We start from the raw sequence: 70,708 nt of genomic DNA on the forward strand, positions 1-70,708 counted from the left end.
ATACAGATATCTTTCAGAACCAGGTATCGGCTGGGTGAAGGTTCAGGGGACAGGTCACTATGACTCTGCCTATGACTCACTTGTCCTTATCTAAGTTGGTACTGTCTGCCAAGGCTACCTATTTACAAGGTCTATGACTAATCAGGCTTGTAAATTTCCACAAAAGCTGCCTGTTTACATTAGCTTATAGCCATCTGTTTCCATGTTTTTCCACTGAGACCCAAGACTTGGTGTTAGTATACATGTATGACAGGCCTATTGCTGATTTTAGGCCAGACACGAAATTCTTAATAAGAAGTTTGAAACAGCAAAGAAAGCAATCAGAATCGTAAAGAGAAAATCTATAGAACTGAAAAGTATTTGATAACTATGAATCAGACATAATATTCATGTAACAACTGCAAAAGTTAAACACAAAAACTCACTCAATGGATATGTAGTCTAATGAACTGATTAGACAATTCTTAAAAGAAGAAAGAATCTAGTCAATAAATATTTGAAAAACTATTCAACATCCTTAGCCATCAGGGAAATGTAAATTAATACTGCTTTGAGAGTCTATCTCTCCCCAGTCTGAATGGGTATCATCAAGAAAACAAATAGCAAATACTCTTGAGCCTGTGGGGAAAGCATAACTCCTATCTACTACTGGTAGGAATCTAAACCATGAAAGTCAGTATGGACGCTCCTCAGAGTTTACAAATAAAACTCATATAACTAAGGTATACCATTCCTGGGTAAACAACTGAAAGACTCTAAATCAGCATACCAGAGAGATATTTCTAGTTCTGTGTTTATTTCAGTATTATTCACATTAGTAAGGAAATAGAACCAGCCCAAGTACCCATCAACAAAAGAATGGATAAAGAGCATGCTCAATGGAATTTTATTCAGCCATAACAAATGGCATCATTAGATTTCAGGATCATGAGTGCAACTGGAAATCATTGTATTAAGTGAAATTAGCCATATCAAAAAGACTCATCATACATATTTTCTCTCATATGCAGAATTGAGCAGAGCAAGGATGCTAAAGCAGCAGAAAGGGGGTTGGAGAGAAGGTAACAATACAAATGGCATGAAAACAATAGAGATAGCTGGCAAATAAAAGATAACAATGAAGGAATGTCACATATCTGCCATTCCTCAGCTACAAAGCAAGTTTAAAACTGACCAGGGTTTCATGAGATGCTGTCTCAAGAAAAAGAAAAGGATGGGGGAAATATAAAGTATAATTATATTCATGTATAAAATCACCATCATAAAACTCCTTACTTCATATGCTAACTTAAACAATTAATTTTTTAAGTTACAACATATTTTTTTCTAGGCCCTAGTGGCATATCACATATATTACCTGACTGTAGTCTATCACCATATGGAATCTGCTTCACTATATTAGTGCATCAATATTGGTACAGATATAATACTACTCTTACATACAAACCATGAAGATGATGATAATCTATGTAGCAATATTTAAATGCTATAAAAGTTCTCATGAACTGAAAGCTTTCCAAAACTTACATGAACTGTTGTTATTCAAGGCACTAAAGCCCCCTGATAAGATAAAGATGCTTTCTCAAAAGGACAAAATATGAAATTCTTTGAGAGTCTCTCCTCTTCAGCTCCAACTCTCCATCACATAGAGCAAAACAAACTAAACTCTAGGGCACATGGGGACAGGTGTGTTAGGTGGAAGGGATCAAAGAAGAAAAAAAATTCAGAGCTTTCTAGGGCTGCCCAGCAAAACTGGTTACCATAGAATTTAGCAGTGTCAAGATTCAAGTACCCTGAAGAAAACATTAGGGCACTGAAAGCCTGGGAACAAATGGACTGGAAAAGTGCTTCAAAGAGACATTGCCTCCTCCACAGCCACAGGAGCTGGTCTTTCCTGCTTTCAATGCCCAGCTCATGTAAGGAGAAGAATCATTCCAATAGAGTAGCCTGACTGTGTTGTAGCACTATACTGTTACTATTTAATCTTGAGTGTGACTCACAGGTGCTGTTGATTAAACAAATACACATTTAAGCAGCAAGATGTTGCAGCTTAAAAAGGTGATGTGTAAATGAAGATGAAACCACTAAATTACAATCTTTCCTAACTATATCTCTAAATTGCATAGATGGTGGAAAAACCCAATTCGTGGAATAACATTTTGCATTAGAAAAATACTAATTCATAACTGAGGTTGGGCTATTTACAAATGCATCATAACATGATGTTCAGAACTGGAATATCTTTCTGCCTAGATTTACATCTGTGTATAAAACCCCTGCCTAAGAATTTGGCCTTTTATTAGCAAATGCTCAGTTTCTACATAGGGATCAAATGAGACCCAAACGTCTCTCCAAATTGTGTCCCTGTAAATGTCTGACAGTTAAAAGAGGAAAATGTAATGTGATCATCTGGGCTAGTTACTATTATGCCCTCTTTTAAGGCCTCTCTGGTCTGCTTTTTAAATGGCTCTGACTCTGTGTGGTAACTGAATATTGTCCAAGCTGTGCTGCTGTTCAAAACCAGACTCACATTGAGCTTGTGAGATTGGCATGAGAAAGTGTTTGGAGAATACAGCTTTCTTATTTGCGTGACTATGCAACAAACACTGGGAGGCCTGATACAGGAGGCAGCCAAACATTGTACTAGTCATAGCTTTTATTTCTCAATGTTGAAGTGATCTTAAAATAAATCTTTAGTTCATGACATTTGTTATATCAAAACTAGATGCATGCCAGATGCTGAATAGCAAGAAACAGCCTCATCCTCTGTGGCTACTACCAGAAATAGCCAATTAGAAATAATGCTTTATGAGGACGTCTCATGCTAAGCTGGATTAATTCAAGAAGTGTTCAGAGAGTTGTTTATTTGTTTGTCTTTTCCAAGCCTATAAATGAGCCTTGTGAGGCCAAGTTAAATCTTTTTGTTATTTTTTAAATTGTTATTTTTTAATTGTTGTTATATGTATGATGTTGTTGCCTGTGTCTGTGAACCAAGTGCATGTCTGCTGTCCTTAGAGGCCAGAAAAGGGGATTAGATCCTCTGAAACTGAAGTTACAGATCAACTGTGGACTACCAGGTGGGTACTGTGGGTTGCACCCATGTTCTCTGAAGCATAAGTCAGTATTCTTAACCATAGATCCATCTCTCTAGAACCAAGCTTGTTTTCTTAAATAACTTTGACATGCTAGGTATTTTTATATAAACTTGACACAAGCTAGAGTCACTGGAACAGAACTCAATTGAGAAAAATGTCCCAAGTAAGATCCAGCCGTAAGATATTTTCTTAATTAGTGATTGATGAGGGAAGGCCCAGTCTATTGTGGGTGGTGCCATCTCTGGACTGGTAGTCCTTGGTTCTATAAGAAAGCAGGCAGAGCAAGGCATAAAAGCAAACCCATAAGCAGCACTCTTCCACAGCCACTGCATCAGTTTCTGCTTCCAGGTTCCTGCCCTGTTTGAGTTCCTACCCTGACTTCCTTTGATGATGAAGTAATATGGAAGGATAAGACAAATAAGACCTTTCCTTCCTGACTTGCTTTTACCCATGGTGTTTCATCAAACCAATAGTAAATCGTAACTAGGACATCCTTCTTCACAATTTTTAAAAATAGCTTCATTGAGATATAATTCACATATCATTTAATTCACTCATTCTGAGTGTATTATTAGGTGATTTTTTAATACTCTTGTGGACTTGAGAAACTGTCATCATTGCCTAATTTTAGAACTTTTGTTTTATAATTTTAAAAGAAATCCAGTAGTGATCACTCTACATTTCCCAACTAATTGACCAAATACCAAGAAGACACCAGTCTTTTTTCCACCTGTCTTTGTATGTAGCCTCTGCAAGACTTTTTCAGTGCTAGATCTAAGAACAGCCTATCTGAGATAGCAGCCATTATTTACTGAAAACATTATGTAAATGACTTTTGTAAACTCTGTCTGAATTTACCACAATCCGTTTTTGAAGTTTATTTTTAAAATTGCTCCAAATTTCAGATAAACAACTTGGTTTTCAGTATACTGTGATAGCATACCAAAGTCATACAGTTGATTGAAGTGGCATTATAATCCTAATGGGCATGCCAAAAATTCTGGAAGTTTCCAGTACATTAAAATGAAGTATGGTAGAAGAGCTTAACTCTGAGATTGAACCACATAACATCTCAACATTAGGTCTTCTGTTGGCTTCAACAGTGACTTTATAAGACTTAACCTAAATATACTGAACACCTTCCATAGAAATAGACCATAAAGATAGAATAAATATACTATACCTCAAAGGTCTTATTGCTTACCTATGAAGGACCATAGACAGTCTGGGGAGCTTATATATATTGCTGGATCTTTTATTCTTATTTAAGATACCTTAAATAGCCTCATGTTTATGAAATTATCCATCTGGTTTCAAGTTACCCTAAAAGAAATAGAGTAAGTTTTAAGTGTTGATTTAATGCCTTATAACATAAAATTGAAATTTTTAAATGCTGTATTTTATATGTCTATATAAGCATAAGAAAAACTATGGATCAACTTTAGTGTTGATACCAGATTCCATCCTAAACCTTCACCTTAATCCTTACCAACACTCATAAAGAATAAGTCAAGATCCAGAGGAGTGAGTAAAACTGCCTCTTTTTCACATTACTTAGTAATATGAACATCAAAGAAACCACATCAAAACTTTATGTAGACTTCAAAGTATGAACTCGTCTATTGGCACAGGATAGAACTGAGAACCTCATCTCATTAGTGTACAGCTTCAGACTCCTTTTTCAATTTAACAAGGACTCATGGGCTACTAACAGTGAGCAATGTATATGGAGGGGACACACAGGGAAAAGAAACTGCTCACCATCTGAAATGCTTTATAATGTATATAGCTATATCTATTTATAAGTTTTCTGTCTGTCTACCTACAAATCTGGTCTTCAGAAGACACACTGACACACCCACCCCCCAGCTTAACTACAAAGCCACAAAATGACACCATGGCAGTGTTTGGATGATGATTTTGAATTTCTGGAATTTGTTCCTCTCCCCTTGTCTTTCCTTCTCTCTGCCTTTTCAGTTTAGGAAGATTATCATAAATGTTACTTTCTCTAGGGTACTGTTTTAAGGCTGTTCCTTATACTTAGCTGTTTATACTTTATAAGAATGCCTAACAGATCATCCTTATGTGAAAGAGCCAAAACATTAAACATGGATAGCTACCTAACAAATTTTATTCTTGTCTAGTTTCTATCAAATTATTCTGTATAGTATTGGAGGGTACTATAAACAAGAGGCTCAGCAAACTATTTTATTTTCCTAATATTGGTTTTGGCAGCCTGATGATTGCTCTAGCTGCAATTATTATGTTAGATATTATGTTATCCTGTCAATAGTGTCAGGTAAGAGGAAATAAAAGAAAGAAGTTGAAATTCTAGAAAGTTCTAAATTACCTCATAACTCTTGATTCTCTTTCATCTTACTCTTAAACCCCTAACAGTACAAGGAAAGTAAATAGCAGGTTGTGCAGTGATGGATTAGCACAGCTGGGCATAACTAAGACAGTTGTTGGAAGCCAAAATGTGGTGGATTACCCACATCTGTTTCCCAAATTTCCTGGGTCTATTGACACTAATGATAATTCTCCTTCTTAACAAGCTTAGCACATAAGGTGACTCCAGGGACTTCCTCAGGAGAGATGCTGCTTTTCTGTTGATTTAGAGATATACCATGACAGCATCCAAGCTACACACAAATTCTTTGTGGATCAGATGATATGATTAAAAGAACTATCAATTTTCTCCCTTTTGATCAGACATAAATCTAAAGGAAGGTGCCACCAACAATCTGTTAGTACAATTACCCCCGAACTCTATGAGTCATTATGCCCAATATCTGAAGAACGTACTCATTGAAGGGTTAAGTTCTTAACACTCACTTTTTAATTACCCTTTTAATGCTGCCAATTAAAACTGTACTCAATCAGGGTCTTTTCAGAAAGGCATGATATTTCTATCCTTTAGGCTTCCGGAAGTATGAGAATTTGCAGTCACTGAAGCAATCTCCTGCTTTATTCCTTATTCTCCACTCTTAATTCAGACTCATAGATAAATATTAAACTCTTCCTGAAAAAGTAATAAATCTTCTGGTAACTCTTCTGGCAACATTATATAGAGTGATTCTTTCCTTCTGGGGGTTGAGCTAGCAGATCATAATTTACCCAATACTATTATCATCTTAAAATTTTTGTCATGTAGCATCCCATTAGGTTAAAAAATATCTCATCATTTTATTATATAGAAGTCTTGGCTTCTTGCTGAGTTGGCTTTTCATCCAGTTATAAACCACATCAATGAAGTGACACTTCAAGATCAACATTGTGTGCACAGAATGAACTACAAAACCAATTCCTTGAGAAACACTAATATCCTAATTATTTTTGGTGAGAAGTTAGGTCAGAATACATATGGCAGGAACAAGAAAATTTCTACAATTAAGTAATACAAGAAATGACCATTCTAACCAGGCCCAAAGATGGTGTTAATCCTCTCTGCATATCCATTTTGCTTGTATCACTAATATTTGCTGTTATCATTGAGCTCATAATTAAAACATTGTATAAGTAAGGCTAGCTTCCACTATAGAAATAAGAGTTTGGTCTGAGTTTTTGCATCCTAAACTTATCCACTTCCCCACTTTATAAAAGCAATTCAGTAGATACCCACAAAGCAACTCACAATACAGCTAAATATTTAGGTACAAAAATTATTCAAATGTTATAGCATGGAAAGTAAATTTTATCTCTACAGGAACGTTTATAGCTCTGAGAAAGGAAGTGCTGTGCTTACTCATTGCTGTCAAAATAATGTTTTCTTAAAAATGGTTTCTTTTCTTATTTTGAAGGTGTGAAAGCCATACAAATGGCAAAAGAGACTGAATGTGTATCAAAGCCTACCCCTCACACTTCAGTAGGTGATAGACTTTTCATTAAGCTAAACTCAGACTAACAAACATAGGAGTGGGGTTTCAGGACTGTCTGTGTACCTCATACCTGGTATCACTGAGAAACTACAATAGTGAATGCTGACATCTCTTGAACAGATGAAATTATCCTGTGAATATTGCCAAATTCTATGAATACGTGACAGGAAGACTTTTCCCTCCAGTCTGTATTTGTTTGAACAAGGAAAAGAATTTCATAAAACAAACAAAAAAAAGGGACAAAACCTCTTTCTCTTGCTCTCTTGCTCTCTTGCCTCTAGCTTTTCTCTGTCCCCTAGCCTCTTCCCACTTCCCTTCCCCCTCTCTCCACGTGGTCATGGCCGGCCTCCACTTCTCTGCTCTCTCTCTCTCTCTCTCTCTCTCTCTCTCTCTCTCTCTCTCTCTCTCAATCTCTCTCTCTCTCTCAATCTCTCTCCCCACCTTTGCCTTCTGCCCTGAATAAACCCCCTCCACTTTGGAAAAAAAAAAAAGGGACAAAAAGAAGCCTCTTTTGCAGACCATGATTTCCTTCCTTTTCAAACAGGGTGTCTGTCCTTCCTTGGCAATTGGCATATAAAATTTGAACCTCAAGGAAACTTCAAGCATCATCCATCTGAATACAAGACCTTCCTTGAGTGGAAAAGATACCTGAAACATGGAGGTATTGATGGACTATCCCCAAATGATTCAGCTAATAAGTATAACCCTAGCTGTTAATTTCATTTTCCATTGTGTTTTCCAAATGCTGCTTTGGATGCTTTGCAGGCATAAAGATACAGGATTATAAATAAATGGTGCTCCTCAAAAATTATTTGCTTTAATACTGTAAAGGAAAAAATAGACAAATGCAAAATTCAGAATTTGTTTTCATGTAAATTTTCCTGATTGTGGAGAAACTTAGATTACCTTTAAAAAAAATTTGTGGCCCTAATCAAATGTAAATGCCTGGGAAATTTTGAACATGGTATATAGGCTTTTCTCTGTAGGATATTCTTTATGTTAAGTTGTATGGTTGTGATTATCACTGGACTATACAAAACTTCTCATAACTGAAAAGAAACTCTTAATTATGAAAATGTAGTGGTCTATTGAGAATGGATTCTGTTGGGACTGTTTTTTGAAACTATGGAAACAATAGAATAATCAATCATCAGTTACAATTGAGTTCCATTTTTATTTCTAATTTCACATTCCATTTTCATGATTGTATGGTCTAAGTATTTTCCAAAATGCTATAGCATATCAAACAATGTAAGCCAAGAATATTAAAAAGAAAAGAATAGCATGAATTTGAATAATAGATGGGCATTAAAATTCTGATATTGCTTGCTTCTGACAAATGTTTAATGAAGAGAAAGTAGGACTATTAATTCATTCTCATGATAGTTTACAAGATAAAAACAAAATTAAGCATATGAATATGAATCCCTTTCTATCACAATTTTTATTCTCTTATGATAGCTATATCCCAACTGTTAACTTCATTTTAGGAAGAATCAATGTAATAATACAATTCATTTCAAATCATTCAGCCTACTGAGTGATATGTGGTCATTAAAAGGAAGAATTATTCATTCTTTTCAAAAACCCTTTGGGCTTCTGTGTTGTATTTGTTTTATTTCGTTTATTTCCTTTTTTAATGGTTACCAATTCACTTACTTCTGACATTAATTAAGTACACAATATTTTGTTATCATGACTCATAACTTGTTTTTATGTGGAAATTGAAATAACCAAAACCATATGCCATTTATTAAATTCCAATTATGAACTAATTAAGCTCTTTACATGGTACATCATTTACCTCTCATAACAAACTTGGGACACAGACAGGTATTACACTCCACATTTAAGTAGGAAAAAAAACCAGAATCACAGAGAAGGCAACTTACGCCTTTATTTAAAATTTGTGCCAATATTTCATTCTTAATCTATCAAAGTCTCAAATCAATTCTGCTTTTTCTACAGTTTGAAAATCAACATCTTTTTTCTTTTTTCTTTTTTTTTAATAATTTTTTTCTCAAAAAAAAAGAAAATCAATATCTTAAACTCAAAGTTTGATTTTCTCAAAGAAATTCTCAAATCCTTGTGACAGAGGACTCATTAATGTAACATACCTACGGAGGTACCTACATAACTATTTCCACATTCTATCTCCCACTCTCTTTCTCTTCCAGGTAACAACTCTTTCCTCTGTACCCCTAAACACTTTTGATTATTCTACTTATTCTACTCTTTTTTTTTCCTAGAAAAATTCCACAGGATGGTCTTTCTGGAAATGTTCCTGTGATATCTGAAGTAGAAATTTCTGGTTTCTTTGGAGACTCAGTTGTGTCATGTAATGTTTTTCTAGAAACTTTCTTATGAGAATATGTTTTTGCTGAGAACAGACACATGGTGCATTCCTGGAAGCCGAATGGAAAAAAAAAATGTGATGTTTTGCTTGAAAGAACATGTGAGTCTCCTGATTACCTGCAGAAGATAGTCTCCTTCTACTGCCTTTCAATCAAGAACTTTCAGCTCATTTTCCAGCACCATGTCTTCCTGGACACTGTCATTCATTCCTGACATGATGATAATGGGCTGAAGCTCTGAACCTGTAAGCCAGCCCCAATTAAATGTTTGCCTTTTTAAGAGTTGTCTTGGTCATGGTTTCTCTTCATAGCAATAAAACCCTAACTAAGACAGAAGTTGGTACTAGGAATTGGGGTGGTTTTGTTTGAAGGAATGTAGATTTAGGGACTGGGGAAAGCATTAGAATGCTTTACGTGGGACTCAATGAATCATACTAGTAAAAACATGGAAGACAGCGATGCTAAGGGTCATTTGAACTGTGAGAGACTGGCTTAATAGGTTTCAAAGGAGTAGAATGTGGCCTAGAGACTGCTCCTGTAATATTTTAGTGAAGAATGTAGCTATTTTTTGCCTTTGTCTGAAGAGTCTGCCTGAGGCTAAACTGAAGAGATTCAGATTAATTGCATTGATGAAGGAAGTCTCAAAAAACAAACAAACAAACAAAAATCCAGCATATGCTTTGTCCTCTGGTTTACTCTCATGGGGGGTGCTCTGATCAAGCATAGCAAGCTTAGAAAGGAAAAATATAAAATGTATGGTTCAAAGAGTAAAGGGGTACCAGGAAGTAGAATGAAGCTAAATCCTGTATTCAAGAATTAAGGGAGTGGTGACTTGGGGCAAGATTCCACCCTGCTAAACTTATGGATTTGCAGTTGGACAAGGGAGAATTATATCATGTTAGGTGTTTTCATGACCTGGTTCTTATTTTCATTGGGACTTTTAATCTGGAATGAACTACAATCCAGAAATGAAGGGCACATGTGTGATCCAGATCTTGAGGCTGGAAGACACATGATTTTGATCTGTATCTTGAGGCATAGTAGACATGAGAAGCTTAGGCCCAGGCATGGTGGTACTCTCCTTTAATCCCAAGAGACAGAAGCAAGCAGATCTCTGAGTTCAAGGTCAGTCTACAAAGCAAATTCCAGGGCAACCAAGCTTAGAGAGTGAAGGAGTTGGAAAACAGAAGTCTGATGATGATGAAATAGAACAAGGAAGGGCATGTTCCAGTACCCCCTGTAAGGAGCAGACCTTGGCAGCTTCGGCTATGTGCCTCTGGCTTTAGAGTAAAAAGTAGAAGGTGTTATTGGAACTACTGATGCTAATTATCTGAAGCTAAGAAATTAGTGCTGATTTTGAAGAGACCAGCATCACTGAGGTGAAATCTTCTAAAATGTGTTTTCTAGAAACACGAAGAAGCTGTGTTCCAGAGATAGACATCATACTGTCCCAAACATGGTAATATGTAAGAGTCAGCCAGGTGGTACCAGTTTTGAAGTTCATTAAAAAAGTCACTGGAGAATAGCTGAAGTTTGGCACTGTGAAATTCGAAAAAGGCCATTGGTGAAGGTGCAATCTCAGTTGAAGTTGACAGTCCAGGACTGAAGGGGTCATGCAAAGTAGTTGAGGCTTGGCATCATGAAGAGAGCCTTTGAGATGCTATTGGTGAAGCCTAGTTGCAGTGGAAGACCCCAGAATATTGGAGGTACCAGTACCATGGGGTGACCACCATAAATAGCAGCTGCAGTGGGATGGAGTCAACCTGAGCCTAGAGAGGGTAGAGCTGGAGAAATGACCCAAGCCCTTTGGAGTAGCCTGGAAGATCATGTGTGTCCCAGACTTTGGAACAAGAAGCTGTGAAGTTTCCTTGGATACCCCAAGATGTTAGAAGTGTCAGCACCATAAATTGCTGCTGAGTAAAGATGCTAACAGGGAGTGGAACCCAGCCAAGAGAAAGAAGTTTGTTGCAGTCGATAAAGCTGAAAGGAGTTATAGATCTGAGGAACACTTTGACATCTGACATGGAGATGCCCAGCTGTTTGGAGTTTGTCCAGCTGAATTTTGGTCTTGTTTTAGTCTAGTGTTTCCTCACTATGATGTCTTTGAATGATTCCACATATCCTTTAATGGTAGAAGTATGTGATCTGCTTTTTTATTTTGATTCCATAGGGAATTACAGTTAAGAGATCACATGAAACTCAGAAGAGACATTTGAATTTTAGACTTTTAAAGATTGTTGAGACTGTTATATACTATGGGGACTTTTGATGTTAGACTAAATATATTTTGCATTATGTTATGCAAGATATGGCCTTCATAGACTCATGTGTTTTAACAAGCCTGTGGATGTCAGGGAGTGGAATGTGGTGGTTTGAATATGCTTGGCACATGTGAAGTGGCACTATTAGGTGGTGTGGCCCTGTTGGAATAGATGTGGCCTTGTTGGAGGAAGTGTGTCACTGTGGGGGTGGACTTTGAGGTCCTATACTCAGGCTCCACCCAATGCAGAAGAGAGCCTCCTCCTGGTTGCCTGTGGAAGACATCCTGCTGCTGCCTTTCAACCAAGATGTAGAACTCTCAGTTCTTTCTCCAGTACTGTTCCTGCCTGGACATTGCCATCCTTCTGGACATGATGATAATGGACTGAATCTCTGAAACTGTAATCCAGCCCAAACTAAATGTTGTCCTTTATAAGACTTGCCTTGAGCATGGTGTATCTTCTTAGCAATAAAACCGTAAGACACATGGTTAAAAAAAGAAGAAAAAGAAGAAAGAAAAGAAAAAAGAAAAGAAAGAAAGGACACATGATGTTTTGAAAGGGTACAAATATAACCCAACAGACAATGGACGATGCTGTATGACAGTTCACTTTGCCACTCTTTGCTGGTCTACATTGGGGTTTACTGATGCTGGTCTTCACTGACGATGTTGTGCCATTGGTTCACCTTGCCTTCTTCGTTGATCATTGTTTGTATGATGTCATAGAAAGTAGTGTACCAAAGAACTACTGGTAGTATTCAGGCAGCTTCTTGCTCCTTCCACAAACTTGGGCCAATTGGCAGAGCCTCACGGTTTCTTCTGGGTCTAACTGCCATTGCTAATTCATGAATGGTGTTTGTAAATGGATTGAGCTACCACTGCTGATTCATGTGAACTGAACTGCTACTATCCTGACAACAAAGTTTAGAATCATCCCAAAGAACTATTTCTAAACAGGTCCATATCCTCCTTTGCCCTATTAACATTTTCTTTCCACTACCTCTGGTAGATGGTGGGCTAGAAGGGAGGCTTAAGAAGCCTTATTAAAGTAGCTATAGAAAGAGATATAAGCCTACAGATGACTTTTTTTTTCCAAAACTGCTTCGCTATCATACTTTTTTAGAGTTCTATTAACCTTGCTTTGATTATATCTATTATCTTCACTATTTGAGCATCATTCTCTCTACAAAGAATTGTCCACACTGTGGAACTATAAAAAAGAAAATTCATTTCCCCCTTTCTTTTCATTTCCTTCACATGAGGCTTATTTCCGTCTTTCTTTTCCCAATAGTTTGGTTGCTAGACTCTTTCATATACTCCATCTTTTATTCTATCTGGAATCTATGTATAATTTTCAGCAGTATGAAATAACAAAAGGTATCTCTTAAGCTTTCTCCTTTCTTGTGACAAGCAATTCCCATTTAATCCACACACAAATTAATGATCATCTCCAATACGAAGATAAATATGTAATCCTTTCTGGATTTCAGTAAACCAGTTCCTTGAGGGTATAATTTTGAATACAGTTATGTTCAATAGTGGAACCAAAGCCCTTCATAATTGCAGATTTCTTAGTGACCTGCCAATTTTTCTCAACTCTACTTTTACTGAGTTTTCTGGGTTCTATTTGATTTTTTTTTTCCTAACGAAAGGGAGGTCTGATTAGTTACCAGGTGCTTCAATAATGTCAGGAGATTTCAACTGATCATCATGAATATTTTGAAGGAGCTGGCAAATTATAATCTGGACAGAACAACAGAATAAAAACTCAGGAGAATTTTACATAATGCATTTCTTAATTCTGCTTTTCAGCTTTTGGCAAAAAGTCAAGATCTTTCTATTCACTCCAGACAATGACAGTTGTTTAAGGAAATTTAATATAATAGAAACAGACTGTGGAGAAGCTATAGTAACATGCATCTTTTAAAAACAAATACCAGTGAAAGGGTCTAGAAACATAGCCCAGTGGTAGAGTGCTTCCACAGCAATGTACTGTCCCTTAGAATGAATCCTCAGCATGGCAAAATAAAATACAAAGGACAAAATTGGAAACAATGAAAGGATATTGATAGACTCATACAATCTTATGTCTGTATTTTTAAGATGAATATTCTTTTAATGAGGATCAACTTTTCTGTATAAGTAATGCCAGCATTTAAGAAGTATGTCTTCATAACCAATATTTTCTTCACGTGTTACTGTTTAGAAATATATGATATAATTCTGTGTTTTTAAAATTCATCCATCTCAATGCTAGAGACTTTGAATTTCTGGAAGCAAAGCTGTTCAGGGTTAAATGTGGAATAGCAGAAGCATCCTGAGAGACAGAAAAGCAATGAGTGTAACTGTGCAAATAGACTGATGGCCCCACTGTGTTGTAAGATGCTTTGGGAGAGAAGGAAAAGAGCCTTGTTGAGGAAAGGTATTAATTAAATCAGAGTGTTATAGTGGGAGCCCCAGCTGTCCTGCTCTTAGTTAAGAGCAGCCACTGAGCAGCAATTGGGTCACTTTAGTGCTTTTGATTTGTTTTTAAAATAGCACAGCTTGAGCCAGGGATTGCTACCCTTTTAAGAAACACCAGAAGATTATGGACAGTGATGAGTTGGAGTCACCTACCAAGAGGTGCTGAATAGTTTCCTGAACTCTCAAAAGGAAATCTGTTCTCTGTAATTTCACTTTCTCTTCACTGTTATTTGCAGCCTTGCTTAGTGCCTAAACCAGATCATTATAGTTATGTTCAAAACATTATTCATCTAAGAACAGAGTCTTTTTTAGAGGATGCTAAATATTTGAAACTGATAAGATATTTGCATACTATTGATCACCAGAAGCCTATTGACCTGAAAGATAGTTTGGTGGCTACTACAAATTCTAAAACAGCTCTGGGAAGCAGTATAAGCGTCTCTAATACTTCTAAGTCCTTAGCTATAAAATTAAATGCAAATTATCTGGACATATTCTTCCTTTCTCATCAGCATGTCAGTCTCCTGTACCTGCTACTGTTTTATGCAAAAGTATGAGTTTTAAATAAAAAAATTGCCTCATCTCTAACAGAAACTTTTTTTTTAGAATTTTTCAGGATTAGCTTCTAAAAGCTATCAAGGTTAAATCTAAATGAATTTTCAAAATTTGGAAGTTATCCATCTCAGTAGAACATTTTGTGAATGAAAGAGTGAATATTTAAAATGTACCTTTGATTTCTGGGTAAGATGGCATACTCTACATTGCTTTTGTGTGTCCTAGTGAAAGAGGAGAGTAAGTAAAGGGTTCAAATAACCCAAACCAAATTGATTCTAAAGAGAGGAGAAGAGGAAACACTTCAGAAATCTGCAAAGGTAGTACTGGCACATTTGAAAATTGCCTAGTGCTAGATGGGTACAAAGACAAGAAACGAAGCTAAACACAGCTTCCGCTGAAGTATGATTCCTCCAAAACATAAAGCCAGTGGTCCTGGTAAAAACACATTAGCAATCATATCCTCAGTATAAGCCCACAGCCCTTAGTAGCCAGAGAACAAGTTGTAGGATATCTGTGAGAAGACAAAGATTCCTCCAACAAGACTGTGCTGGACAGTTTTGAATATACAAAGGACTAAGAGAAGATGCTAAACATCATTCAGCCTCATCATACTGCTTCCAACAGGCCAGATTCAGCCCAACACGAATATCAAAAGAGTGGAGTCGAAATATGGAATGAATGGGCCTGAGGCATGTTTGGCATTTTAACAGCACTTATTGGAGAAGCACTTCTGACTGTTTCACTTGAGTAGCTCAGAAACTTTGAGCTGTAAAGTGACAAAAATGTCTAGATCTTCCCTATTTCATCATTTAACTAATATGTAATGCCCATAGTTTTAAAGATCACAAATGGCATTTTTTTGAGTCAGTACCCAAGTCCCAGTGTTTCTGTACCTTCTCAAGAAGAACTGAACTACAAAAGAAATGTTGGCAAACCTCTCTGTATAATCAGATTCTCTCCTAAACAGAATTGGAGATACATATCAAAGTGAGATAACTTACAAAAGATTTATGTAAAATAATTAATAATTAATAATAATAATGAGAAGAAGATGATGATGTAGAAGAAGAAGTAGAGGGACAGTGAAGGAGAAAACTGAATGATAATCCCATTCAACAGATGTGTAAAACAGAGCAAAGAAACACAAATCACTTCAGAAAATAGACTGCTACAACACCTCCATAATGCCTCAATTCCTCAAGCCCTAAAACTAAAGATAACAAGATAGCTGAAATGCCAGAAAAAAAATTCACAGCAATACTTTTACAACAGATCAATGACCATACAGTCCAACAAAAAAAAATGAAGAAAGGGTGAATACTCAACAGTCACCTTGAGGCGTTATGAGATTTTCGTTCACTACTACTCACTACAGAAAAAAAAACTTCTCTGACCAAGGCTGAGAATAATAGTAGTCTATGTATACAAAAGAATGGATATTTAGTAAACACTTTAGCTACATGTCCATTTAGTAAAACAACAGTTGTAGATTGAGGCCTAGGGCCTATTGACTTCTAAGCAACTGGTTTTTGTTTTGTTTTGTTTTTACCAAATGACTGCATTAGACATGTACTCTGGCCTGTGGAGTGAACCTCAAGCCCAATATGACAGCAATTGGCTACCTCCACCCCAACTCTTCTGCCACTATTGTACCAGCAAACATATCTGGCAGGTCTATATCATAGCACTTAGGGTCCATATCTATTTACTTCTTTCTCCTGCATAGCATCTTTGGGTACTACAAACTCTAGTCATTAGTGAAAGAACTCCAAACTCAGTTCCAGGTTGATTTCCTTGTGAACAAGTATCCAAATTGTCTGTATTGTTTGAGGAAGTCACTGGGCCCTTCATGACCAACAGAGTATGGTATCATCATTGCGGTGATGTTATTGCATGTGTATGTATATGTTCATACTTATAAAATATATGTTTTGCATGTAATAAATTTATATAGTAGTCTTCATATCAATTATACCTTGATAAAGCTAAGAAAAATTGATCTGGCCTATGTTCTAGAAATTGAACCAAAATTAAAAGGTTGCCTAAAAATAATCATGATAGAGAACAAGAGGAAGCACACCAAATGCAGGGCTTGTTTCAGCTGTTCATACATGGAAGATAAGCAAACCCAATCATACAGTATATTTGGAGGCATATAGGTACTAGATGAAAACCAGAAGAAAAATCCTTTGAGCTTGGGATATGAAATTGAGTTATATTCTAATTTTTATGTCATGTACAAGAATAGCTATAATAACAACCACTATAACTACTTCTCCTATTACAGTGCAGCCACTATTTCTTATGATTCTACTATGGATCAGGCATTGCAATAAGCATTTTGCATGCATTATCTTGCTTAATTGTCTTTCATCCCTGTGAGGTGGGTTCTATTTTTATCCACAGTTTAAAGATGAAGAATCTAGGTCACTAAAAGCTTCAGGAACATAGACAAGGTCATATAACTTTATAAGTGGCAGAGCCAGGATGGAAACCCAGGCATATATCCAAGTCTTAGAAACACCAATAACCAGAGTGTTTGTGGAACTTGTATGAGACTGAGATCTCTACCTCATTTGCTTCTGTATTCTTTCAATAAATCTCTACCCACGAAAGGAATGTGGGTATGTCTGTTTCTTACAATTTTAAGGATGCTAATGTCAACAGTTATATCTGATGTTCCTGAAACCTCTCTAGTGTGAATCAGGAATAAATAATCAACATTGATATATGTTAAATATGAACATAGTTCATGATATTCTACCACATTGTATGGAAAATACTACACAAAGATGCATTATTTATGGAGCATGATTCTATATAACACAATCCATGGTAAAGAGTACTATGTAAGTATGTAAATAGAACACCCACATTGCAAAATTTGTTTTAGAATAGCCCTGATACAGTGAAATTAATAACCACACGATGGGAGAAACATTAAGGGAAATATGATGTGTCTTTTATAGTATTTAATTCTTATACAAATACTACAAGATAACAGCTATTACTGTCCTATATGTACAGATGAGGAAACTGATGCTTAGAAACAGCATATTCTGGCAAAAGCTATCCACCCAGTAAGTCACAGAACTAGACTAAAAACTTAACCATTTATTTGACCACAGATAGTTGTTCACAATGTCTGAGTAGATAGTTAAGAGTAGGAAAGGAAAATAATTTTTCTACCAAGCTAAAAATAAGAAAACATATATTGAGTACGAATTTTCATTTTCATGTAAGTTTTAGTTATACTTGGGAGTAAGCAAACTTGATATATCAAAACGGAAATTTGCAAAATAGAAACATTAAAGTATGAGCATTTGCATTACAAAGGTTTATTTGCTTCACAAAGAATCCTTACAGGTTTCCTTTAAATAAGTCTTTCTAATTGTATTCAGAATGTGATTGGGTCTCTCCTACAAAGTAGGAAAGAAATTAATGTACACACCATTTCAATAATATGACTATTTTAAGCAACTGGGTACAACTTTACCACATTCCATAGGAAAACTTGGAAGCTTCAAGCAAATATTAAACCAACAAGAAAAGAGAATAGAGATTAGGAATCTCCATGTCAAACTCCTTTATTTTATAGATGAGAAAATGGAGACTCAAAAAATGTGACTTAGCTGATGATATAACTAGTTGTGACATGCTAGTTAATGGCTTGCTAATCTTTTGGTCCCCACCTTGAATTTCTTTTGGCTTCATCATCCAATTGCTTACAAATTAAAAGCAAATATAACATCAATGAATAGTAAGTAAAATATTCTAAATTTCTACTTTGTTGTTGATAAGACTGGAGATAGTTCAAAAGAGATAAAAGATCCCATATTAACTTGGATACTACTATTACAACAATTCAAATGTCACTCACTTCTCTTCTCCAAGTTCTCCCACCTTGTTAATATCCCCAGAACGAATTCCATGCATATATCTAAAAGCTAAGAAAGTACTTGCTTGGCTCTATGACAACATTCCTTTGTCAATGGAGACTAACATTCTTCCAGTATGACATCAAATGAACACAGTTGCTTTGCATAAGTGGTTTAAAAAAGCTTTCTGTTTCAAGTCATGGAGGCTGATGGATTTATTATATAACTTTACAGAGTGATATTTATCAAAGGTTAAAGGTGAAACTCACTGTTTTCACTCTTGATTTGTCTGAAGAATGATATAAGCAATAAATAAGTGAAGTCTGAAAATAAGAGATAAACTCCTACAATTTTTTTAATGTGAATGAACATAGATGAAGTGTAAGTATTTACTCTCAAAAAATTGCAGTGGATATAATAGCCTACAGCTTATATGATTGGAATTTTTATCAAGTCAGTACAGGTCCTCAGTCTTAGAGGTGTTTGGCTCATACCATTTATATTTTGATCTGGTTCATTAAACACATAATTTATTGGCTATTAAAATGTCCTGAAGTATTTTTCCATTACAGAAAAATACAAGAAATAATTTATGCAGCTCGTGTGTAAATTGATACATGTCATAAATACAAAAATTTTAATTTGTTTCCAAATAGTACTTCTTTACTATCGAAACTGTAGCTTTCAAAGCCTAATCATACTGAAAACTTGATTAAATCTGTCAGTTGTATTGGTTTGGTTGCAAAAAAAATCTACCTTCCTAAAACTGGTTGGTCTAGAGGATTCATCCTACTGTTTTAGCCCTTCGCTTATGCTCCTCTATGGTCAAACACATAAAAATAAACAGAACTAGGAAAATATAGTGTGTTTGACCACTTGAGGTTACATATTTCTCCCAGTAGTGATTTCTAGCAGCAGCACATACAAGATGGTGAATCAAAAGAAGGAGAAAGTGAATGAAAATGAAGGACAAATACAGTAAGACACTTAGTGGGAAGCATCTCTTTGCTATTTTATGTATTGGTCATAAACAGAAATCACAGCCCAGAGGTTGTAGTTCTGGATCATCAAACCTCATCTTCACTTATAGTGGCCTCCCAAAGTATTCCTCCCCAAACACCCATGTTTGCTTATTCTAAACAGAATATTTCACACCATAAAAGGGAGCTGGAAAAGGTCAGCTAGAGATGAAAATCCTTTGTGGTACTAATGACTTTTTTGATCATATCTCTCTTTTGAATACATATAGCCTCATCCCTTCCAGAATGTCCCTCTTTTGTGTTTAGCTTCTCCCTCAGCTGCAATGCTAGTGCTATGCATACCTTGATTTGAAGACAAATAAGAAGATTAGCATTCCAGGGACATAATGACAGTAAATAAGCAGTCTTTGCGTTCCTAAGCATTTTACTGTTAAATTCTCCACATATTTAGCGCTTTTATACACCAGATAATATTTTGCATGGGGATTTTTAACACCATTTAGAATCCAGCAATATTCTGAGGAGCTGCAAATTCTGCTACTTTGCCTTCTGTAGCCATAAACTCATTCACCCTACCCATCCTAATGGGGTTGGATTAATGAAGCTTTCAAAAGTGCAGCATTTGGTGAAAATTAGAGGGGTACCTGAAGGACTGGTTATTTGCAAATTCACTAGCAAATGAGGTTGTGATTTTGGCTGCTGAGTAGCTTGTATGTAATATCCTGCTGTATTGTCTCCAAGATGTACCACATTCAACTCTCTATCATCCACACTAATGAAGGGGAGCGATAAAACTGATAATGTAAAGCAGCAGGTGACTTCCCCACTCCTTCATTAACTTAGGGAGCAGAGAGAAAGGGATCCCCTCATTAACCTGGGATATATATAGAGAGAAATCTAAGAGCTGCTGCAAAAGAGGAATACAACAGAAATCTTATTTCTTAAAAGTTGCCATAAGAAAAAAATATCAAATACAGATGAGTTGTCTTTGAAAACTGCCTACCTTGCCTGTTACCTGCTTCCCCCATGAACTAGTATCCTTGCTAATCTCTTAGTTTCCCAGCATGCCTAGACAGCTATTTCTCCTGCTCTTTCCAAAGAGTCTTGTGCTCTGCATGTTTCCGTGCTCTAATACCCATCCCAAATCAAAGCATACCTGCTTTGTGTGGCATTTCATTTCATCACTGTTCGATGGCTCCCAAGGTGATGTAGCACACATGCTGCCATTCTTCCCCCCATGTGCCCATGGCAGATCACATTAATCAAATATGCCACTTTTTTGCTGATCCTGGAGTCAGCTTCAAAGCTATTACCAACAGTCCAGGCAGTCATTACTGCTTCAATGAAGCAAAAAAAGGATGTGATAAAAGTTATACAATGTGGATAGAAAGGTACTATCACAGTTTGACGACAGTATCACAAGTATTTGCAGGGAAGCCCTGAACACAGTTCCAAAAAAGTCAGAAGGAAACTAGTTGGATTTTTGACTGTCACAGTAGTTATGTAGCTAACATTTAAAAAGTGAAAACAAGAACTAAAACATTGTAAAGTATTCTAGTTGATATAGAAAGTAACAACATTTAAGAGATTTTTACACTGATATGTTTAAATGAGCACGCTTAAAAAGATAAGTAACTTCTAAACTTTATATTTAAAAGTTAATCAGTTTAGCTCACACTGCTAGAAGAATATATAAACAATAGAAAAAGAGAAATAGAAAAAATAGGAAATATATTGTACAATTTAAATAAATCCCAATATCCTTGAAACCACTATAAATATAAATGCACTAAACTTCCCAGCTGAAAGATAAAGATTGTTCAAGATAAATCAGCATGTAAAGGGAACTTGCAGTCAAACTAACAATGTGGGTTTGATCCACATGATAGAAGGAGAGAACCAAGCCCCACAAGTTGGTGTCTGACATCCACAGAAATGACATGGAACACACAAGCCCATGTATATACTATGTACACATGTGCATGCAAATAATAGAAATGAATGCAAACAATTATTGTTCAGATGAACCATTACAAACTCTGATTATATATTTTATCGCACACACACACAAAGCACTTACAAATAAACAAAAGGCATTATAAAATACAATAGAAAGTGGGCTGTAAGTACTTTAGTACAAAACAAGACAAACTCTTAAAAAGAAAAATAACCTATATTAAAAACATACATGTTTACATGGTAACAAAGGCCCAAGTCTTCAGAAATATAAAACAACTCTTAATATTCTCTTTGTTGATCAATAAGTCTTCTAAAACTTAAGATGATGGCAGAAGTCTGTGACCCTATCATAGTGCTTGATCCTGTCTAATGGAGAATCTAAGAAAACGTAGGCATGGTTAATAGTGTGCTGAGAGAAATACATTCAAGAGTTAAATAATATATCATCTTCATAAAAGATTGTCATCATTCTTTTAGTAACTGACATTTTAATCATAATTTAAAATGGAATACAGAATATTTGAATCACACAATTAGCATACTTTATCAAATGAATAAAAATAGATTATTTGTTGAAGCCTGCTACCCCAGCATAGCTGTAGCAATTTTTTCCATGTTTGCCCATCATTGACACAGAAAAATAGCTTGACTCAGAGCAAGGTTATACTGATCACATACCCTGTTATGTTCTGTATGTTCTGAGATGTGTTAATCTTAAATTCTACAGCAATAAGCTCTGCTTAGGATCAATCAGAATAAAGGTCAGTTAGAATTTAACTCAGGATGACCACCCTGCCATACTGTGTATGAACTCCTTGTGGTTTTGGGGTTTTTTTTTCCTTTTTAAGCTGGCCCTGAAAAATGTTTGCGGTCCAGTCTTAGACCCCAATACTATGCTAAGACCCTGATTGATCAGTCCTGGGGTATACTTTCAATGAACTATTCTAGCTTAACTGAGACCACAGTCTAAGTGATTTCTGTAGTGATTCCTGAACCCCAACAATCTAAAAAGTATACTGTAAACATTTTTGCAAACATAGGTGTAATTAATTCAGTTGAATCCGAGTTGTAAGAAGACCTTTACCAAACTCAGATAAAACATGTTCCAATCACATACATTTCCATACAAAACTATAAACTAGAAGAAACTAAATGAACTCCAAAATCTAAAGGGCAAAAAACATTTTAAAAGAAAAATGAAAAAACACTTAGAATTGAATAATTATGAAGATTCCTACACAAATTTCTGAACTCATGTTACATTTTAAAGAATTTAAATCAGTATATTACAAAATTAGAGAGGTTGAAAAAGATGATTACACCATTGAGGTCAGAAATGTAGAAAAAAATAGCTGAATAAATGAAAGAAAATAGGTTTTGAAAATGAAGAATAATATTAAATGATGTCAAAATGAAATGTATAATAGCAAAGGACAGCAAGGACGTTAGTTATTTGAAAGCCATTTTTAAATGACCAACTTCCAATTGAATTTTTCAAGAAAAAAATAGATGTAAATAATATTAGTAAGGAAAATGATACCAAGATTATAGACTCCGTAATACCACCTCCCTTCTGCCGCTCACTTGGTCATTTTGGCTAGGGCAGACACCTAGCTGGTTTGATCCCATGAAGACACCATATCCTGAGACATCTTACAGGAGCCACTGCACTCAGAGAAGTGGGTAAGGACCCCCTCCAACTACCCTACACCCCAGAGTTACAACTGGGAGCCTTGAGGACACATCAGTCACCCAAACCCCGCCCCTCAAGAATACCACCTCCCTTTTGCCCCTTGATTGGTCCTTTTGGCTGCAGCAGACACCTAGCTGGTCTGCTCCTGTGAAGACACCATATCCTGAACCTTCCTAGAGGAACAGTAGGAAATAATCAAACTCAGGGCTGAAATCAACCAAGTAAAAAAATAAATATACAAAGTATCAATAAAACTAGTAGCTGGTTCTTTGAGAAAATCAACAAGATAGTTAAACCCTTATCCAGACTAACCAGAGGGCAGTATCCAAATTAATAAAATCAGAACTGAAAAGGGAGACATAACAGACACTGAGGAAATTCAAAAAAAAATCATCAGATCCTACTACAAAAGTTTTACTCAACAAAAGTGGAAAATCTGAATTTCTAGACAGATACCAGGTACCAAAGTTAAATCAGGAGAATATAAACCATCTAAATAGTCCCATAACACCTAAAGAAATAGTAGCAATCATTAAAACTCTCCCCACCAAACAAACAAACAAAAAAAAGGCCAAGACCAGATGGTTTTAGCGCAGAATTCTATCAGACCTTCAAGGAAGACCTAATACCAATTCTCTTCAAACTGTTCCACAAAATAGAAACAGAAGAAACACTACCCAATTTGTTCTATGAAGCTACAATAATGCTCATACCTAAACCTCACAAAGATCCAACAAAGAAAGAGAACTTCAGACCAATCTCCTTTATGAATATTGATGAAAAAATATTCAATAAAATTCTCACAAACTGAATCCAAGCACACATCAAAACAATCATCCATCATGATCAAGTAGGCTTTACCCCAGGAATGCAGGGATGGTTAAATATTCAGAAATCCACCAATATAATCCACTATATAAACAAACTCAAAGAAAAAAAAAAACACATGATCATCTCACTAGATGCTGAGGAAGCATTTGACAAAATTCAACATCCCTTCATGGTAAAAGTCTTGGAAAGATTCAAGGTCCATACCTAAACATAGAGTAAAAGCAATATATAGCAAGCCAGTAGCCAACATCAAACTAAATGGAGAGAAACTTGAAGCAATCCCACTAAATTCACAGAATAGACAAGGCTGCCCACTCTCTCCCTACCTATTCAATATAGTACTAAAATTCCTAGCTAGAGCAACTAGACAAAAAAAGAAAAAAAAAAGAAGTCAAAGGGATACAAATAGGAAAGGAAGAAGTCAAAATATCACTATTTGCAGATGATATGATAGTATACTTAAGTGATCCCAAAACTTCCACCAGAGGACTCCTAAATCTGAAAAGAAAAAAAAAACCTTCAGCAAAGTGGCTGCTGGTTATAAAATCAACTCAAACAAATCAGTAGGCTTCCTCTACTTGAGAAATAAACAGGCTGAGAAAGAAATTAGGGAAATGACACCCTTCACAATAGTTACAAATAATATAAAATACCTTGGTGTGAATCTAACCAAGCAAGTGAAAGATCTGTATGACAAGAACTTCAAGTCTCTGAAGAAAAAAATCGAAGATCTCAGAAGACAGAAAGATCTCCCATGCTCATGGATTGGCAGGATAAATATAGTAAAAATCACCATCTGGCCAAAAGCAATCTACAGATTCAGTACAATCCCCATTAAATGCCAACTCAGTTCTTCACTGAATTAGAAAGAGAAATTCTCAAATTCATTTGGAATAACCAAAAACCCAGGGCAGCGAAAACTATTCTCAACAATAAAAGAACTTCTGGAAGAATCACCATCCCTGTCCTCAAGGTATACTATAGAGCAATAGTGTAATACAGAGCATGGTATTGGTACAGAGACAGGCAGGAAGATCAATGGAATAGAATTGGAGACCCAGAAATGAACCCATATACCTATGGTCACTTGATATTTGACAAAGGAGCTAAAATCATCCAGTGGAAAAAAAGGACAACATTTTCAACAAATGGTCTTGGTTCAAGTGGAGGACAACATGTAGAAGAATGCAAATCGAACCATTGTTATCTCCTTGTACAAAGCTCAAGTCCAAGTGAATAAAGGACCTTCACATAAAACAAGATACACTGAAACTAATAGAAGAGAAGGTGGGGAAGAACCTTGAATATTTGGGACCAGGGGAAAAGTTCTTGAACAGAACAACAATGATTTATGCTCTAAGATCAAGAATTGACAAATGCGACCTCATAAAATTGCAAAGTTTCTGTAACGCAAAGGACACTGTCAATACGACAAAATGGCAACCAACAGATTGGGAAAAGATCTTTACCAATCTCACATCCAATAGAGGGCTAATATCCAATATATACAAAGAACTCAAGAAATTAGACTCCAGACAACCAAATAACCCTATTAAAAAATGGGGTACAGAGCTAAACAAAGAATGCTCAACTGAGAAAACTCGAATAGCACCTACAGAAATGTTCAGCATCCTAAGTCATCATTGAAATGCAAATCAAAACAACCCTGAGATTCTACCTCACACCAGTCAGAATGGCTAAGATAAAAAACTCAGGTCATAGTAGATGCTGACAAGGATGTGGAAAAAGAGGAAACGGTCCTCCATGGTTGGTGGGATTGCAAGATGGTGCAACTACTCTGGAAATCAGTCTGGTGATTTCTCAGAAAATTGCACATAGCATTACTTGAGGACCCAGCTATACCACTCCTGTGCATATACCCAGAAGATGCTCCAACATATAACAAGGACACATGCTCCACTATGTTCATAGCAGCCTTATTTATAATAGCCAGAAGGTGGAAAGAACCCAGATGTCCTTCAACAGAGGAATGGATATAGAAAATGTGGTACATTTACACAATGGAATATTACTCAGCTATTAAAAACAATGCATTCATGAAATTCTTAGGTAAATGGATGGAACTAGAAAATACCATCCTGAGGTAACCCAAACACAAAAAAACACACATGGTACTCACTCACTGATAATTGGATATTAGCCCAGAAGCTTGAAATGCCCAAGATTCAACTCACAGACCACATGAAGCTCATGAAGAAGCAAGATCAAGTGTGGGTCCTTCTTAGAAAGAGTAACAAAAAACTCAAGGGAGCAAATATAGAGACAAAGTGTGGGACAGAAACTGAAGGAAGGGCCATCCAGAGACCATTTCACCTGAGTATCCATCCCATGTGCAGTCACCAAAGGTAGACACTGATGTGGATGTCAGGAAGTACATGCTGACAGGAACCTGATATAGTTGTCTCTTTAGAGGTCTGCCAGAGTCTGACATATTCAATGGCGGATGATCACAACTAATCATTGAACTGATCAAGGGGTTCCCAATGGAGGAGTGAGAGAGAAAACTGAAGGAGCTGAAAGGATTTGCAGCCCCATAAGGAGAGCAACAATACCAACCAACCAGAGTTCCCAGTATATAAACCACCATCCTGGGAGCACATAGGAAGGGACCCATGGCTCCAGCTGTATATGTAGGAGAGGATGGCCTTGTTGAGCATAGGTGGGAGAGGAGATCCTTGGTCCCATGAAAGCTGGACACCGGGTGTAGGGAAATTCAAGGATGGGAAGGTGAGACTAGGGTGGGCGGGTGAGGACACATCCTCATTGAAGCAGGAGTGGGGGGGATGGGATAAGGAGTTCCTGGGAGCAGAGTGGGGGGGTGGAGAATGGGTAAGGGGAAAGGGGATAGCGTCTGAAATATAAATAAAATATCCTATAAATTTTAAAAAAAGAATTAAAAAATCTAGCACAATAGAATAGTACAAAGCAAAGCTACCAAACCAGAGAGAGAGAGAGAGAGAGGAGAGAGAGAGAGAGAGGAGAGAGAGAGAGAGAGAGAGAGATCACCAACAGAAAACACAAGAAACACAGAACTGATTCATACCCTCAAGAATCTCATAACACTATTGTAGAGGAATTTTAATTTAGCACCCTTGCTGCTCTGATTGCATCCAAAGACTGTCTAGATCTGTGTGCTCCTGCTGGAATGCAGATACAACCTTTGTATACTTTTCATCCCTCTGGGTAGAATCCTTGATTACATACCTTTAGTCCTAAACAATGACCTCTAATTGAGGGGCAGACAAAGTGACAAATCAGAGTAAGATTTGACAGAATTAGTCAGAGTTAGGATATACCCAACTTTCAGGGGAGACACTTTTTAAGAGCAATTCAGGGAGAATCAGATCAGCTAGTTCAATCAAATGGAGCTGAGTTTGGTGGAGTCAGTTGGGAGTCAGTGCAGTGAGTGCATTGGAGTTGAGTTCATGCATGAGTTCACACAGTTCAGTGCAGATCAAAAGAGGCAGTTGAACCCAGAGAAAAAGATGGAGACAGAAGATTAAGATACATTTCCATGAGTTAGTTTGAGTTAGTTAGCTTGGAGAACAGTTTGAGCCAGAACAGTTGCGTTGCACCTGAACTTCAGATTAAATAATCCAGAGATCATGTAGAATCTGCTAGTCTAAAATCTTTCATCACTACTTCCTCCTCAACTGCCATAACTACACCTGCATATACCTTTAACCTTTGTCCTTTCAAAGAGAAAACACTAAGGCAGTTCTCCACCACTGCTATTTCCTGTGTCCCATCATTTCATCCCATTGCTTGTTTGCATTTCATCCTGTATCTTCAGTGTCTCTTATCTCCGTATTGTTTTTCTCCTCAGAAAATGTCCATTAATGGCATCTCCATCTACCCACTGGTTTGGCAAAAATCGGTGGAGGGTCCTTGTCTCCTCACTTTTCCTTCTCTCTCTTTGTCTTCAACTTCATACAATAACCAAAAGTTGCTAACTGTGTTGTCTATAAGCTACTCATACCTACCCTTTATTTCCAATCACTAATATTGTCTTGATGCAATCCTTCATCATAATTTAATACTGATATGCTGCATCCCAATTGATAAACAAGAAGAAAATTATAGATCTTGGAGTCAGACTATGTCCAGAGGCCAACAGTATATCTCCTATTGTAATTATGATCTTATGGAAATAAGCCTCTCCAAATCTTTTTCTCACTTGTTGTAGTTGTTATTTATCTTGATACTATATCATGATAGCTGATAGAAGCATCAAAAGGAATGGTTTCTTTTCCCTTTTTTTCATTCCTTTCTTTTTTTTCTTTTTTTTTTTTGATTGAGGGGTCCATTACTATGATTAAGTGAAAATGTAGATGAAAAGCATCTAACAATCTGCCATTCCTATAGGAGGCACTCAATAAATATTACCTTTTTCTCTTTCCTTATATCTTAGTCACCTATAGCTTGAACACAAGTTTGTGCCGTTTATTCCATGAAAATCCTTTAGAGGTTTCAAAACCAAAATCCATTAACTTGAGAGAGAAAACTCCTCATAAATTGACTCAGGTTTTGACACTTGTCTCAAAACCATAGGTTCCTTAAATAACTAAAATGCCATCTTTCTATCCCCAAAAACCTAACTGTAGAGTCAGGTTCAAACTAGAAACTCTTAAAATACAGAATAAATATTCACTTAAATACATGTTTAATTTTTGAATATGATCCAGTTCATAATTACAAAATCATTAATATTTGAAATTTTCGTGAGAAGATTTTCATGGAAAGTATGAGATGCTATTAAATTAAGAAAAGACAGGATTTCTATTTTAATGTGTTTTTCTTATTTTGTGAACATATGCATCATTGTGTGTTGATTTCCTCTGAAGTTTCTTAAATTGACACTATAATGTCATGTAATCAGAAAATCATGCCTACGGTAATTATGAAAGATAGATCAAAGGGGAATAAATGGCATGTAATGCAAGAATCAAACAACAATGCTACATGGTAAACATCTCCAATAGCCTAATTTTCTGTGATAATCATAGTAGTATCACTTTGTATTAAGTAAGGACTTTTCTTATAAGATATCAAAATAATTGAATACATTCCCTTATTTTTTTTTTACTACAAATCCTCTGGAAGACAAATAGGAATTATAAAAATATAACTCAGACAAATAAAAAGGTAATCCATTGTATATATTTGTTGTTTCTAAATCTCACATAGTCCTGTTTTGACTCTCTTGGGCTGCTAAGCACTGTTGATGAAAATCATACAATAGAATTATAGATTATTAGTGCAAAGTTTTGATCACTGATGACCCCTAACAACCTTGACTGTAGCTCTTTGGTGACAATGATCTTGATTTTCTGTCCTACATTATTTGAAGCTATCAAGTCTGGGCTCAGTCTTACTAGGTAGATGATGCTGTTTTTGAACTCTGCATCCTCCTAAATCCACATCTCAGTCCCAAGATTTTAAGTGTCTGTCACCATGCCTAAGCTGTGTTTTCAAAATGGATAATAAAATGTACATGCATAATTTTCATATAAAATGGACACATGCATATGTGTGTGCATACAAAATTGACATACTACATCAGTGCTGAATATTTGAAATTAATGAATGTATTAATATATAATACAACATTCCATTGATGAAAGAAAGGGCTTCATTGGATTTCTTCACCTCTGTTTTTATAAGTTATGGTTGTGAGCACATCCACTTTGGTATTGTGTCTTCCTAAATTAACATGCTATGAAACAAAACCTCCTTATTTCTTGTTTTATTTTTTGTGAGAGTCTACCTAAAAGTACTCTAAGACCAGAATTATGATTTTATGGAATTTATACTGTCTAATACAACTTAATTGTTTCTGTTCAATGTAAACAAATTAGCATTCATATATCATTTCTTGTCTCTGTCAATTCCTCCAGGACAACTCCTGTGAACAGGATTAATGACACATTCATTTGAATATATTTGAAATTTGTCCATATTTGACAAAATACAAAACATCATACAAAACATTTTTTTTCATATTAGTGTTATAGCTGCTATAACCATTCCAAAGAGAATAGATATTGTGATGGCTAATATCTTAGTAAGGATTTTACTACTGTGAACAGACACTGTGACCAAAGCAACTCTAATAAAGAACATTTAATTGGGGCTGGCTTACAGGTTTAGAGGTTCAGTCCATTATCATCAAAAGGAGCATGGTAGTATCCAGATGAACTTGGGGCTGGAGGAGCTAAGAGTTCTACCTCTTCTTCCAAAGGCATCTAGCAGAAGACTAGCTCCAAGGCAGATAGGATGAGGGTTTTAAAACCCAAGCCCATGGTGGCATACCTACTCCAACAAAGTCACTCCTTCAAACAGTGCCACTCCCTGGGTTAGGCACACTATACAACCACAACTAATATTGTCAATATGATAGGATTTAAATAAAGCCTCTTGGTATGCCTCGCTAGTTCCCTAGTTTGGTTAGACTATTGGCCTGCTTATGAAGGATTAACTAGATTAGGTTTACTTTCAACTGAGCCATTCCATGGCTGTGTTCCTAAATGGAATAAAAAAAAAAAGATGTGCTCATTACTAGCTTTCATTTCTCTGTGCTTCTTGCCTATGGCAAATTCTTTGCTTTGTTTTTCTAAGACATAGCCCTTTCTGTCCTAAAACTAGTTATGAAGACCAGGCTGGTCTTGAACTCACAGAGATCTCCTTGCATCTGTCTTCCCAGTGCTGGGATTAAATGTGTGCAACACCATGCCTGGAGTGGTCCCATAGGCTCAGGTAATAACTAGTTGGTTCATAGTTGGTAATGCTGTTTGGAGATAGGGTACAGTCAAGACAGTGGGGTTTGGGATTTGAGAGTTTATAGCCCCACCCTTCTCCCATTTTGCTCTCTCTGCTTTGTGCTTATGAGGGAGGATGTGAGCTTTCTGGTTCCTGCTTTTGCACTGCACCATCTTCTTGTTGCTATGCCAGCCAACCACAATGAGCTCTTATCCCTGTGGACCAATAAACCAAAATAAACCCTCTCTTCACAGCAATGGAAAAGTAACTAAAGGATGCAATATAACCAGGTGCCTCAAGCTCCCTCCAACATGACTTCTGCACCATTATGTATTATCTCCTCAAATTGTGTGCCAAAATTAACATTTTCTCTCTTGAATTGCTTTTTGTCAAGCATTTTATCATAGTAACAGAACAAGAAACTAATACAGGAACATTGTTCATTCTATATATTAGATGCCTAAGCTATTCATGGCCATGATAAATTATCAACTAAGAATTCATAATTATCACATGATGAAGTTAGGTATGTTTATCATATTTGTCATAGCAGTGTTTGGATATTTGATCAGAGTGATGAGAAAATAGATTGAATCTTCCCCCAATGGCTCTCTACTCACATGACCTAGTTTGATATTAGTTCTGTGACATTCACTGTTCTCTTTGTATTATTTTTATCCAGTCAGAATCTAGTCTTCTTCCTAGTTGAGAATGAGCATAAAGATTCCACACTAAGGCCTTTGAACCTCATGTTCCTTACACACTCTCCACATATTTCTCACCTCTTTTGTGTCTTCATGATTCGATTCTTTCTCAAGTCAGCCTATCATAGCCATTCTATTTAAAATTTTATATCAATGCATATTTTCTTCAAGGCCTGTCTCTCTCAACTTCACATTTCCTCTCTTACCAATCATATACACTCAGCCCTCTATAGTAGCAGAATCAACCACCCATGAATCAAAACTACTTGGAAATAATGTCACATCTCTACTGAACATTACAGACTTCTCTCTCATTTTAAATAATATATCATGGTAATCATTGATACAGTATTAACATTGACTATTATAAGCAATCTAGAAATGATTTAAATTATATAGTGGGGATAAACATAGGTTACTTACAAACACTATATCACTTCATATTAATAACTTGTACATCTGCAGATTTGGTATTTGCAAGAGATCCTGAAACCAATGATGACTGAAAGATAACTGTAACATATTCAATATGCTTGCAGATTATCATTTTGTGTGCTCTTATAGAATGAAAACCTAAGAATAAGAATTCATTTTGTTCATTCCTATATCACTCACATCTAAAGTAGTTTCTGACATATATAATAGGCTCAATAAAACATGTAAGAACTTAAATATAATATATAAATACATGGATATGAATATGTTGTGTGAACATGTAACTAAATACACACACAATGAAAAATACATATACCTCTGGACAGGCAGAAATTTGAATCATATGAATGAACTCTCATTTGAATAAATAGATCAAGGAACAAGTGAAGTTAGATCTTATAGCCTGGCTTTACTGCCACTACAGAATCTTCAAAATATTATGACCTCTCAAATTCAATTTTGGTAGTATCATATAAAAGTAAATAAGCATCTTGAAACAGGTGTAAAGAATTCATTGAGACACTGAAGAGTATCGAATGCTCTGTATTAAATAGATGTTTGCCTATAATCAAATGTATACGTACTTTACAAAGTGGTGTCTCCTATTGTTTTTATCTGGAGTGGTCCCCAAAAGGCCTATTTCTTGAAGGTATGGTACCCATCCTTTTGTAAATTGGAATTTAGTCAAACATTAGAAGGTGGAGTCTAGCTACAGAAATGTTAGTATTTTAGTTACTTTAATATTATTATGACAAAACACTATGACCAGAGCAACTTATAATAAAATAAAACATTTAATTTGGAGAATTTCTTACAGTTTAAGAGGACTAGTCCCTGACCATCATGGCAGAGAGCATTGCATCAGGCAGGCAGACATGGCAATGATGCTGGAGCCATAGCTGAGAGATTATTATGTCTTAATCTGAAGTAAGGAGGCTTAGAGTGTAAGGCTGTGCCTTACCCACCTCTAGTGACACATCTCCTCCAACAAGATCACACCTCCTAATTCTTCTTCAACTTAGTTCACCAAGTTGGAACCAGCTCTTCATAGATATGAGCCTATAGGACACATCCTCATTAAAACCACCATAGTCTTCAGAATATATGCCTTCAAAAGAGGCATTGGACCACTGTCCCTTGCTTTCTTCTCCTCTATATTTAAAAGCTTCCTTGCCATGCAATAAAGTTAAGTTGTACTATGGTACCACAGGTCCAAAGGCAGCAAGCCAGTGAACCATAGACCAAAACTTCTAAAACCATGAGGGAAAATAAATCTCTCATCCTAATAAATAGTTTTTCTCAAGTATTTTATCACAATGACATAAGTCTAACAAATTCTCCGAACATATTCAATACATATTGCTATGACAAAAGGAAACAAATCTGAATTTAGATATATAAACCATCTTAATAATATTTCACAACATCTCTATGTGTAAAATGTATTGATAGGCAAAAATATCTAAGAAGAAAACATTTGTATTTTTTAGTTTAGAGGCATAATTACATTGTTAATAATTACAAGAGTAATAATAGCACAAAGTATACCCACATATCATTTACATGGATTCAATTATGAGCACATTTATCCCATTTGCTTTATTGTTTTCTATTTCCTTTCCATATGCATGCTACACACACACACACACACACACACACATTCTTCAAGTTCATTTGGTACTGATGTCTTTTTTTTCTGGAAAATGACTTACTCCTTCCAGCTTCTTCATATTTCTGATTGAATACCAAAATGATAACCAATACTGGATCTTAGGACAACCCCAACACTTAGTCAGAAAAGTATAATTCTTCATCAGTACAAACTAAAGTCTTTTCAAGACTACAGAACCATTTCATTAAGTCAAGAAGATATTAAGCAGTCTGTGGTCTAGGTTTGTGGAAATTTCTTAAAAACTAACAAACTACCTTTTCTTCATAAGAAGAAAAGCATTAGCATTTAGGAGAGTACTCTGCCATTTGGAGTCTTGTCAGTGAATCCCATCTGATACCCCTCTCCATATTCTCTCTTTATCTTTGTGGTGATCAGAATCTAGCACTAATTCATATTTTAATACCATAATGTATCCTGGTATTTGAACCTGATTGCTGGACAGCTCTATCAGGCAACTGCAGCTAGATAAAAGTAAACCATGACCAGGGCTTAAGAAGTGCAGTTTCTTCCCACAATGTGTTCATAAATTTTTATATGTCAGCATAAACATTGTATAGAATTAACAAAAGTCTTGATTTTTAAATTTCCGAGATTGAAAAAGAGTGATTATGTTTTCTTCTTAAATAAATAAAACAAATGTTTGACTATAACATTTAAAGATGAATTGAATATATTTAGAGTAGTTTGCACAGGGCTTAAAACTCTAGCTGCATAAGCACTTTATTGAGAAAAATAATTTTGAAAATGTATTCATAGAGTCATTAAGAAAGTGTTTATTGAGCCATTTGAAGATAATCAGTAAAATCACTAGCCATTTCTACAAAACCTCATATCAGAAAAGAGGAGAGCACAGTCACTAAGAAGTCATTGTCACAAGTTAAAATTCCATATATGTAGCATATATTATCTCTTTTCATTAAGAAAATTATCCTATTATCTATACAACATACAATACAGATTAAGGCCATTGGGGTAAGTTTTATAATGTTATATTGACAGAAAAATAAAGTTGAATTTAACCACCTAAGAAGTATTTTACTGAACCATAGAACAAAAGTACTGAAAGTGGAAAATAATGTTGAAAGTGACTGGGCACTTATTTCTGTCTTCACTGGGGAGTGGCAATATGTAATCAGGAAATTTCTCAGCATTAGCAAGACACTCCACAGTAGGAGGATTGTAAATGGGAGCAATAATCAGTTAACTGGAATATGCTGCAAGGCATTTTTAAAGACCAAGAACATACGACCTGATGTATTAATAACTCTTATATTACAGGAGCCCTGCAGGTACAAATGGAGCTTGCAGATGACTGCTATTCTGTCTTTCTTGGCCTAAACTTTTATCAATGCTTTCTTTGTTAAACAGAGAAAGAAGAAAGGACAGAGAAAGAAGCCAAAATGAAGATAAAGCTTTCCAGCACATAAATAAAGGTAAATAGAGAATCTGTCCAAAGATCCTCTGTTGAATTTGAGGACATTAGTTCCCTCTCCCATCCAATGGTGAGTAGGATGGTACATATTAAATCTGTGGACAAAAGTACACTAAGTTATGGATAAGTGCCTAAGAATAACAGAAAGAAGTAGAGGTAAATGTAAAACTGTGTACTTCTATAATATTTTTACTTGCATAATCCATTCCACTGATGTCATCCCACTCATAAACCTAACTATTGGCTGCTACTCATAGTAAATATGCTTCAAAATTTGGTGATAGAAATTGGTAAACACTTTACTTAGTTGTTATATTCTACTTCCACTTGAGAATTTTTGTTCCATTTTTATAAGGGGTAGAAAAGCAAGACAACTCTATAACAGATGATAGATTAACAATTTAAAATCACAACTAATTTATTGATATGCACATGAGATTCATATAAAATTATGATAAGCAAAGGACAAATAACTAAACCTGAAATATTGTCTTCATAGTGGAAGGACAACCAGAGGGGACAAAAACTGATCACAAGTCAGTTGAATGGAACAAAATATCACATCCAACAAAACCTGCAGTATTAGACAAGGAAAGTCCCCCAGAAGACTAGATTTTACAAAGTTTTTCTGGATATTGTGATGACTTTTGTTTTCTTGTTATGTCTGTTTAACCTCTCCTGGTTATTTAATAAGGTTTCCAAATAGAATATGGGAAGACAGCTATATTTCTTTTTGAGTCAGTTTCCCAAGTCACACAAAGAAATTTTGGAAACAGGGCCATTGTGCTTAGCATAGAAAGTGGAAAGGTTAGACAGACCTTGATTCTGAGACAATTAATTCAACTGATCAGGACAAAGCACAGTGTGTTTTGTGGTATCATTTTCTTTGTCCCCAAAGTATATTGGGACCATACCAGTGTTTGAAAAAAAAATCGTCCCCATAAGCCCACAGAGAATGATAATATTGGGAGGTTTTGTCTTGCTGGAGTAGAAATGGCCTTGTTGGAGGAAGTATATCATTAGAGTCAGACTTTGAGATCTCAGATGCTCATGTCAGGCCCAGTATGACAATGTCTCTTCCTGTTACCTGTGGATCAAGATATAGAACTCTCATATCTGTCTCTAGCATCATATCTGCATGCATATGACCACACTTCCTGCTATGATTACAATGGACTAAACCACTGAAATTGTGAGCCAGTCCCAATTAAATGTTTTCCAGTATAAGAGTTGTCACTGTCATGGTGTCTCTTCACAGCACTAAAACCCTAAGATACTCTGTAAGACACCAGCCACTACCAAAATCTATGGGAAGTTAATATAGTATGCTCTACCTTGCCAGAGATTGTGTACTAGAGCTACTTTTCTTTCAGAAAAAAAGTATTTTAATAAATTAAACTTTAGCATTGGGTCTTAATTTTAAGTAAGTGCTTTAAAAGAATTTAAACAGTTTAACTACGAATACAGTGCATTTCAAATATAATAATGTACTTCAAGAAATTTCAAAGTGATAAATGCTTAACCAATGTCACAAATGAACATACATATTAAATATTTATATAGTATATTAATCATATCCATCTCTTTATATGATGACTGGGGACTGTAGTAAAACGATTTCTGCACTCTCACTTTGCAGCTAAATTCTATTTCAAAATGAATGAATACAAAAATATAAACCACTTAAAAATTTATCAGCACTTTAGTTCAATAATATGTGAGAACTCTAAATATCCCTTCCAAATATAGTAACACAGTATTGTTCAAATTAATTTGTTTAATGAAGTTTAAAATTCAGCCTGTATGCCTCACCTGACGTACTAAACAGCCACATGCAACTAGCAGTTCCTATAATGGATGCACAACATTGACAACCTTCCAGATAGTTCTGTGGGGCTTCACGGCTCTGGAGGTTGAAATGAATATTGAATGATCCTCATTAACTGCACACTTCTCTGACTCTTCTATTCTAATCACTATTGCTGATTATAGACAGATGATTTTGGTTACCCATTTATTAGAAAAATCTGACTCACTACAACAGAGAAAACTGACAGGAAAATGATTTATAGAGATCATTTTCCCATTATAATTTATTTATATTATACTAATAAAGTAATTCTATTATTTCAAAATATGTAAGCTTTAAATGTTGTTTAGTTGAAATGGTCAATAGATAAGGTGTTACATAAGAGAAATTTTCATCTGAAGCTAAAGTAATTGAACACTTCATTACAATCCACTTAATGATAAATTTTTGTCAAACTATAAGAATTTATTTTCCTGTCTTCTATTTTAAATATAATTAAATTGTCTTTTGAATACTAATACTGTTCTAGGGCCTTAGGCTGTTCATACTGTCAATCTATTACCCCTGCAGAACAAACCAGAGAGTGCCTTTAGTCAGTGATCTCTCAAAACATAACCTGAAAGTGAGATTTGTAATTAAATACACTATATATGGATCATTTTATAATAATTTACCCTGATCATCTAAAATTTTGGATTTCAAAGACTCAAAAGACATTTATACAATGTGAGGTTTATAACAAACTAGGGACTGTTCATTCAAAATTTTGCTAAAATTGGGACAAGGTACAGGGCTATGCACATTAATCCCAGGCCTTGGGTGGCAGAACAGACAGATCTATATTAAGTCAGCTAGTCTACATAGTGAGTTTCAGGATAGCCAGAGCTATACAGCAAGATCTTATCTCAAAATATTACTAAAATTAGAAAGCATAATCATGATGGTATGTTCCAAAAATAGTTCTTTGTGTTTCTTGCTAAAATTCTACATGATCCATTTTAGCATCTGATCTTAAATTACTGCATTAATTTTCCAAGCTATGTTATTGATTTTTTACCATATTAAAAAGTTAAAGTAGAGAAAAATAGTTTCAGAGACACAAAGAATAATGAAGTCTGAAGAAAGAGGATTACAAAATTATCATCATTATCATCTCAACCTAGGAATATTTCCCTAAATGGAAAACAAGATATTGGAGGGAAAGAAAAAGAAAACAATATACTTTTATGTATATAAATAAAAGATACTGGTTAATTTATTCTTTTTTTTGTTTTTTTTTTTTTTCCTTTCTTACTGAAATTTATTGTTTAAAGATAACAATTTGGGGAGGGGGAATTTATAAGCTTACAGATTGAATTTAGAGCAATGGCATCTTACAGAGACAAAGTCAGTACAGTAGAATCCAAAAACTATCTCAAAAGAACACATTTAAGGAAACTTAAGCCACAAGACTGTTGCATTATGATTTAATCTAATTGCACACACACAAAAACCCTGAAACCACAACTCCTCCATATTTCTAAGAGAAAGGGTATGCATGCCTCCATATTCAACTGTGCATCGTTACAATGAACCATTTTGTGTATTTTACATCATGATGGATCAATTTGGAATCCCATGCAACACCTCAAGTCATAAAAAATTAATTTTAAAACTTTTGTTGAATGTTTTCATGCTGAAGATCAAAGACATTTTTTATGGGCAACTTAAAGAATTACAATATACCACACTGGTGCTTACTTTAAAATGTTAGTCACTAACTGCCATGATCCTGAACTGACTTTCAACACCTAAAAAATGGCTAACAAGGTGACAAGCAAAGGGGGAAAAACTTCCCTAATGTAGTGCCTCTTGGTTGTTACTTACAAAGATCGAACTGGGCAACCAACCGCTTTCCCAGGGATAAGAACAATGGCAACAGTGGGTTCGCTTGACTGACTACACAATTATGCTAGTATTTTATTAGTTCAAAAGCACTTTACAAGAAAATATAAGTATGGCTTCCAATAGGAATGTTATACCTGGACTTGATACCAAGCTCACAGATTTGAGTGTGCAAGGAAAAACAGGCTTTCAAGTTAAACAACAATTTGTAACCAAAACTTTAATCCCAAGGATTCTCACAAAAACATATTACAAATGACAGCATGAAAAAAAAATCTTGCACAGTAACTGAAAAGTTCAGCTCTACAATGTACCCTTAAACTGATAGGACACTGGTATCTTAGTTTTACATTTCCAAATAAAGACATTACAACAGCTCTGCATCCGCATATAGCAACCAGGAAGGAACCGCTTTGAAAACCTTCAGCGAGTGGTTCCTACCTTTATCTGCTGGCTTGTATTTACAGCAGCTTCTAAAGACTGCTTATCATTCCACCCACAGTGCCACACTGTCTCAGCTACGAGGACTATAGCTTTATTCAATTTCTGCCAGTCGCTTCTGTATCATTAGTACATCACACTTAAAACTGGGCAGGATCTAGGTTTATTTCAGTCTATAAAAAACTAAAATTCAAAGAAAATTCAATCTTGCTTAAGGGAACATTGTAAAGTAACAATTCTTGATATCACATGCCTCCTATGATCCATTTGGAACCACAGAGAATTACATCGGTTTGTGTCACTGTTCCAAGAGACAAAACAAATTTGAACAGCTAAAACATCTTAAAAATGCACCAAGCTTATGAAGTCTCAAACAAAACTTTAATTTCCTGTACATACTCCTGTCAGATGAAGTTATTTCCTGTACACCACTTTTGCAAATTGGTCTTCTATTTCCTTTCATTTGACCTTGATCGGCTACGAGACCTAGAGAAGGATCGAGACGGCTTGTGATTTCTCTCACGAGACAGAGACCTTTCTCTTCTCCTATCTCTAGAGAGTGACCTGCTTCGGCTTCGGGAAAAGCTTCTTCTTCTTGGGGATCTGCGCCGAGGTGGAGGACTCCTCCTGCGGTAATCATCTCGAGGACGACGACCCCAAGAGGGAGGCGGGCCACGATTCCGACTTCTCTTTTCTCCATTCGACAGTTCCACTCTTACACGGCAGCCACATAGTGTTCTTCCATCCAGCTCTCGGACAGCATCAGCAGCATCACGGGGATCCTCAAATTCAACGAAAGCAAAGCCAGGAGGGTTTCGAGCAACCCACACACTTCGTAGTGGTCCATAATAGCCAAAAGCCCTTTCTAATTCAGTCTTGTTCCCATTGTTTCCAAGATTACCTACATAAACCTTACAGTCCAAGGGACAGGAATCACGATGCATTTCGAGATCCTGGGTTCGAAAGGCCCAAGCTCAAATCCTGACGCTCCGACAAGCCCACCCGCTCCCCTCTGGCTCTGCTCCTACAGATGCTCTCCGTCCCGCGGCGTCCACGAAATGGCCTGGTTAATTTATTCTTATTTTGCCTTATTCTCTCATACAAGCATTGAGCCAGAACCAAAATAAAAGGTGACAGCTGCATGTGAAAAGTATCGCTGCTGTTCCTACTAACACCATCAGCCCATGGCACAGACATAGTAAGCAAAATTCACTGGATTTGTCTGACATAAAATTGATGCAAACTGTACTCGTACAGGAGCATTTCATATACATCTTCATTGAAAAGCTGTCTTTAGACACAATAGGAAGAGGAAGAGGAGAGTCTAGACATTAGCTGAAAGTCAGCTGCATGAGAATCCAGAAGTCTGTTAGCCTAACTTGGCTTACTTCAACCCTGGAAGCATGCTCAAGTTAAATAAATAAATAAATAAATAAATAAATAAATAAATAAATAAATAGTACCTTTTCATTAACTTTGGAGAGGCGGGGACTATGCAAATAATCCATAAATGGGCATGCTCTTTCCAACCCCCTCTGTGTTCTTAGAGCAATGCCTCAGGTTGAGTCTGTCCCAACTTCTAAGGTCATCTGTGCTTCTCATTTAATAAGTTCTCTTCTTTCGTCTAATGCCCATTTGTCTGTGTACAACTTGCTGTAGGGATACAACTTGGAAACACTAGCAGTTCCCCTCAGAACCCAAAAACACATTTGTATCATCTTGGCAAGCAAGCCAAAAGGAAAAGTTAAGCACACGATCCTTCCAAACTTTTGTAGCTCTCAAAAATGGCAATAAACTACTCTAGCCCCCACCTTTGAGTGATTGAAAATGAAAGGCAGACTTCTGTAGATTAATTTGCAACATCTGGGGAAATCTGATTCAATATCTCTTTCCTTCCCACTCCCCTGCTTATAGCAAGCACCCCATGTTAAAAGGGGTTGAGGATTGAAAGTGAGTCTTTTATTAGTTTCAGTGTAGTAATTTTATGGGGAGATCCTTGATCCACGTGGATTTGGGCTTTGTACAAGGAGATAAGAATTGATCAATTTGCATTCTTCTACATGTTGTCCTCCAGTTGAACCAGCACCGTTTGTTGAAAATGCTGTCTTTTTTCCACTGGATGTTTTTAGACCCTTTGTCAAAGATCAAGTGACCATAGGTGTATGGGTACACTTTTGGGTCTTCAATTCTATTCCACTGATCTACCTGCCTTTCTCTGTACCAATACCATGCTCTGTATTACACTATTGCTATATAGTACAGCTTGAGGTCAGGGATGGTGATTCCTCCAGAAGTTCCTTTATTGTTGAGAATAGTTTTCAATATCCTGGGTTTTTGGTTATTCCAAATGAATTTGCAAATTCCTCTTTCTATCTCTATGAATAATTGTGTTGGAATTTTGATGGGGATTGCATCGAATCTGTAGATTGTTTTCAGCAAGATGGCCATTTTTACTATATTAATCCTACTAATCCATGAGCATGGGAGATTTTACGATCTTCTGAGACCTTCTTTGATTTCTTCCTCATGGGAGGTAGAGAGTGGGAGGGACTTGTGAGGAAGAGAGGAGGGGGAGGGGGAAAATGGGGGCAGGATCAGGTATAGGAGGAGATGCAGTCAGGAATTTGAACAGAGGTGTGTAGCAATGGGGGATGGGGAACTGGGCATAGCCATCAGCAAGTCCCAGATGCCAGGAAAGCAAGAGGCTCCCAGGATCCAACAGGGATGAGATTAGATGAAACGCCCAACAAAGGAGGTTAGAGACCATACCCAGAGGTTAGGCAAGACACCTGGTTGGGGGATGGAGCCACCCACTCATCTCCAAATTTTTAACCCAGAATTGCTCCTGTCTAAAGGGAATACGGGTACAAAGTGTGGAGCAGAGATGGAAGAAAAGGCCATATAGAGACTGCCCTACCTGAGGATCCATAATTCCATCCTATATACAGACACTAAACCCAGACACTACTGTTGATGTCAAGAAGTGCTTGCTGACAGGAGTCTGTTATAGCTGTCTCCTGAGAGGCTCTGCCAGAACCAGACAAATACAGAGGCAGATGCTCACAGCCAGCCACTGGACTGAACATGGGGACCCCAACCCAAAGGAGTTTGCAACCCCATAGGAAGAACAATATCAACCAACCAGACACCCAGAACCCCCAGGGACTAAACCACCAACCAAGGAGTACACATGGAGGGATCCATGGCTCCAGCTGCATATGTAGCAGAGAATGGCATTGTCTGGCATCATTGGGAGGAGAGGCCCTTGGTCCTGTGAAGGCTTGTTGCCCCAGTGTAGAGGAATGCCAGGGCAGGGAGGTATGAGTGAGTGGGTTGGGGGAACACCTTCCTAGAAGCCAAGGGAGGGGGATGTGATAGGAGGTTTCCTAAGGGGAAAACCAGGAAAGGGAATAACATTTGAAATGAAAATAAATTATCCAATTTTTAAAAAAATTAAAAATTAAAAAAAAAGAAAGTGAGCCTTAAACCATCTGAGAAATTTATACAGTGACAATGGCTGCTAGGCCTAGATTTAAGATTGAGTGACAGCTGTGGGGTGATGGTCCACACTTAATTTGTGAAATGCCTGGACCACACAGATACTTCTTCCCTGATGGTGAATGTTCCCATATTATCATAGAACTGCCTTCACCACAGACAGAAGTAAACATGATATTTTGTTGCCTTCTTGGTGAGTGATATCACTAAGATAGTGCTTATCATTGAGCCAGGATAGAAATGCTCATGTAAGCCAAGTTAGTGACAATCACATGAATAAAGATGGTGATTGTGAAATCACTAGCCAAGATGCCAGTGATCATGTGATTAGCCAAAATGGTGGTTCCCACAAAATTATCTAATTAAGTTAATGTCAGTGTGGGCCTCAGTAATCATGACACCATTAGAATTTTCCATGCCACTAGCATTTATTTGCACAACCTAATATATTTCTCTGTCTTTCTTCCTTTCCTTTTCCTTCTCAGATACCTTCCAGGAAGCAGAAGCATAAGATTCAAATAGGAATCTGATATGGCAGGCATCATGACAGCTCTTCCCAAGTCAGTCTTTTGGGGCTTGAAATCTTGGGTCCTACCTGCTGTCTTAAGAAATAACATAACTGAGGTGGCCAGGAATGAAGAAATAGCATACAGAAAAGCTGGGATCATGTAGATTGTACACTCTGATGGAGTTGTACCAACAGCAACTTGGAAACCCCAAGAATTATATTTATATCTAAATTGAGTTGGGGAGCAGTCTCAAGCTATAAATGTCAAGGAGGATGCTGCTGCTGCTGTTGATAGTTTCTGTGTACACAGGTTTTAGCTAAAGGTGAACCATTCGTAACATCTGTACTTGGACCAGAGGAAGGCATTGCCATTTCTCTAAGCCTCACCTGGGAAATGTTTTGCCATTTCTCTGAGTCTAAAGCATTGGGGTCCTTTACGAGGTGATTCTTATGTCAACAGCACACATTCACTAAGTACTTCATCTACTTTTTATACATTCACCTAGGGCTTCTTCCATTCCCTACAACTCTTCCTTTCATATTTTTTATATGTTCATGATGAATATTCATATTTAGTTTTGGGATACTTCACTGCAATGCTCAACACTAGATCATAAAGATGATATAAGAAAAACTATAACAGCTGTTATGCCTAGCAAAAGTAAAAGGGACTATTTTAACAAGTTAAAGGGATTAGAGCCTCAAAATATGTCAAAGATTGTTTGGAAATACTATCAGGAGGAACAATCTGATCAGAAGGCATTTGCATTTCTAGGATGTGGATGCTACCTATGGTGGTTTCAATAGGCTTGACCCATAAGGAGTGAGTGGTGCTGTTAGGAGGTGTGGCCTTGATGGAGAGAGTGTGTTACTATGGAGGTGGGCTTTGAAGCTCAGCCTAGTGCACAAGAATCAGATTCTTCGGGCTGTAGTCAGATCAAGATGCAGATCTCTCATGTCCTCCTGTGCCATGCTTGCCTGGACTCTGCCATGCTCCCTCCTGCCTTGATGATAATGGATTGAACCCAAGAACCTGTAAGCCAGTCCTATTAAATGTTGTCCCAATGTAAGAGTTGCCTTTGTCATAGTGTCTCTTACCAGTAATGGAAACCCTAACTAGGACGCTATCATTATTGTGGGTTGAAACACTCAGGAGATGGGCGCTATTTAATTCCCAATTAAATCTTCTTTCATTATAAAGAGTTACTATCATAAACATATGTTGGTCATCCATGTGACAAATTAAATCATGTCTCAATCAGAGGTATCTAGCCTGCCACAAATACTCTTAACAGAGCCCACTAGAATCTTGTATGGTTAGAGAAGTGCTTCCCAAAATAGAGGCAGTCAGTATGAACAGGTATGAACGGATGAGGCCAAGTTACTAAGGGGAAAAGTGGTAGCAAGAAGCACATAAGTCTAGTATGCGTCTATCCTAACCCAATTCACCTACATGCATATGATGAACAAACACATCAGAAATATAGATGCTGAGTTATCTCCTAGAACAAGGCATTGTGCACCCTCCTCTGCCATTTGCATTGCAGTTTTAACTGACCCCATGTTGTAATCAAGGAAGGTAATATCTTCCTTGTAGTTTGTTCAGGAGGTCTCCTCCTCTGAAACCACACAATCTCCTTCAAAAACTACTCTTTTGGTTCTCTTAGGTTCCATCAGCTCAATCATGCTCTTCATTGGATTCATAGAACATTGTGTACCATGAAGGTACCCAAAATGACCATCCCTTACCATCAGGGAAGTCATGTTATTCCTACATCAACATAGTATATAGGTCAAATTATTTTCCTATTATGACATCTTTTCATAACACCCTAGGTTTTACTCCACTATTCTTTGGAGAGCAGAGCCATACTGCAGAATAGGTCATCTTCTGTGCAATGTTTTAATTTATTTTTTTCTGTCCGATATTTTAATTTAAGAAGAAAATAAGGCTTTATTTAGAGAATTGTTAGGAGGAGAAAATTCTTCCACTTTTGTTTTTCTGATTATTGTTTGAGACATCTGTGGTATCTTTGTATAATAGCCTGTCCCTTGGGTAGCAAAGAATACCCATATTTTGAAATTATTTTATGTTGTACATGGAAATTTTTATAAGCAAGAACTTGTCCATCTTGAGGCATCTGTGTTTCAACAGGGAATGTGGCAAAGTAGTGAACAGTAGAACGGTTTGTAGCTTTCCTGTGGAAGCAGGGGCATAAACACAATAAGAGTATAGGTATCAACAGAAACAAATTATATTCTCCCAAAGAGGAACACATGAGGAACATCCATCTGCCAAAGAACACTGGGATATAACCCTCTGGGGTTAACATACTCATGCATGACAAGCTGGAAAGGAAAACATTGGGCGCATTGCTTAATTAATTATTAACCTAATCTATTCTCAGGAAAAGACAAATTCTTTACATGAAAAAGGAAGAGTTTTCATATTATAGAATACACCTATCATTGGCTTTTATCCCTTCATAGCAACAGTGTGGCAGAATAGGGACTAAGATCAAAGTACCTGCTCATGTATTACCTTCAGCCAGTGACTGAAGAAGATGTGAATATGACCAAATATGGCCAACACAGCAAGCACACTGACAGTAGCACAAGAATTCCTAGGTCCTATGAAAAAGATGCTATAATTATGACCAATATAGGCTCATATTATCCCTTCTACATAGGATATGTCACTATAAATATGGGAGTAAAAGTCAAAATCTTCTAAAACATTGGAGACTGCAAAGAGTTATGCTTGTTGAGCTGAGGAGGAGGATGTACATTGTTCTTTACAACTTGGTAAAGAATGGTAGGTACAATACTACTGCCAGAAACTTCTGTAATGATATTCTTAGCTGAAGCAAAGGGTTGAGAAAATGTGACCTTGGGAAAAATAAACCCATGACTCGATGAAAAGTATAATATCTTGGATGGCTGAAGCTGAGAATCAAGCTGTTCAAGATAATTAGCCAAAGAACATTGCCAGGCAGTAGACTATTACCAGAGTTGACACTGATGTCCTGAATATGGGACGGTAATTGTGTCTGTGGTTTACCTAGAATTTCTATAACACATTTGTGTCCACTGAGATTAATTTTGTCATCAAGTCATAGTGAGGATTTAGATCCGTATAAGAGGAATGACCCAAATATATTCATTCCAAAATGTTCTGCAGTTACCAAAGTACCCCAGTGAGGAGCATGTATGGTTATAGGAATCGTAGTGAAAGAGATGTGGTTGGGTCTCACCTCTGTACTCAACTACTGGGCATAGCTTCTTCCACTGCAGCTAGTGCCATCTTAGCCTCAGACATAGAATGGCATGGAGAAAAGGGACTGGTCTCCCCTTCTAAAACTTGGAAACATGGAAAAATTTCCTGGGTAGTAAACTTAAATGAGGGTCCAACCCAATTAATATCTCATAACAGTTTTTGAAAATCATTCAAACTTTTGAAACAATTCTTGTGAATATTTAGCTTTTAAGAGAATACATTACATTTCAGTGAATGTTGCTGAATTGTTGGAATGAAGATGTCTATTGAAGCTTTTTTGGTGTAATTTGAAAGACATTTTGGAAGTTGACAAAGATTTTTGCCAATTTAAAAGAATGAGGATGGCTGATTAGAATATTATCCATATAAGCTGTAGGGGCTTTTGTCACATGGAGCTTGATAGCTTCCACAGCAAATTCCTGATACACAGAAGAGCTGTTTTCCTGCCCTGAAGAACTTTCCATCAAAAGTGCTCTGGGAGTAAACCATGATCAGGCAAAGGAGGAGTAAAAGCAGATTTTTCAAGATCAGTGAGTTGTTGGCCTGTGAGAACTATCACCATAAGCTCATATATTTGACAATGTAGTCCTTAGTAGGTGCAACCATTTGGAAAGGTTTGGAAAGGATTAAGAGGGGAGGTATTGTTGGAAAAGTAGGAATGTCACTGTGGTAAGTTTTGTGCTTACAAGAACTCAGCCATTGCTCTCTCTCTCTCTCTCTCTCTCTCTCTCTCTCTCTCTCTCTCTCTCCCCACAGCTGTGGATCAAGATACAAGCTCTCAGCAATTGCTTCAGCATCTTGCCTACCTGCTGATCCCCTGGCCATAATGATCATGGACACTAGTCCTCTAGAATCATGAGATACTATAAACATTTCATAAGTTGTTTTCATGTCTCTTCACAACATTCAAAAAACAACTAATACAGCTAAAACACAGTGAAATGATGAAAATCACATGTTCTTTAAATCAAATATAATTAAATGAAAATGGGATGGTGTAATAGTAGGCAATGGCAGTCATAGTTCTAAGGCTCCCATTGCCTGCACGACTCTATTTACAGTCCTTAATTTCTCCAACAGCCTCCATTTAGCTGACTTCTTTTTTATGACAAAGATGAGGGTATTCCAATAACTAGTAGATGGTGCTTTGTTTCCTATGTATAATTGTTTCCTCACAAAAGCAGCATTGATAGCCAATTCTTCTCCTGGGAACAGCCACTGACCGATCTAGAGAAGTTTCTCTGTTAATCGAGTGGTCCAGAATGCACATTACCATCAGACTTGCCTTGTAACATCAACCATGGCCATGAGAAAAGTGATCAGTCATGGGATACTCCATAGTTGCCATTTATAAATACCCTAAGGATTTTTTGGAATATTGTACCTTGTTAAGTTTTACCTAAATTTAATGGGTAAAATTCTCTGTGTAGCATCTGATGAGAGAAAATATGCTTCCAGCTATATAAAAGAGCTGTTATTTGTCTCAAAATATCTTGGCCCCATAAATATTAAGGCATATTGGATAAGATATATTACCCAAAGATAGCTTAATGACCTTTAGCATTCCACAAGCAGAACTTTGTAATGGTGCCTGTGCCTCATTGACTCCCTGTAGATATAACCAACATCTGGCTGAAGGGGCCACAGGGGGGCATCAATATCACTCTGCAATTATGGACAGATCTCAGTATCAGGAAGCCCAAGATAAGTTTTATCATTAAGTACAGCCTTATTTCCAATTCTCCATTACTTTTTGTACTGAATAAGCACAATTTCAGGACCCCAAACCTCCATCTTTACAAGGCTGACAATTTTTCCTATTTTAACAATGGGGAATATCACCAGTAGAGCTATCTTTTTTTATTTAAGTGCAATATCAATATAAGTTTGGGGCAACTGAGTCAGGACCTCAATATATACTCTTTGTGTATTATCCCAGGTGTTCTTTGTAGATTCTGACTGCCTCTTCCTAAAATAAGTCTTCGTGTGCTTAGAGGCAAGTACCCATATACGACCACAGTGACGGCTTAGAGTCTCCTGTTATGGGTGTGTATAAGACAGGTGGTTTGGGGTTGCCTGATAGAGATGATCAGTGATGCACTTTGGTCACTGAAGTTTATCAATTTGCTATGTTAGTTCATGGGGCCCAATAGAATGATATATCCCATTGTTTTATAGGAACTGGGAGGGCCTCATCTATCACTTCCCACCCCTTACCAGAGATTATCTATGAATATCTATTTGTAGTCAGCATTCATAATCAGCCCAGTGTATTCCTATTTGACATCATAGGCACAAACCAGGGACCGTATAGACCATCTATGGGGTACTGGAGCCCACTTTTTTTTTATTTGAAATCTCTATGATAGCAATTATGTGCAAAATGTCCCATTTTCCAACTTATATATCAGGTACCATTTTCTCTCTTCAGGGCATATAACTTCTTTAAGGGCTGCTGCATGAGCCACTCCTTGCAAGGGGCTAGTACCTATGTCTTTACACAATCTAATCATCTCTTATAAATGTAAGCACTTATAAAAACCCCTAAGTGCCTCCTTGGAATCTTGTTAGCAATTGTTTCATAAGCACTGTCCCTGCCTTGGGGTCAGCTATAAGACATCTCATAACTCAAGTTTGATCCTGAGAACCTAAAGAAAAAGAGGTTAATACTTTACTATAATACTGCATGGCCTCAATGCAATCTGAGTGATGGTGAAATTTGGCCCAAGGGTGGAAACTTAAATTATACCATCCTGCAGGTTGATCTGTCTTGTAAAAATAAAGAAAAATTGCATGAACTTATGTGCAAGTCTTCATTGTTCTCTACCAGGAAGGTGGGATATACAATGAATAACTAAAAAGGGAGAAACTCTGATGTCATAAATAATCTCTTTCTGTGTAAATTTTAGTTTTCAAATGAGAAGCACTAAGCAACAGGGCCTGAATGAAAGTATTTCCTTCCATTTCACAGAACTCTGTGCTAACACATCCTTCCATTGACCCCAAGTAACCATAAAATAAGAGAAAGCAGCTCTACAGGACACCTAGAAAAACAGAACTTCTTATCAACCACCCTGTTCTAGGCCTACAGAACTCCTTAAAGGCAGCACCTGGCACATAGAGACAACACGTGTTAATGGTACTTTTTCAACTGCAGACCTCTAAATCGTGCAAGAAAACCTCAGAACCTTCTTTGAAGACCTCTCTAGATTTACCAGTAACTTGTAAAGTGTAACTTTCGCTCTTTACCTTCCATGGAATAACTTGTACTTAGTCTCAACTACTTGCTCTACTCCATGGAGAAGAGTAAAGGACTTTCAAGGAGGCTAAACAGCATGCAGACAAGTTACTTTGTCAAAGTCCTAACGTCCATCAGCCAAAAACATCGGTCGTCATCGAAGATCAAGAGTCCACTTATTGGAATTATAACAGCAGGGACTCCAAGGTGTAGAGTGATAATAGAAAGTCATATTTCAGGAAGGAAAATGCATTAAGATGTGTTAACTCTTTCAAGTCAGAGAGTTCACTCAAGCAAGTGAAGAAAATCTTGTCTTAGTTTTCAATAAGCTAACTGGAGACCTTCAGAAAATTCATCAGGCTGGATCCCTTATCTTCAGAAAGGCAAGCCTTTCCAGGTCAGTGTTTTATTAGTCTCCAGTATACATAGAAATCTTCTGAAACTACAGCTAAGACCCCAACCTCTCAAGATCAGCTATTGACAGTGTCTTTTAAAAATGTCTCTGCCTGTCCCTAGAAGCATTGCAGGCCTGACTGCTGTATCACGTGTGCATCAGTAGGTGGCAAAGAGGAGAGAGGCTATGTCTGCATTCAGTGTCCTTACCTATGAACACCTGAATGATTAGTAGCCTAACATTTCCTGAGAAAAGCAAGCCTGAGATGACCAGCAGACCAGCACCATAGGGCTTGAACAGGGAGCTAGTCTGAGATACACACCAGTCGGGCAACCCACAGGCCTGGAGGTAGAGATGTATGAGATGATGCCAGCCTGGCACCATAATGCATGAGCGAGGCATAGAACTCCCGAGACCACTCCAGAGATGACCCCAGACACTCAGACACTACAGACACCTGGAAGAGGAACAAGTTAGTGGTGGAGAAATGGAAGAGAAAGAGAAACTGAAGCATATGGGCACAATGAAGAAGTAGAACTGGAGACCCAAGGGTGGTGAGGAACATTCTGATGTAACTAGTAATGTCACCTGGGATCATGGTAGGGTCCTGTCCTGTGCTGCCACCAGAGGACATGTCTGTGTCCATGGCCCTGAATTGTCAGAAGTCTGTTACCATCAAAGACCAGGCAGAAGTCCCTGGTCTGGGCTGCCACCTAGGGACATTTCAATATCTGAGGACTGTGCAGAGCTACCCCCACCCCTTACATGGGTATTGTGGGAATGTGGTAGTTTGAATATGCTTGGCCCAGGGAGTGACACTATTAGGAGGTGTGATCTTGATGGAGGTATGGTCCTGTTGAAAGAAGTATGTCACTATGGGGTTGGGCTTTGAGAACCTCCTCCTCACCAGCTGCCTGGAAAATACTAGTCTTCTCCTATTTGCATTTAGAGCAAAATGTAGAACTCACAGCTCCTCCAGCACCATGCCTGCCTGGACACTGACGTGCTTCCTGCCATGATGATAATGGACTGAACCTCAAAACCAGTAAGCCAGCCCCAATTAAATGTTGTCCTTTATAAGAGTTGCCTTGGTCATTGTGTCTCTTAGCAGAAATGGAAACCCTAACTGAAACAGAGAGATATGGCCCTGGGGGCATAAAAACAGGATAGCTGACCTTGTCCATAGCCAGCTACAGTACTCAGGAGAACAGGCCCCACACATTGAGAGAGTTGCAGGTGAGCTAGCTCCATGAATAGGAGCACAGGAGATCTGGCCCTACCACTTGTCTCATATGTGGTGACATGGATGAAGGAGAGATACCCTTCTCTCCCTTCCCCCTCACCACCTGTGGCAGGTGAGTGAGCTGGTCCTGAGATCATGAGATCAGGAGAGTTGGTCCTGCCCCTCACCAACTGCAGAACTTGGGAGACTGGGCCCTGCAGCTCACCTGGGCAGCACAGTAGAGCTGAGCCTATTGGCAGGTGGGCAGGCAAGTCAGCCCTGAGGGCATGAGCATGGGAGGGATGGCCTGACCACTTATCTGCCATGCAGTAACATGGGTGAGGGCGAGATGACCCACCTTTACCCCCTTGCCATCTATGGCAAGCAAGAGAGCTGGCCTCCAAGGTCATCAGACTGGGTTAACTGATCATGACCCTCACCTGCTGCAGCACATGGGAGATTAAGTCCTGTAGCTCACCTGGGCAGCACAGTTGAACTGAGGGTGGTGATGCTGATCAGCAGTTCCCGAGGGTGTGAGTGTCAGAGAGCTGGCCCTGCAGCTTGTCTGCTGTTCAGTGACATAGGTATGGGAGAGATGTCCTCCCCTCTTCATCCCTTGCCACCAATGGCAGGCAGGAGAGCTGTCCCTGCTCTTCTTCTACTGCAGCACTAAGGAGATCAGGCCCAGCATTGTAGGATTATGGATCCTGAGTCCACTCCACCACAGGGTCGCCAGGGGGTGGGGAAGCACAGTCTGTGGCATGGGAAATCAGGAGGTGGTTCAGGGATCCCTGGGCCTGAGATGAGGCCAGGGCCATGCGGTTCTCAGACCCTTGGGTACCCAGGAACCACTTGGAGTCTCAGAAGAGCAGAGAGCAGAGTGGGGGGCCTGAGGGCTGGGTCTAGCATGGGACAGGGGGACGGAGAGGAAGAAGGGAGCTCCAGTTGGTCCTGGTCCTACGGTGATTGTTCTTGGCTTGACTGGTGGCAGGCTTGGTGGCAGTTGTGGCTGAGAGTGTAGAAAGGCCTTCTACAGGAGATTAGACAGTAGCTCTGTGGGCGAAGGCCTTCTTCATGGATCCCTAGGGTGCAAGCCCATGAAAAGAGACAGTCTGTGGTTCCAAACCATTTATTGTTATGGTGGAATATGGATGTATAAAACAATACCTCAGTTCTCAGGGTAGGCCTGAGATTAAATACCTTTTGCAGGGAGGAACGTCTGGGGAGGGAAGCTTATTGGCTACTCCCTCTGGGCCTCTAGGTACCTCATTAGCATGGAGCCCTCTGTCTTGTGCCTATGTGACCTGTGGTCACATCTCTTTTGAGTGAGAAGCATGGCATGATGGCACGTGTGTTCCAAGCCAGGAGACTGGCAGAGAGCTGGGAGTCACCTAAGCCTCTGGTGTGTGGCCACAGAGTCTCCAGGTCTCGACCTGCATTACCTTATCAAACTTCCTGGCATGGTTTTATGTCCCAAACAGCACCTTACATAGGCAGCACAATAGAAATGGCCCTGGATGTAGGAGTTGTGGGTGAACCAGCCCCAAGGGCATGAGTGTTAGAAAACTGGCCTTGCCTCTTGTCTGCTGGATAACGGTGCAGATGAGGGAGAGATAGCCTCCACCCATCCCTTATCCCTTACCATTTATGGCAGGCAGGAGATTTGGCCCTAGTGTCATGAAAGTAGTAGAACAGGCCATGTCTCTTATCAGCTGCAACATTCGAGAAAGTGGGCCCTGCACCTTGCCTGGACAACAAGGTAGAATTGGCCCTGGAAGTGGAGGTTGCTGGAGAGCCAGCCCCAAGGGCATCAGGGTGGAAGAAGAGGTGGGCTCACCAGTTCAGATTCTTCTCAGGCTCAAATCCTGGGCTTTGAAGTGAAACACCACAACATCTACCCTATCTTTGAACTGTTGGAGTGCATGAAGGGGCTGATCTTACAGGTTCAAAACTACAGGATCTTCAAGACACAGTGTAACAATAGCATATATGAGAGAAGTACCAATGAGGCTTCCAGTATTGATAAAATAGCAGAAGCCAGAGGCCTTGAACTACACCAATGATTCATTGCCATGAACATTCGAAAGCAAAGAAATGTAGACTGAAGGGTACACACTATGACACACAGATATTGTTATTGTTTTCTCTCTTGTGATGGAGGTTGCAAGGGTAGAGAATGGGTAGGAGAGGAGGGAGAAATGAGTAAGATTGGGGTACATGATATGAAATTCCTAAAGAAGCAATAAATTTTTAAATGCCTCTAGAGAAGATCAATGGGAAAAGAGGAGAGAAGAGACATTTAAGTTTGAAGATGTTATTGCCAAGACCTATCCACCAAAAGATCCTCATTAATATATGTCAAAGATTAGAAAGCCAAAATTAGAGCTGCTGGACAAAATCCCATTCCACTAGCCATCTATCTGTATCACCCCACTTCACCCACTCTACTCATGTCTTACGTATGAAAATATAAAGCCTGGCATTGAAAAGTGGATTGTCCCCATATTCAGAGTATAAAGAGGCCAATGCTCAATATTATGGCTACCTTACAGAACTAAGAATTCCCAGGAAACAGGCTAGTTTCAATTCCTGACATTTTGATCTCATCTGAAAGAGCTCAAGTTACCCTAGATGTGGCTAGTAAGAAAATTAATTTCATGGATATTAAGACCAACTACTCGATCCTTTTATTTTCTGGAAATTTCATACTAATTTATAGATATAGTAGAAGGACTCTTCCAAATATAGTACTTTGTTCCTTCAATACTCTGTTAATTTGAAGACAAATACATATCACTGTCTGATCTCAAGTGCCCTTCTTGCTCTTTGGGAAAACATTTTTTGGGCCTCCTTGGGACAGTCTTGCAATTTCACAATGTCTGTAGATGTACAAATATCCTATGCAATCTAATGAGTAAACACCTGTGAAATCTAACACCAAGTTCAGTTCCTACAAATTATTACATGGAATTCCCTTCCCTACTGTCTCTAATCTTAGATTCTAAGAGTAATCAGGTAGATGATGCAATAATTTAATTTCCTTCCTTTTTTGCCTTCCTTCTTTCTAAGGTATTGTCTTAGTTACTGCTCCATTACTATGAAAAGATACCATGAAAAAACAACTTTATAAAATAAAGCATTTAATTGGGAGTTTGCTTACAGTTTCAGAGGGTAAGTCATGTGCCAGGCCAGTATCTTAGAGGTTATATCTTATCCAGAAGCAGCAGACAAAGAGAGACTTGTTTTGGTGTGAGCTTTTGAAACCTCAAAGCTCATGTCCTTCTCCAACAAGGCCATACCTCCTAATCCTTCCTAAACAGTCCATTGACTAGGAACCAAACACTTAAATATTTGAGTCTAGGGGTCCCATTCTTGTTCAGACAACCACAAATAGCCACAGGTTCCTACTTTAAACAAGGTTGCAGACCTTATCACTTCCTCTGACTATTTAATTTACCTGAAGCTGTAACAACTACAGCAACTATCCTTTTTGAAACTTATTAATCAGTGTGGAGGAAATGGCCTACACTGAGGCTCCTATGTGTCTTTCTAGTATAGCCCATATAGTAAACCATCAACAGTAAGATAAGAACCAACTCAGGAACCCAAATTTGAAGGATTTGATACATCTTTGAGTCAGAAGGCCACAAAAATTTCCTTCATAAATGGATGAGTTTCTCATTTGGATAGGGCTGACACATTTACAGTGATACTAAATGTTCCATTTGCACTATCAGTGTGTGATTTGTATAAGGCGGCAGAGAAGAACCACACTGGAAACCAAAGTTATGGAGACTCAAACCATAAATCCTTTGATCTATGTTTCTTGTGTCCTGTGTCCTAGGGCAACAGAATGTTTAACTACTCTCCTAGTAACCATTTTCTTGACTCCACCTTTGTAATAGGTGGTAATAGGGACAAGCACACCTCTATCAGATAATGGGGTTTTGTTATCAAATGATCAAAGGAAAGGGTATTCAATCTATTTTCCTCATTTTAATCTTCTAATCCTTGTCACTCTGAATGTGACCCAGAAAGACCTCCTACTGTACCACTTCTTCTACTCTGGGTATGTAGTAATAATTTCCATGGAAACTGTGCCTCTTCTTTTGTGCATTAGAAAATATAGGATTCCTCTCTTTCACCTCAAAACTTTTCCATTTCTAAAGCACATGTTTCAGTCCAAGGATCAGCAACTGCTGTAAGCCTTCTGGACAATGGATACTTTCTATCTTACCCCAGAAATGATGAGGTTAATATACTGTTGTGCCCACTTTCCCTGACTTACCCAAATATATTAGAGAGAATTCCCAACTTCTGGGTATAGTAACAAGCTGGAGTCTTTTCTCCAATCCTCCCAGATACAGCCTCCTACAGAAAAAGAACAGATATCGCCTCAGGGTTACTAAGCAATCCTGAGTTCTGTGGCATAAATACTGACAACCCAATGTTATTACTATCATGATGGAGGTGGAGTATACTCAGAGGTTTTTTTCACACCTACAGGAATCTTAATTCAAAAAAGGTCAATCTAAAACCTCTCCTTAGCACTAACAACAAACATAGGAGGCCATATAAATTACTATCAAGACACAACAGGAAAGTCCTCACTGTCTCTCATAAATGTTCCTGCAGAATTGCAAGGCCTTAGATATTTTAGCAGTCAAAGCAGGGAGAATCTATACAATGCTTAATAGAATATATTGCTTTTGGATTAATGATTCACAAAAATAGTTGAATGAAATTTTACGAAATTAAAGATGATTAATGTTGACTCAATTATTGGGGAATAAAGAAATAACTCACTGGTTGAGAGTTCTGGCTGCTCTTCCAGAAGACCTGAGTTCTGTTCTCAGTACCTATGTTAGTTCCCAATCTTTTGCAATTCCCGTGTAGTGTATCTAATGCTCTCTTATAGACTCCATAGGCATTTTCACATGTGGGAATACACTCACAGAGACATACACACAGAAATATTTTTAAAATTTCAAGATATAGTCACACACACTCTCTAGTATCTATAAAAGTTATGACTAGTCATTCTCTTTGGATCCATGAGGAGCTGGTTATAAGAAAGTAGCCACAGTGACTCCAACAATCACATTTTATTAACTTGTGCTTTTGTTCTCTTGTACCTAAACCTAATTACTTTATTTGTATCTCCTAGAATCTAACAATTATTACAAATTAAAGTGCTGACACCCAAGGCTACCAACCAGTGACTGACAGAGAAAATAAAATGAAACCTCCTCTCTGGTCCATGGACAGAATAAGGAGAACACTATCTGTTCATTTTTAGGCAGGACACCTATCTTTGGAAACAGCCATGGAAGATGAACTATCAGTCTTCTGCACCCCGAAAGATTTCTGGGACAATTTTCACTGATGAATTAAGGCAGAGAAGAATAGAGTGGAGAGGAATATTTCAGAGATTAACATATAAAAAGCATCAGTATGGAAAAAGTAGAAGCCTTTAGCCCCCATAAGCTTTATTCAACAAAAGGAGTATGATCTAAAAAGCCCACCTCATTATATAAACCTTAGACAGACTGGTACTATGTAAGTGACCCCCAGAAAGGTCATGCAGCTCTCCCACTCCAGTCTTTCTCTTGGAGTCAGGCCAAAGGCTGGGTTTGGTCCACCTCCTTTAATAAAATATCTCCTTTCCAGTAACTATTTTTATATCTCTGCACAATTCATTGTAAAGAGGCAGAAGATCCTAGATACTCCAGTGGCTGTCCTCCAGATTCAAATCCATGCCTGTAACAGTCTGGACTTCTGATTTAGATAATCATTTTCTTCCCTGAATTACTAGAGGATTTATTGACTATATGATTCATTTATTAATTATTCATTCACTGCCTTCCAACATCTTTTTAAATCAATTTTATTATTTTTCTGATCATGAAACTAAATGTATTATTCTTTAAAATATAACTTATGGAATGTTCTAAAGAATAAGATAAAAAATGATCTATAACCCAGTGAACAGGAAATAATCCCTATTAATATTTAGACAAATTTCCTCTTCATGTTTATATAGTATGAATGTATAAGTACTTCTTTTGTTTCTAAAACTGGCATACTTTCTGTTCATTGTCATTTTTTACTTAGCATTACTGCATAAACACATCTTATACTTAAAAACAAAAACATATTATAATGGGAGCCTTACTTCCAGTATGAATGAGTAAGCTCCTAAAAATTATCCTGTGACAAATTAAAACCACAAAGTAAAAGCTTACAGATTTCAGAAAGAAGTCAAAGTTTGGAGGAAGTGACCAACATTGAATAAAAATCTAGAGGTTTTTTTAAATTAATCATTTAAATGAACATAAAAGAAAGAGTATTTCCTTAGGCTTCTTGAAATACATCATTTTTCTTCATTCTCCTGATTCATTTACATAAATAACTCAAAGGACAAAGCCACTTACAGATAGCAGCCCAAAGATCATATCATGATTTTTCATCAAATCAGTAGGACTAAGCTTTTCTTTGGGACTTACATAAGGCCTAGACTCCTCTGGTCACTGGATCCTGGGATGGAACGGGAAAAGAAGGCATAGCTGGAGGCATAGCTGTTGTCTGAGCCTGAGTCTTGGTTGTAATCTTGGCCTTACCTTGGTTTATCAGAAATTGAGACACTTTGCAATGAAAGCTAGAGCATATTTCCACAGCTGAGGATGAGCATAAAATCAAGCTGATTCAACTTGCAGCTTACCACCTTGGCATCTCCAGTTTTCACTATTAGGGTTGATAATTGCCTAATTAGCTTCAGCCTGTGGACACAGAATCTTGGCCTTGCTGTCTTACATGTTCTTCATTGTGTTTTCTCTTTCCTTGAGCTTCTTGGCCACAGGTATGTTTTTCTAGAAGTTTGAGCGCATTATTTAAGAGACTCACATTTTTGTGATTAGAATTTCTTGATGGCATTTCTATGTACTTTTAAGGACTGGTACTGCATGGTGTGGGTGTTGAATGTGGCCGTGCCTGCACTATAGTCCACAGTCTCTTTATTTGTTTGACATATAACTCTTTGAAAAACAGATTATATCATCCACCTGCAAAGTTAAAATTCATTGAAAAAAAATACTAGGATTTATAACAAATTAACCTCAAGGCTACTGAGGCTTAAATCTCTCTCATAGTCAATTTTGGACTTCACCTTCCTTTTCCCTGGCAACATTAGAAAGGGATATATCAGCTCTGCCCTCCTTAGGATTTAAATTACAATATGAGAAATGAAGTTAGCTGGGCTTTGTTGAGGTTCTTTAAGACAAAGCTACTTCCTTGTGGTCAAAAGAAAAGAATCTAAATTCCAACTTTGGCCCTGGATATAGACCTGCCATTCTAAATGTCCAAAACATTACATAGTATTGTCCCCTCCTATTAGGCATCAGTACAACTAGGCTTGTGAATCACAGGCCAGAAGTCTACACATCCAGCAAGAAAATTAGTTCACTTGAAGCCAAACTAAGATGGGAGAAATAAATATCCCCTTGATGTGGATTATCTTCTCAGATATCACCACCCCAGGTAGGTACTTGCTTACACCACAAAGTGTTGTGTTTCAAAGAAACCCAGGACAAGTGTTACTCAGTATCTGTGGCTCCTTCCAGCACTTATCACCCCACCACCTACCCTAAAATTCTCCAGGCCTAGAGTTTGAGCTCTCTTCTCACAACTTGTCTTTCACCCATCTTGGCCCACAGGGCCTCTTGGCTTCTGGTTGGCTCTACTCCTGGATCTCTTTGAGTCTGCTTGCCCAATTCTCTCCCCTCTTGATCTCCTGCCCCCATCTCTCTCTCTCTCTTCTCATGGGACAGTTCAGTCGGCTGTCCTGGCTCAGTCAGGACCCTTCCAAGTCCCTCTCCCTTTATCTAAAATAAACCAGAATTCTCTTCATGTCCTTATTTTCATCCACATAGCACTACAGCTTATCTGCTTTTCTGGGAAAAGATGACTGGCCATCACTGTCTGGAATGCTCGGGCTTTCTCACTCTTTTTCTATGAAGCTATTCAACTCTGCCCTGCAACTGTTTGGCTGCTTACAAACAACATGGATTTCTTGCTCCTTCTTCATAAGCTTTCCTTCTGATACCATATATATCTAAATTGGTTTATTAATGAAACTAAGAAATCAAAAAAAGGAATTCCAATTTTCTTAGTAATAGTATCATAGGATTAACACACTTTATATAAATTATATAATGTTAGACTTTAAGACACTATCAACTTCAGAATGTTCAGCTATAATCCCTAAAGAAACTACTAGGGGCAGGGTAGGGGATGGGTGGGAAAAAAGGGTATAGGTTAAAATTTAATAAATGAAGTAAAATCAAATTCTAAAATGTATTCAAGTAATCTAAAAGATAACAAGATAGTGAAAATATAAATATAAAATTAAGAAATAACAACAAAACCCCCAAATATTAAGGTCATAGTCCTAAAGACAAAAAAATTGATAATCAAATTAAATAATGGAATGTATACACAAAAGCAAATGTCAGAAATGAAAAAAAATGACTCGAATATAACCTATTCATAATAGGCATGCATTAAATCTATGATAGATATATGGGGAAAATTGATTGTTTTAATATTTTTAACTGGAATGCCTAAGAAAGCCACAGAAGCTATATCAGCTAAATGAAACTTTAAGATAGAAAGTACTGCAAAGCCAAATAAGAACATTTTGCAATGGTAATATAATTAGTTTGTCTAGAAAGCATGTCCAAATGTACATGAAGAAACAAAATTACAAACTCATAGTAGAAGACTTAAATAAACCAGAAAGATCTAAGATATCTATTCAAATATTAGGTATAAATATAAAGAATCTTAACAGCACTAATAGCAATGGTGAATTACTTTATATTTATAGATAATAATACGTTATTACCCAAAAAGTGTACATTTCTTTCCATAACCGTAGTATACCTACCAAGACAATAAGCAATTGAATAACTAACTATAAAATAGATCTCAGTGTATCTAAAAAGCTTTGAAATTACACAGAGTATATTCTCTGACTACAATAGAATTTAATTAGAAGCCAATAACAATAAAAATAGCAGAAAATGAAGAAGAAAGTTGGGGTCACTGTACTAAATTACACATTACAGAGCAGTAATGCTTGAGTATTATATGAATTAAAGAATAGAACATGACCAATGGAATAAGATCAGAAATAAGTCATATATAGGATTAAAACTTTCTCAACAAGATTGCCAAGGTACTCCAATTATGGGGCAAAAAAAACATTTCAACAGATTTTCCTGGAATAACTGCAAATAGAAAAAAATAAATGTTATCCATTATAGGGCAAAAATCAGTAAAATAAGCCAAATCCCTAACCATTAAGTACTGAAAGTAGAAAATGTGATGTATATATAATGATACACTACTATATAGCCATAAAAAGGAGCAAAGTTATTTCATTTTTAAGAAAGTAAGTTAACCTGGAATACATCAAGTTATCCTTTATAATTAATATCTGTTAATACTTATAATAAAAGGACTTTCTAAGTTAAAGATAGAATATCTGTAAAACCTTTAGAATAAAGAAAATATTTTTGAGTTTAGTCACTACAAAATGTTTTTGAAAAGCTGTAACAAACTGAGCTGCCCCACGTTTAGTGGCCGCTTTGTAACGGCCCGTTCTGCTACTTTGTAATGGCCCATTCTGCTGCTCCGGTCCGCAGGTCAGGGTCTAGCAAGAGAGAGAGTGGGGACGGAGGGACAAAAGACACAAAAGATGGATGGATACAAGACAGAGTCTGATCTATTCTCTCCTCAAGTCTCTCCTTTAATGAAAGGAAATCATGGGTATAAATAAGCATAAGCAGGGGAATGCAGCTGAAGACGCTTTACCATGTGCATCTTGCAGCTGGGGGCACTAAACAACAAAACAAGATATGTGAGAAAAACATATTTATCAGAGTGTGCTCCGCTGTTGTAGGCTGTTGAAAACAAGTCTCTTGTCAGGGTATATGGCTCGAGAAGGCTGCAAAGATGATAGCCGCTTTCTGCTTGGAGTCAGCTCCCAACAAAAAGCCACAGGTAGCAATAACTACAAAAATTCATTAGCCTCATCAGAATGAAAATATTGTTCTTTAAAATATACCTTTAATAAAGTAAAAACTGTAAGCCACAGAGAAAAACATATTACAGTATTAAGTAGTTACCAGGTCCTAACAAGTAACTCCATAATATAAAAACCTTCCTCACAAAACAGAAAAGACAATATGATTCTTTACCAAAACAAATATTATGATACAAATGAATAATCATATGAGGAAATACTCAACATAACAGTCATTAGGGAAACACAAATTATACTATAGTGGTTTACTACTAGGACATATAAAATGACTCATACAAAATAAAATAAAAGTCTCAATAATTCAAAATGTTAATGATGTGGTATAACTGGAATTCACATTGATAGCTGGAATGTAAAGTGTCTTTGGAAAGCAGTGACAACTTCTTATGATGTATTTTATATTTCTTTTTAAACAAACACATAGTAATTCAACAATTTTCTTGTTAAGTAATTACCCAAGAGAGATGCAAATACATATTTATAGAAACATACTTACGATGTTAATAGGTGCATTTATTTGTAGAGAAATGTTGAGACAATGTTTGTCCTTTAGTGAGTCAATAAATAAAATGTGGTATCAACATAGAATACTACTTAGTAATAAAAAAGATTTTATGGATTTGTTTATATAGAACTCTAGAAAAAACATACTAATCTAGAGGAACAGAAAGCAGATAACTGAATGACTTGGACATGATACACAGTGCAGGATGAATTGGAATGTGTCACATAGTCATTTATTGGTGTCTTAGTTACTTTTCAATTGCTATGTCAAAATACTGAGATCACAGCAAAATACAGAAAAAAAATATTTCATCAAAATTTATGGTTTCAGAGGGTTGGAGTCCATGATGGCATTGCAACAGGTGGCAGGAGCAGAACTTGAGAAGTCACATCTTGAGACAAAAATCATGAGGAAGAGAGAAAGCAAAGTGAGAATGGGTCTTTTGAGACCTCAAGTCAGACACCAGTGGCACAGTTCTTCCAACAAGTCCATCCTTCCTAATCCTTCCCAAACAGTTCTACCAACTGGGAAACAAGTATCCAAATATGTGAGCCTTTGAGGGCCATTCTTATTGAAAACAAAACATTACATTCTCATGCCTTCATAGACTTGTGGCATATTATAATACAAAATGTATTTAGTTCATATAATAGTCTCCAGAGTCTTTCAGTTCTTATTTCAATTTATAAGTTCAAGTCTCTTCTGAGACAAAAAGCAATCTATTAATTGTAACTTCCAATAAAACCAAGAAGCAAATTATATCTTCTCAACATACAGTGACACAGAATATACATCACCATTCCAAAATGGAAGACTTGAGCCACAATAAGGAAATATTGGACCAAAGCAAGAGAAAAACCTACCAAGGCAAATTCCAAAACTGGTAGCTCCATCTCCAATGACAGAGAGCTAAGACGGCTCTACTCTTCTGGCTTTGCTGTTTGCAAGATGAATTTCTGTCTTAGTTAGGAATTTTATTGTTGTGATAAAATGTTATGATCATAAACAACTTGAGAAACAAAGGGTTTATTTTACTTACACTTCCACATCACATTCTAACATCAAAGGAAGTCAGGGCAAAGACTGCAACAGGGTAGGAAACTGGAGGCAGGAGCTGAAGCTGAAGCCATGGAAGAATACTGTTGAATATGCTACAAGAAAGCAGGATGAGCAAAAAGACCATGTAAAAAATATTTCAACATGCTTGATTTTTTAAGTAGGGTGATAGTTGTATTTTGTTACTTGTATATGTATAAACGTGTTCAATCAAGAACCCATTAGTAGCTGGTGGAGCAAATACACCACATTATAAATGAGTGGAATCAAATATTCAAATCCCTTCCAAAAATTCCTAAGTAATATATGAAAATAATATCTATACTTGTAATAGTGGCCAAGATGAAGACTACTTACAAAAAGAGTAAAGTCTCTATAAATCCAACAATAGTTTAACAGGTATCAGGCAGGATCCACATATGAGAGAGAAGAAATAGTATTTATCTTTCTGACTATGGATTATCTCACTAATGTGTTTCTCTGTTCCATCAAGTTTTAAAATTTTACTTTTCTTTACAGTTAAATAAAATTCTACCGTGTGTGTGTTTGTGTGTGTGTGTGTATCACAATTTTATTATCCACGTGTTAATTCTATTTTCTTGCTAATGTGAAAAGAGAATTGATAAATACAGATGTGCAAATATCTCTATGGGAGGATACAAGAGTATTTTAAGAATATGGCCACCCCTCTGACAGGCGATCTGAAATTTTGCTTAGGCTGGAGGCTAAGCACTGCAAAGGAATATAAATAAAAGATAAAAATATCTATCTGGGTTCCCTGAGGGACAAGCCTGACTGCATAGTGGTTGATGTCAAAAGTATCCCCTCCCCAGGAAAAAGACATCAGGATGGGTATGGCCCTCATGCCTCACTGGACAACGACAGGGGGACTGGAGCCATTACAAGGTCCCCTTCAAGTACTGGAGGTCAGGCCTCTATCCCTGCCTTCACAAGATTAGAATTGCCACAGCCCTTCTATACTTAGAGAAGGGAGGAGATGTCAGGGGCAGCCCTGCTCATACACTGAAGGCCTAAAATCAGCCATAGGCCTAAATTCAGCAAATAGGCCTGTCATACATGTATACTAACACCAAGACTTGGGTCTCAGTGGAAAAACATTGAAACAGATGGCTGTAAGCTAATGTAAACAGGCAGCTTTTGTGGAAATTTACGAGCCTGAGTAGTTATAGACCTTGTAAATAGGTAGCCTTGGCAGACAATACCAACTTAGATAAGGACAAGCAAGTCATAGGCAGAGTCATAGTGACTTGTCCCCTGAACCTTCACCCAGCCGATACCTGGTTCTGAAGACATCTGTATTCCCCCTGAACACCCACACTCCAGTGTCATTCCCTTCCCCACATCCTGCCTTTCTGTGTTTATAACCCCTGTGTGAATGAATTACGATTTGAGAAAAAAATAAATTATTTTTATAAAAAAAAAAAAAAAAAGAATATGTCCAGGTTTAGTGTGGCTGAATTATCTACCTAGTTCTATTTTTTTTTTTGAAAATTTCTACACTGGTTTCTATAGTGGCTGTATATTCCTAGCAACAACTATAAAGGCTCTGCTTTCTATACCTTATCACCGCCATCTATTGTCATCTTGTTTTCTTGATAGTAGCCACTTTAGCTAAAGTGAGAAAGATGGTAGCTTTTATATGCATTGCGTTTCTCTAATGGGTATGAATGTTGAACTTGACTAAAATTATTGGCCATTTGTCTATCTCTTTTTCTTTCTTTCTTTCTTTCTTTCTTTCTTTCTTTCTTTCTTTCTTTCCTTCTTTCTTTTCTTTTCTTTGAGACTTGTTTATTCAGCTCCTCAACCCATTTACTGATTGGTTGATTTTGTTTTATTTTTGCTTAATTTTTGCAGTTCCTTATATAATCCAGTGGTTCTTAAACTGTGTTACAACCCATCTGGGGTCAAATGATTTTTTCCAAAGAGTTATCTAAAACCACCACAAAACACAGATATTTACATAACAGTTTACAATAATAGCAAAATTACAATTATGAAGTAGCAACAAAAATAATTTTATGGTTGGGGTCACCAATACATAAGTAACTGTATGTATTAAAGGGTGACAGCATTAGGAAAGTTGAAATTCACTATTTTAATCCACTGTCTGATGTGCAGTTTGCCTCTTCTCTCTAATGATAGGTTCTTTTACTATGCAGAAGCCTTTCAATTTAATGTGGTACCATTTGTCAATTGGTACTATTTCTCCTTTTATGGGTGTTCCATTATAAAAACATCTTTCCTATATTTACATCCTTTAGCAGTTGCATTGTTTCCAGTTTTAAATGAAGGATCTTTGCATTGACTTTTGTGCATGGTGAGAGATATAGATCTAATTTCACTCTTCTATAGACATATATCCCTTTTTGCCAGCTTTGTTTATAAAAAGGCTGTCTTTTTTTCAGTGCCAGGAAACCACAAAGGGGCCCAAAAGTTGTGGGGAAAGAGGGGGAGCTTGAAGCAAGGGAATTGGAAGGACTGGAAGGACAACAGAATACATAAGCTATGAAAATAAAAAGAGGGATATTGAGAGTGAAAGAGTACAGTGAAAGGAAGGAGTAATGGTAAAGAGACAGAGAGGTGGAAGAAGTGGAGTCAGGTGAGGAAGTAAAAATAAATCAAAATAAAATGTGTATGAAAGTGTCCTAAAAAGATGTCTGGAGAGATTTCTCAGGGGCAAAGAACACTGTCTTCTAGTACAGGGGACCCAGGTTTAATTCCCAATTCCCATATGGTGACTCACAACCATTTGTAATTCCATTTCCAGGGAACCTGACATCCTCTTGTGACCTTTGCAAGCACTATGTACAAAAGTGTTGTGCAGATATAAATGCAAGCAAACACTTGTGCATATAAAATAATAAGATACATTTTGTTTTTTCTCTGACACAAGAAAACTTCTTTCATTGTAAACTGCTTTTTAAAAATAGTTTTTAAAAAGAACACTTTGACAAGTGTTTTTACCTGCCATCTGTTTGCCTTAGGCATGAAAACCTCAAAAAGGGTCATATTTTTTGTGGTTCACATGGTTCCCAGAAAGGTAGAGTCACAAATATACTTGACAATAATCCATTGGATAAATTGTCTTGAAAGGCTTTCATGACAGATATCAGAGAGTGTAGTACTGACTGAATCTTATTTCGAAGCAGAGAGTTAACATTCTACTTGCTACATCCTTGCATATGCCCAGCCTCATTAGCTGTGTCCCTTGTACTCTCTGTATTTCTTGTTATATGGACTGCAGGCAAATTAGGTAGAACAATGTCTTCATTCTGAGCTCTTTGGAAAAGAAAGACTATAAATTTAAGACATTTGTTGTTAGCTAAGAGAAGGAAAATCTATTTACTCTGTCCTGACATTTTGGGAAACCATGGTTACCTATAAATCACCTAGATACATCAAAGAAAAACAAATGGAAGAGCATGAGGAATGAATGTGAATCAAGGCTTCACTAATGTCTAGAGACAAAGTTAGACATCAATGACAGTTTTATGTTTTTCTGAACTTTTCTTCCTATCTTCTCTCAATATGACAATTAATAATTCTGTTCAGCTCTTTAATAGTACCCAATACATATTAATAAATATTCTTTCAGCATCTCTACTCATCATTCATTAGTGATGTACCATGATCTGGATGGAGAGAAGATAACTGTTGATTTCATTGTTTACATTTGTTATTGGTAGAGATACTGTTCATAATCATGTTATTGAAACATTTTCTTTAAAGGCTTATCTATTAGTCTGCAATCTGATGAAATTTCTAATTGCTACAATTTGTATTTACAATGATAAAATGTTGTTGGTTAAATTTAGGTACTCTTTCATTAAGTGTCTAATCCAAGTGTTGTTTTTGGAATAATCAATTGAGTTTTGAAAGAAAGAAAATGAATCATTGTCTCAAGAAATGTTACATCACTGTTGGCTCTTATATTATAATGGCATTAGGATTTAGTTTCCCCTCTCCAGGAAAAAGACATCAGGATAGGTATGGCCCTCATGCCTCACTGGACAATGACAGGGGGACTGGAGCCATTACAAAGTCCCCTTCAAGTACTGGAGGTCAGGCCTCTATCCCTGCCTTCACAAGATTAGAATTGCCACAGCCCTTCTATACTTAGAGAAGGAAGGAGATGTTAGGGGCAGCCCTGCTCATACACTGAAGGCCTAAAATCAGCCATAGGCCTAAATTCAGCAATAGACCTAAAATCAGCAATAGGCCTGTCATACATGTACACTAACACCAAGACTTGGGTCTCAGTGGAAAAACATTGAAACAGATGGCTATAAGCTAATGTAAACAGGCAGCTTTTGTGAAAATTTACGAACCTGAGTAGTTATAGACCTTGTAAATAGGTAGCCTTGGCAGACAATACCAACTTAGATAAGGACAAGCGAGTCATAGGCAGAGTCATAGTGACTTGTCCCCTGAACCTTCACCCAGCCGATACCTGGTTCTGAAAGATATCTGTATTCCCCGTGAACACCCACACTCCAGTGTCATTCCCTTCCCCACATCCTGCCTTTCTGTGTTTATAACCCCTGTGTGAATGAATTACGATTTGAGAAAAAATAAATTATTTTTTAAAAAAAAGGATTTAGTTTTCAAGTGAATAGTGGTGATATTCAATAGTAATAGAGTGATTGATATTCCTATAGAATATCAGAATTTAATTGAAGTAGAGATTTTTTGGCTTCAATTCTCTTTTGATAAAGAAGCATGGAAGAATTTGAAAAGCAAAGCCTAACAGTTTAACAAAATGTTTGGGGGCAGGGTGCTACTGATATGATCAATCCACCCTAGCAGAGTACCAACTGCTAAACATAGTCCGGCCCTGAACTGGCACAGCACTGAGAAACTGACTTCACCATCTGGCTTTCTGGCATTTTTATCAAGTCTTTTTAATTAGGCTCAAATCAGTGATCTCCTTTCTCAGCTCCTACCTCTCTCGATGACATTAGGATAGAACTCATTTCCAAAGCACTGCAGAGTGCTCAAGTGGAACTTCAGTTGAATAGTATTGTCCCTCAGTTTTTCACACCTTACATATGCTAGCAGAAGTCATGTTGTGTTTGTCCAGTGGTGCATATAATTCAATTTTTGTTTTATTAAGATATGAAGATGACCATTGCCAAGAGCCAGCAAGAAGTTAAAAACTAGCAGGTGATCTTCCTGAGATTGTTCCACCTTAGATTAAAATCTACGACAAATTTGCTCCTGTAGGCATTGCCCATGAGGATTTTATTTTAGAAAAGATTGATGCTATTAATATGCTTTTCCTGTTATTATTAAATATATATAATAATCACTAGGTATTAGCCTACCATTATTGAGCAGATCTCTGCAGAACAATGAAAATGCACTGTCTTGTAGTGATGCTGTATGGATAAATAGTTTCTTAACTCTTAATGATGATCCTATAAGAGTTCATAAAGTTATAGTAATTATTAAGCTCTTTTATAATAAGACTGCTATTATATCTTTTCTGATATCAAAAGTGCAATGAGAACCCTGAAAGTCTTCAGTTAATTGCTTCTAAGATAGCAAGCAGGCATCTATTACTCAGAGTACATTCCAAGAGTTTGTAAAACCATTAACCAAAGGTCATAAAATGGGAACTAAGGATCTACTATAGGTACAAGGACAGAAGATAAAATATTGACTGGGTTTATCTATACAAACTTCATTAATACCTTAGTCCCAAAAATTATAGCTTTTAACTTTCCATGAACCTGTTGAGCTTGCGACATAATGAATGTTTAGAAAGATAGTTCCTCTTAATGGATATGCATGTAAACATTCTCTGTAGTAAACTTCTTATTCTACTCATGATTTGAATATGTGTGTATACTTGTGGTAAACTTTTTATCATGTCATCACGTATTCTAAAAGATGTATACGTTCTGGGGACAAAGAGAGTAGACAGAACTAAGGGGAACATTTAGACAGAACTGAGCAAAAGAACTTAGAAGTACAGGCATTGGAAGTAAGAGTATTGTTACATCAGAGCAGGGGAGAGTAAGAATAGAAGGAGAATACAGAGTGGAATAACTTAGAAATTATAAGGCAACCTAGAAAATTAATAGAGCAATATGCAGAATGCAGGGGGAAAGAGGAAAAAGAAGCTGCAGAAAGAGTAGGCAGGCTTCTCCTTACCATGGGTCAGAACAGGTCTTTTCTTAATAACAAGGCAGCCTTAGTCTTACTAATGAGAACAAAGCTTTCTTCTTACAGACTTGGTTTGAATTCATTTAGCAATAACAGGGTAGAAGCTTTTTCTTTCTCTGTGCAATAAAGATTGGAGTTCATTTTTTATCCAGAATGAGTGAGTTCTTTCTCCACTGGTGGTTGGTCTTTTATTCCATATACATATGTAAGTATGGTTTTGTGTGTGTGTGTGTGTGTGTGTGTGTGTGTGTGTGTCTGTCTGTCTGTCTGTCTGTCTGTGTCTGTGTGTTTAAGTATGTAATTATGTGATAGTGTGATTCAAACAAAGATTTAAGAATAGGTATACGTGAACCTGTATATGAATATGTAAATTTAATCCATATCCATATAAGCTTGTGTAAAAGTTTTTTCTTCTGTGAGCATGGCTCTCTTCTCCTGATTCAACAGAACTATATTGCTCCAAACCTCCCTAACCTGACATGCAAGAGGCATCTGGACCAGAGGGAAAGGCTCTAGCAATTAATCCATTTCTTAATCCCCTGCTGTTTTAAGATGAGGTACTAATGCCAGAGACTGCACCTTCTGGCCTCAGAGGAACTCAAGACAGGCAGGTCATCTACTGCAACAAGGTGATATAGACTTAAGACAGGTAAATATTTTATTATTATACAGCAACCTTAAATATCTTGTCCCTGCTGACACTCTTCCTCATCAGCTCACCTTCAACAGAGAACCAAGAAAGAAGAATATCCAGGCACGGCCACCAACAGACCATTCCATGCAAAGCCAGGCAGCCTTAAGAGACTTAAATGAAAAATAGAACCATAGTTAGAGAAATTAAAGGTCTCTACGGAATCGGAAAAGGAAATGGGAGTACTTAGATAGCACCTGGAATTTGAACCACTGAAACCATGTGCTTAATAGAAATATTTAAAACATTTTCAAGGTAGAACGGGTATTGCACTCCCTTACAAAAATATTTCCTCAATGTTTGAAAGATTTAAAAGTGGTCAGATTTGCTCATGTCAACTCTCTGCTGTTAATTTACAATGATCTCAGTTCACTAGAATTTGATCTTCTGTTCAGGCAATTGGAGCACATTTCCCTTCAGAACTAGCTGGGTATGGTATAATCAGAAATCATTTCACTCTCTAGAGACAGAAGATTATAGTCATACCAACCTGGCATCGTTGCCTCCTTCATAAATGTATCCTCATATTCAAATAAAGAAGATTTTGGAGTACAAAAGAATGAATGGATTTCAAGGATAGAGTCAGAAAGACTAAGATATATTCTAAAGACATTTCTAGGAACTGAGGAAGTAGGTGGATAAAAGAAAAATCCACTTGCCCTGCAAGCACAAGGATCAGTTTGATTCCCCAGTACCCAGTAAAGCTTGGATGATGCTGGATATTGTGGCATACATCTTTAGTTCCAGCATTAGGGAGTCTGAGGCAGGAGAGTCTTTTTGAATTCAAGGCCAATTTGATCTACATAGTGAATTTCAGGCCAGTCAGGGCTGTGTGATGAGAAGCTGCTTAAACAAAATGAGAGGAAAAGTGAGGGAGAGAGAGAGAGAGAGAGAGAGAGAGAGAGAGAGAGAGAGAGAGAG

The 70,708-nt window shown here is 37.2% G+C and overlaps 1 protein-coding gene and 1 non-coding gene across 2 annotated transcripts; one reads left to right on the top strand and one right to left on the bottom strand.

The window, feature by feature from the left end:
* Window positions 1–38,231: 38,231 nt before the first annotated feature.
* LOC114633895 (serine/arginine-rich splicing factor 3) lies at window positions 38,232–40,151 on the bottom strand. The gene has a single exon (XM_028782525.1). It carries the CDS (start codon window positions 40,046–40,048, stop codon window positions 39,554–39,556), a length of 495 nt encoding a protein of 164 aa, XP_028638358.1. The 5' UTR covers window positions 40,049–40,151; the 3' UTR covers window positions 38,232–39,553.
* A 9,979-nt stretch (window positions 40,152–50,130) lies between these two features.
* Window positions 50,131–50,262, top strand: LOC114609401. Its single transcript, XR_003709506.1, has one exon. It is a non-coding gene; the product is annotated as a small nucleolar RNA SNORA17 (small nucleolar RNA).
* The last annotated feature ends 20,446 nt before the right edge of the window (window positions 50,263–70,708 follow it).

The sequence above is a fragment of the Grammomys surdaster genome, unplaced genomic scaffold, assembly GCF_004785775.1.
Source record: "Grammomys surdaster isolate TR1022 unplaced genomic scaffold, NIH_TR_1.0 61, whole genome shotgun sequence".
NCBI lineage: Eukaryota > Metazoa > Chordata > Mammalia > Rodentia > Muridae > Grammomys > Grammomys surdaster.

Coding starts and splice junctions, on each gene's coding strand:
- LOC114633895 (XM_028782525.1), bottom strand. CDS start 40,048: ATGCATCGTGATTCCTGTCCCTTGGACTGTAAGGTTTATGTAGGTAAT.